General features: G+C 41.0%; 3 protein-coding genes and 1 non-coding gene across 6 annotated transcripts; 3 read left to right on the forward strand and 1 right to left on the reverse strand.

Annotated features, from left to right (window-relative positions):
* Positions 1–10,478: 10,478 nt before the first annotated feature.
* LOC117713441 (olfactory receptor 7D4-like) lies at positions 10,479–18,157 on the reverse strand. Of its 3 annotated transcripts, none has more exons than XM_076939816.1 (4): positions 17,839–18,157; positions 14,863–14,936; positions 14,425–14,715; positions 10,479–14,018 (listed from the first exon to the last, which is right to left on the reverse strand). In XM_076939816.1, exons 3-4 carry the CDS (start codon positions 14,437–14,439, stop codon positions 13,029–13,031), a joined length of 1,005 nt encoding a protein of 334 aa, XP_076795931.1. In that variant the 5' UTR covers positions 14,440–14,715; positions 14,863–14,936; positions 17,839–18,157; the 3' UTR covers positions 10,479–13,028. The 3 variants fall into 3 exon arrangements, with proteins under 3 accessions (XP_076795931.1, XP_076795929.1, XP_076795930.1); XM_076939814.1 differs by having other exon boundaries at positions 14,863–14,944; XM_076939815.1 differs by having other exon boundaries at positions 14,863–14,944; positions 17,743–18,157.
* Positions 18,158–30,200: 12,043 nt separating this feature from the next.
* Positions 30,201–31,081, forward strand: LOC117713521 (endogenous retrovirus group K member 113 Pro protein-like). The gene has a single exon (XM_076938833.1). It carries the CDS (start codon positions 30,201–30,203, stop codon positions 30,966–30,968), a length of 768 nt encoding a protein of 255 aa, XP_076794948.1. The 3' UTR covers positions 30,969–31,081.
* A 10,674-nt stretch (positions 31,082–41,755) lies between these two features.
* LOC117714475 (U6 spliceosomal RNA) lies at positions 41,756–41,862 on the forward strand. The gene has a single exon (XR_004607549.1). It is a non-coding gene; the product is annotated as a U6 spliceosomal RNA (small nuclear RNA).
* A 14,918-nt stretch (positions 41,863–56,780) lies between these two features.
* LOC117713443 (endogenous retrovirus group K member 7 Pro protein-like) lies at positions 56,781–57,206 on the forward strand. Its single transcript, XM_076938813.1, has one exon. It carries the CDS (start codon positions 56,781–56,783, stop codon positions 57,204–57,206), a length of 426 nt encoding a protein of 141 aa, XP_076794928.1.
* The last annotated feature ends 14,883 nt before the right edge of the window (positions 57,207–72,089 follow it).

The following is a 72,089-nucleotide window of genomic DNA, read 5'->3' on the forward strand; positions in this document are numbered from 1 at the left end:
CGGCCCTTAAGGCCTGCAGGCGCGGCTCTCTACATCTCCCCCTTTTTGTTTTATTAATTGGGTAGGGTGAATCAGTTGTATCTGAGTGCAACTGTACAGTGAGGGAAAAACAGAGGCCTGATCCCCTGTGCAAATGGAGATATTGTAATGGGTTTCTTCTCTTGTCGTCGCACAATGAATAATACTCCCCATACCCATCCCAATGCCTTTTGTTGGGGAAAGGAGGCCTTCTCTCCATGACACCCGGCGGCCCTCCGTGTGCATAGAGGGGGCTATGGCATCAAACCTTTGTGCAATCAGACATGTTTTCGGGAAATTTGTCCACATCCATGGACCATTCCTTGTCGAGTGCTCACTCGACAACCTCAACTGGTGATACGGCACTCCTCAAGGGCTCATGTTAGAGGCCCAGTAAAGGCCAGGAACACCTATCCCAGTGCAATGAGGCGAAGCCTCGATGGGGTGCAAAGGCTGTTCGTGGCTAAGCAATAAAGACAACTTTTCACCGCTACTTGGAGATATAGATTCAGTTTTTCCTCAGCATAGATAACCACACTGCTGGATTGGCTCCCTGTTCCATGGCTATAAGCGCCTGGGTAATGAGGGCCTTGTCATGTTTTTGTTGAGTTTTGAGCTTACAGACCAACCAGAGCGTGAACACTAAACCACAGCATAGGGCTGCACCAAACAGGCCTACCCCAACCCACTCTTTAAAGAAAGAAAAGGCTGAAGAGATCCAGGAGGAAAGTCCTTCAGTCAGCGACAGGTCAATTCGTGTTGCGTTGATGGTCACAATCGCTGCTCTCAATGACTCCATGGTTTCCTCAAATCCTTCGGACCAGTTTCCTGTAAGATATAGAGACAATTTTCTAGACAAATTGGCAGCTCGAGTAAAATTTTCATACAGTACGCTAGTAATGCAAAGTGCTCCAAGCTTTCTTTCACATCCCAATTGGGCCAATTGAAAGAGGATGTCTAATCTCTCTTCCACTAAATCAAGGCGCTGGTTAACAACCATCAGCCCGCCTTTTAACTGGGCTGTAGCAGATTCATGGGTATTCATAGCCTCCGTAACTGTAGCTGATAAGTGGTTGAGTGTTGTAGTTGTTTGTACAGATGTGGCCATGGCAAATCCAGCAGTGGTCGCAGCAGCAGCTGCAAGAGATATAGCCGTTACAATGGCTGCAGTAATTCCAAAGTCTCTTTTCTGTCGAAATAAGGACAAGGTAGAGGGGGTCTCCATTGGAACTGGAATCCATCATGGAACTCTAGCAACCATGGCCCGGGACGCCCATCGGGTATCCCAGCACAAAGACATTTCACAAGTCTCATTGGTGCAGTCTATAAATGAATTATTTGAAAGAATAAACAAGAAAGGGGGATAAACACAGACAGGAATAGGTAAAAAAATCTGTCTGTTTAATCAAGGTTTTATTCACTCCGGTGACCAACTGAGTTGCATTTGTTAATTGTGGAGCGACATCCTGCTATAGCGATCACTCGCAAGCCCGTGCGCAGCTCTGCTGGTGGCTCGGCCCTTAAGGCGCCTGCCTGCAGAGGGCGCGGCTCTCTACATACATACACTTGCACTTGGCGGATGGACCAAAACTCCAACAACTTTATATACATACATACATACATACATACATACATACATACATGCATACACTTGCACTTGGCGGATGGACCAAAGCTCCAACCAACTTTACATACATATGTATATATTTGATGAAAGGAACAAAGACCCAACTATTTTACATACATAGGTATATACATACTTTTGGTAGATGGTTCACATATATACATATATACACATACACACATTGGGTGGATGGAGCAAAGCTCCAATGAACAAGCTCCAATAATTTTATTTTTTCTCCCAGAAAAATCTTTAAGCAGTACAAAAATCATAATGTGATTTTTTTCTTCCATTTTCTTCTACTAAACAATTACAATGAGTATATGTAAGGGAAAAAACCATTTCCCCCAATACTCTCACATGAATAAACATTTTATATACTACAAGTGAAGAAAATAAATTATTCCCAAGAACCCACATACATTTGTAACTGAATAACTTGTTATATATTAACAAAGTGTGGCAAGCAAGTTTTCTCAGTCAGTTTCTCTTTACTGCAGTCTGCAATTTGAAGTTACAAGAAAGCATCAATTTTATTATTTATCTTAAAAAGTAATCCTATAAAAATCTTATGATCTTTCTTTTTTCTTTTTTAAAAGATTTATTTATTTTTATTTATATGAATACACTGTATCTGTCTTCAGACACACCAGAAGAGGGCATCTGATCTCATTATAGATGATTGTGAGCCACCATGAGGTTGCTGGGAATTGAACTCAGGACCTCTGGAAGAGCACTCAGTGCTCTTAACCACTGAGCCATCTCTCCAGCCCTAAAAATCTTAAAAGAATCACAAATCTAAACTGTTACATAACAACCAATCAGTCATTTTTAGTTTAAATCCTCAGGATACACATCTATTATTCATTAACATTTTTATTTTTTTAAATTGTATTTTATATTTTATTTACATTTAAGATGCCATCCCCTCTCCCCATTTCCCCTCCCTAGAAAACCCCTATCCCATGCCCCCCCTTTACTTTTTGCTTTTATACAATTTTTTTAAAATGTTAATCAAAGGATTTATAAGTTTGGTAATGCTCAATCAGAAGTACAACCCAATACCCAACCTAGATATAAAAACTATCTTTGTCTGGTGGAGACATGTGAACATCTGCCTCCATGCCCCCTCTCTCTTTCTCTCATCACCTAGCTTCTCCTCTCCTTCATCTTCTCTCCTTACTCCATCTCTTCCTCTCAGTACTCCTTCCCACTTAGCTCCTCCTACATATCACTCTTCTTTTTAAAGTAAAACTTTTCTCTCAAAATACAATTAGAGCATACTTATTCATATCAGGAAGCTGAGGGCAAAAATGGGTACAAGAAATTAATCATCATGTGATTCGGCTTAAGCAAAAGTCACGACAGCCAGTGCTAGTCAGGCTGCCATTGTTCTTGTTCCCTGACTTTAAAAAACCCCTCGATCAACTATATTAAGAGTGTGCTTTAATGACCTTCAAGTTGTTTCCTAAGTTTTTCTTCATCAAAGCCACTAGCAAAAACATCTCTTTTTTAATTGGATATTTTATTTACATTTCAGATGTCATCCCCTTTCCCCATTTTAGCAATAAAAAAAAAATCTTAACCTAACTTTTTAACAATCTGTATCTCCAAATTCTCTCTAAGTGTTGGGGATGTTACCATTAATCTACATCTCTAAGTTCTTTCTAAGGGTGGTGGATGGATTATTAATCTGCTCCAGCAGCAATGCTTGGAAAAGATAGTAGGTGCCAATGGTACTGCCCAATGAGGGGCTGGAAGTCCCTTTAGAGTTTTCATACAACTCATAGATGAGGAAGGATGTGAAGACTGCAAGGATAACAAGTAGATCAATGCTTTATAACAGCCTGAAGTTCTCAGGACATAGTTTTCATGGTTCTGCCTCTCCAAGACACACCCATTCTGGTTGTGCTAACTAGGGGGCCACATTCCATGTGTTCTAAAGCTATTGTTCCTTGATAGTTTGCTATTTTGATTTAAGACCAAAGAGTGGATGCTTCAGTCCTACTTAGAAGGGGAACAAAATAATCAAGGGAAGTAGAGGGTGGAAGGGACTTGGGAGGAAGAGAAGAGTGGGAGGGGAAAAAGAAGGGAAGAATAAGGTATGGAAAGAGGGTCAGGAAGTTGAACAGAGGTGTGTAGCAATGGAGGATGGGCAACTGGCGGTAACAATCAGAAAGTCCCAGATGCCAGGGAAGCAAGAGCCTCCCAGGACCCCATAGGGATGACATTAGCTGAAATACCCCACAAAGGGGAGGGAGAACCTGAAGAGACCATATCCAGAGATTAGGCATGGCCCCCCAGTTGAGGGATGGGGCCACCCACTCATCTCCAAAATTTTAACTCAAGAGTTGCTCCTGTCTAAAGGAAATACAGGGACAAAGAGTGGAGCAGAGACTGAAGGAAAGGCCATCCAGACACTGCCCCACCTGGGGATCCATCCCACATGCAGACACCAAAACCAGACACTATTGCAGATGCCAAGAAGTGCTTGCTGACAGGAGCCTGATACAACTGTCTCCTGAGAGGCTCTGCCAGATCCTGAACAATACAGATGGGGACACTCACAGCCAACCATCGGACTGAGCACAGGGACCCCGATGGAGGAATTAGGGAAAGGACTGAAGGGGCATTATCTGGCATCAATGGGAGGGGAGGCGCTTGGTCCTGTGAAGGCTTGATGCCCCAGTGTAAACAGTGTAAAGGAATGTTAGGGCTGTGAGGCGGGAGTGTGTAGGTGTGTGTGTATGAGCACCCTCAAGGAAGCAGGGTAAGGGGTGAGGGGATGGGGGTTTGCAGAGGGGAAACTGGGAAAGGGGATAACATTTGAAATGTAAATAAATAAAATATCCAATTAAAAAATAAGAAATCTTGTGGTAAATCTCTAACCCAAACACGTCCCGTCAAGGAAAACACAACTCAATATTTATGATTATAAACTGCAAGCCTTGGATTGGGCAGATTTACCATTGTACTACTCTATTCCCCAGCTACGAGATCCCTTAAAACCTGTGGTTTTCTAAGCCATGTCCTTCTCCTCCTCCTTGTCCTTCCACCAACGGCTCCAACCACTCCACTGGCTCTCTCCGTTCTCTCCCCTCTTCTCCCTCCTCTTCTGACTCTTCCCCTTTTTCTCCACCTCCCCTTCTACTGCCCAATCACTGGCTCTAGCCTTTATTTTACAAATTCAATTGGACAGAAGGTTCACAAGAGTCACGCCTTCTCTGCAGCCCCTCCCAGAAGTGGAAATACCATGAAAACAAAAGGCTGGGGCTATCCACAACACTTCCCCCTTTTTGTCCAATTAAAAGACTCTTTTCTCTCAGATATAAATTGAACACAAACTATATTACTATGTTGTAATTTTTAAAGTACAAGATAGGCCTAATACCCAGTCTATCATTTTTGTTAACTAAATAGAACCTCTGCCATCTCTCTCAACTAAAAGACTTAGTTCTGAACCTGGCTTATGTCCTGTCTTCAGAATGAATGTCAGCTGAAAACCATCCACTCAGATCTGTTCTCTCAAAGTAAATAGCCAGGATTGGCTATGAGACTATAGGTTTTCAACCCTGTCAGAAATCCAGAATGACTGGGTTAACTGAAAGTATGGGAAGGACTAAGCATAGCTTCTAAAACTTAGTACCAATTTATGGAGACCGCTGAACACCTGGAAAGCCCCTATACTACTGAACATTGGAGCATCAAATCTTCAGCCTTTTGGCCCAGAATCATCTGACAGACCTTAGTGATGCAGAATTACTAAGGGCTGATTACTCTGTCTTGGCAGATATAATCAGTCAACTATTCCACAAGTGTCTTTTTTCTGCACAGTGTTTTGTCTGTAGATGAAAAGAGGCAATTCTTGCCTAGTGGCTGTCTCACCACAACTGGAGTAACTTCAAAGATGCTCAATTTCTTCTTAGAATCCAAGACAGGGAAACTGTCAGGAGCAGACAGGTCTCTAATAAAATGAATGTTTATTCAGGAATGCTTGTAACATCAATTCTGTGGACTTCTGACATTTTTGAAAACCAACTATCTATGTAAAGCAATCTGAACTGTTGTTTGTTAATTCCTTTCCACTATTTCTAATTAAAATCTAGAAAACACCCTAACGGTAAGCTCTGAGCCATGCAATTGCTGTAAAATCTCAACTCTTAAGTGGATCAAAAACCTGAACATAAAATCAGATACACTGAACTTGATAGAGGAGAAAGTAGGGAATAAACTTGAACACATTGACACAGAAAAAGACTTTCTGAACAAAACACAGCATTAACACAAACACTAAGATCATGAATTAATAAACAGGACCTTATGAAACTGAATACCTTGCATAGCAAAGGACACCATCATTTGGACAAAGTGGCAACGTATAGAATGGGAAAAGACCTTTACTAACTATACATCTGATAGAGGACTAATATACAAAATGTATAAAGAACTCATGAAACCAGATATAAAGAAAAACAACCCAATTTAAAAATGTGGGGGTAGAATACACATCTGAACAGAATTATCAATGAAGGAATCTCAAATGGCTGAGAAACACTTAAAGAAATGTTCAACATCCTTAGTCATCAGGGAAATGCAAATTAAAACTGCTTGAGGTTGGCTGAGATCAGTATAACAAGTAACAGCCCATGCTAGAGAGCATGTAGACTGGGGGGGACACATCCATTGCTGGTGGAAGTGGAAACTCGTATAAACTTGTATGGAAATCAGTGTGGTGCTTCCTCAGGATGATGTGTCTTAATCTACCTCAATATCCAGCTGAACCACTATTGAGCATATACTGAAATGATGCTTCATTTTACCAGAGAGACACTTTCTGAAGCATGTTCATTGTTGCTATATCTATAGCAGCCAGAAAACAAACAACCTAGATGATCCATAACAAAAGAGTAGATAAGGGAAATGAGGTAACTTACACAACGAAGTACTACTTAGCTTTTAAAAAATGAAATTCACAGGTAAAATCATCTTGAATGAGGTAAACCTGGCTGGAAAATAAAAAATATGGCGTGTATTTGCTTATGTAGATTTTAGCTGTTAAGACAGTGATAACCAAGCTTCATTCAATCTATAGAACCACAGAGGTCAGGTATGGGACTGGGAATGCATATAGATCTCTCTGGGAAAGGGAAATAGAATAGACAGTTATTGCCTGATTGTGGGATAGGCTGGAACAAGAGAATCAAGTATGGGGTGGGGGAGGAAATAGGAAGAAGAGGGAAGGAAGAGCAGAGACAGCTAAAATTAAAGGCCATTTGAGGGGTGATATGAAAATCTAATAATAATCTCTAATAGTAGAGATTTTCTGAAATATGAAGAAATATGAAGGTGAGCTAAATGAAATTGCCAAATAACTGGGGAGACAGGCCATCTCTTGTCACTAAATGAAGCTTCCAGTACCAGGACTGGATTATATTTCACTGAGTTGTTGGCCAAAATGGTCCCAGACTATAGGTTGCTCTCCACAAACTGCAGGAAGGCCCATTGCTAAAGACAACACCTGCATAACTCATTGAACATGGTGAAGTTGGCATAGAGTCTATACTGAGCCTTCACCCCTATACGCCATTATCTTTAGTATGTGAGGTACTCTGCACACTGTGAAGCAAGAAACGCAAACACCAGTTCAGCCACAAATACTTTGATCTACAATGGTGGCTTACCTGCAGGCTATACTAGTGTGATGGTGACATGAAGCTTGTGGGAATAACCAACCAATATCTGGTTTGACTTAGGGCCCACTCCATAAGATGGAACCCATACCTGATACTGGTTGGGTGACCAAGAATCTGAGACTAGAAAGCTCAGGGATCTAGGGTAAAATCAAATACTACTGTTTATTTTTTTTAAAGGAACAATAAAATTGTGGGACAGTGGACTGTGCCAGGAAACATAAGTCTCAGAACCTCTGAGAGGGAACCTGCTTCTGACCAGGCCCCTGTCATTTGACCACTACCTACATAAGAATGTGACCTATGGTCACATAGATCAGAACAGAGTTCTGCATGCTAATGAGGTAGCTAGAAGCCCTGAGGGTTCAGTCAATATGCTTCCCTTCCATGACATTCCTTCTTGCAAAAGGTACTTAATCTCTGGTCTACCCTGTAGAGATCGCATGTACCTATTTTCCACGATGAACAATCAATAAACAGTTTGGAACCAATGACTGTCTCTTTCATCAAGAACCACCATGTGGGGCATGGAGAAAGCCTTCATCTACAGAGTCACAATGCCTAAGTCTCCTGCAGAAGGCCCCTCTGTGCTCCTGGACTCCACACTGCTAGGCTAAACCAGAGTTCTTTATTCCCCACATCCCTTCACCCTCCCTTCTCAGCTCAGGGCTTGTCCTCAGCTGGTGGGGGCCCTTCATTCCCAACTTCCTGCGACCAATAGGCATCTGGATGTCCAGGAGTTTGGGAGACTCTGGTCCCTGGCTCCTCATCGCAGGCCTGGGTACCCTTACCCTCCATTCCTGACTCTTTGTGAGGTTTCCAGCGGATGCCCAGGAGTCAGGGAACCCCAGCCCTGGCCTTCTACATCTTAGGCTCCATTTTCCCATCCTCTAAGCAGTGTATCGGCACTTTCCTCAAGCCCAGGACCCAACAGCGGGTGGAGAGTAAATGCAGCCTTGTGTCTCCACTTGCCCCACGGCATTCCCATATCCCAGTGGCTGGGGGAAATGCGGACCCACATAAAACGACTACTTTTTCTTCTTTCATGTATATATGGTATGTATGTACATATGTTTATATGTATGTATGTATGTATGTATGTATGCATGTATGTGTTTATTATCCTGGTTACTGCTCTATACTCCTGTTCCCCCTTCCCAAGTCCTTCCCCTTTTCTCCTCTAAGAGGGTAGAAGCCCCCTCTGGGTATCCCCTCACCATGGCACATCGTATCTTTGCAGGCACATCCTCTGCCACTGAGCCAGAGAAGCCAGTCCAGCCAGGGGAACAAGAGACAACAGCTTTAGGGACAGTCTCCAATCCAATTGTTGGGGAACCCATATGAAGACTGGGCTGCACATCTGCTACATATGTATGTGGGGTCTAGTTCCAGCTGGTTCATGCTCTTTTGTTGGTGGTTCAGTCTTTGAGAGCCCCCAAGGGTCCAGGTTAGTAGACTCTTTGTCTTCTGGTGGAGTTCATATCACCTTTGGGACCCTCAATCATTTCCCCAACTCTTCTATAAGAGTCCCCAAGGTCCATCCAATGTTTGACCATGGGTCTTTAGGAGGGAGAAAACTGGCTGGAAAAGGGGATGGAGACATGAATAGAGGAGAGATTGGGGATCAGTGTGGAGAGAGATAGGAGACAGGGTCAGAGGCCAGGGGAGTGCATGGGGACCTGTGGCTTGCAGGGATGGGGGCATCTCTAGGATGTGTCAGAGACTTGCAGTTGGGGAGGCTCCCTGGAGTCTATGGGGATGACTTTAGCTGAAACTCATGGCAGTGGAGATATAAAACCTAAAGTGGCTACCTCCTGTAGCCAGGTAGGACCCGCAGTGGAGAGAAAAGGACACCAATCCACTCACAAAACTTTTGACCCAAAATTTGTCCTATCTATAAGAAATAGAGGGACAAAGAAGGAACAGAGACTGAAGGAATGGCTAACCAATTAATAATGTCAGGGATTGGTGCTTTCAAACATAATTTATAAAAATATTATTTCATTTATTTGCAATCCAGCTGATGCCCCCACCTAGTTACCCCCATTTCCTCATCCCATTCCTTCTCCCTGTTTCTGAGAGGATTCCCCACCCCTCCACCAACCAGGTCTCTCCCCTTACTGGGGCCTCAAGTCTCTCGAGGATGAGGCACCTATTCTTCCATTGAGGCCTTTTACCTCAAGTCTCTGCAAGACCAGGCACATTGATGTCAGACAGTGCAGCCCAGTTAGGGAAACAGGATCCACAGGCAGGCAACAAAGTCAGTGTAAGCTTCCACTTCTGTAGTTGGTGGACCCACATGAAAACCAAGCTATACATCTGCTACATATGTGTATGTGTGGCTTAAGCCCAACCCTTGTATGCTCTTTGGTTGGTGGTTCAGTCTCTGGGTCCAGGTTGGTTGGCTCTGTTGGTTTATTTGTGGAGTCTCCATTTCCTCTGGGTTCCTCAATCTTCCCTTAGGTTCTTTCACAAGACTTCCTGAGCTTTGGCAAATGTTCAGCTGTGGGTCTCTGCATCTGTTTCAGTCAGCTGCTCAGTGGATCATCTCAGAGGACAGTTATGCTAGGCTCCTGTCTGTGAATCCAGGTTGATGGATGCAATTATCCCCTGAGACTCTAAGGTATTTGAAGGAGGAAGGCAGTCCTGCAATGTGTCCCTATTGATCCTCTGGGGACAACATCTCATATGCCCCCCAAATTGGTAGGGATTGCTACTGCATTCATTTATGTCCATTTCACACAGGGGCCCTGTGTATCCAGGCCAGTAGTGACAAATATAGCTTTCAACAGTGTCTTTACATGTTGTATCATTGTGAAAAGGCTTTGCCCAACAAAGTGACAATAAAGTCTCACAGTGTGCCCCTGTGAATACACTACCTGTGCAGTCACAGTAGTAGAGTAATTTTTGAAGAGGTACCCTGAATTGAGAAAATTCCCTCACAAGATTGGCCTGTAGGCAAGCCTCTGGTGCATTTCTTGATTGCTGATTGATTTTGACAGGGCCCAGGTCACTGTGGACAGTATCACCCCTGAGTCATCCTTGGTGCTATAAGCAGGCTAACATTTCAGCACTCTCTTGTAATGACATACTCACTTGTTCAAATCAGTTCTCAAACACAGTTTCTAGATCCAGTAAAAAATTGTATTTAAAGAAGAAAAGAGGATACCATTACAAAAAAACTACAACTGATCATAATGAAGAGATCAATGGATTGTGGGAGACCAGCTCCAAAAGGTGCATCTACATATAATTTCTGCACAGAAGGCTCAAAGGAACAAGAAGAGGAAACAAAAAAGATAGTAAAAGCTTGGAGACCAGGACATTTGCTATGAGAGGGTGACTCCTAGAAATGACAGAAAACTACACCTATGATACTTAAACAAGACCCGAACAATAACCATAGCAATGCTAACACAGATGGGGGAAATCTCACAGGGTCCTACCGCTAGACAAATTTAAAGGTAGCTAATGACTAATGAGAGGGACAATTAGCCTCTTCTAAAAAATGGGCCCTTTTAATTAGTTATCTAAAACAAAGGGACCAACACTGAAACTATATACACATAAGCCATAACAGACAGACTCAGGGCAGTTGTACTTTGCGTGTGTTTGTGTAAACAACAATAATTAAAGAAAAAGAAGGCAAGAATTTGAAAGGGATAGGAGGTGCTGGTGCATGGATTGGCTCAGAGCCAAAGAACATAAGAGGTGTTGGAGGAAGGAAAGAGAAGGAGAAAAGTGATATAACTATTTTAATTAAAATTTGTTAATAAATAATAATGAGAAAAAGAAATAAATCAGGCTGAGCCAGCAATGAGGAGAAAGCCAGTTAGTAGCATTCCTACATGGCCTCAGCATCAGTTCCTTTCTCCAGCTTTCTCTCCCAACTTCCCTGGATGATGGACTAGGAACTGTAGCCCTAAGACAGGTGGGATGGGCTTAAAATTTTATACTGATGTTCCAAGATCATTACTCACAAAAGCATAACTTGAATAGGCCAGTTTTCTTTTTTTCTTTTGCTTAACCAGATGGCCAGGGCATTGGCCAACACCCTTGCATTGGTAAAAGTTCAAATTAAAGGGAAATAATGCAGGTTATCTCATTGAAGTGACTGTTTTTATCTTTTTCATTCAAACTGGCAGCCTTCTATCCATTCATGGTGGAGTTGCCATCCAAGAGCAAAGCAGTTTTTGCAGGTGAGCTGAGAAACACCCACAGAACATATACAACTAGGAAGATGGAATAAAACAGTTGTTGGGGTACTTCTTCTTAGTAGCTACTTGTGCATCTGGAGTGGTATCTTGTATAAGTCATTTCCATTATATTATAGAGATTTTCTAAGTACTATCCTCTCCACCAGAGTAAACCTCTGACATTGCATTGATATATATATATTTCAGGTTTCAAGATCATTTTATATCTTTCCATCATATGTTCAGAATGTTATAACAAATCTCTTAGATTAAGTCTCTTATATACAATATAATTTATAAACAATTATATACAATAAAATTTGTTTTTCACACAACTGGAGATTGGGAAATTTTAAATTAAGAAATGACAGATTTAGTATCTACTGAGAGCCAATTTCTGGTTCATAGAGAGTGTCTTCCTCCTGTGGTCTCATGTTATAGTAGAGGTAAGAAAGCTCCAAGGAGTCTTTAGTTTCTATAAGAAGCTTTATTCCTGAGGCCAGCATTATTGCTTCCAAATTTCTTTTTAATAAAATCACATTGGTTAGAACAATTTAACATATACATTACAGGGACAAAAGTATTCACAGCATAGATGCCCATTTCAATCACTAACAAGATAAAACTTCCTCTCAAGTGGAAATTTCCTGTCTAAAATCCCAGTGGTGATTTTTGAGTGGTGAGTAGAGACATTCATGGTAAGGTCCAGCTAGTACAGAAAGGAATGTCTACTAGTAACATATGTTCTAGCATGTCTCTAATTAAAGTACCATTAATAGCCATGGGTATTGTGGAATTTCCAACTCCAATAAGGCCATATAAAAACACATATAATCCAATTATTATAATTGTGTTATGTGCCTTGATTGGGTAGATCTAACACCATACTAACTTATTTTCTATCTACAAGACCCCTTGATACTTGCAGTTTCAACTGGCAACATGGTTCTTGTCCATTGCAGCTACTTCCTCTTCTTCCTTCATCCTCTCATCCACTTATCTCTCTACCTGCCCCTACTCTTGAACATCTAGTCCCACCTTTCCCCTCCACTTCCCAATCACAGGTTCTACCCATTATTTACCAGTTAAAATGGGAAGAAGATTCACATGAGATCACCTGAGTATGTGATGTACTGCAGAAGCAACCCCTTTTGAAGAATCAGAATTAACATCAGAATACAGTGTCAGGCCAATCCACAACAGTGTTGTATACATATACATGGACTCACATTCTATAAATGAACTATTGTATAACTTTTATTAAACAACTCATGAGTTGGTATTTGAATGGTTGTATTGACCTATGCAAATGTAAACATTAAGCTGAAGTGAAGAAATATGTCATATAAAAGGAGCAGAGGAGTTATAGAACTGCAAATAAGGCATTATAGAAGTTTCAGATAAAAATATCCACACTATAATTTTAATCAAAGAAGAACAAATTGGATAAAATTTCAACATGATTAAGGGATAGAATTTCTTTAGCTCACTACTTTATTTCTATTAGTTCAGAAGTCTAAAACCAGTGAATTTACCCCGTAAAAAAACTATTGTCCCAAGTGTTCTTAAGGCCTTCTTAATATCTTTGTTCTTCAAGCTGTAGATGAAAGGGTTCAGCATGGGGGTGACCACTGTATACATTACTGAGGCCACCATGCCCTTCCAAGAAGAGGAAGTTGCATGAGTACTAAGGTACACACCAAGGCCTGTCCCATAGAATAAAGAGACCACTGATAGATGAGACCCACAGGTAGAAAATGCTTTATATTTTCCATCTGTTGATGGAATTCTCAAAATAGAGGAAACAATTTTGGAATAGGAATAAATGATCCCTGAGAAAGGAATGAAGCCAAGGACACATGTTACTATATAAAGAAGAATATGATTGATTAGTGTGTCTGAGCAGGCTATAGTGAGGGCCTGAGCAAGTTCACAGTAAAAGTGTTTGATTATCTGATTGGTACAGAAGGACAGACGCAGCATCAGCAGACTCTGGATCAGAGAATATGAGAAGCTAATGAACCAGGACACAAGAACTAGCAAGGCACTTAGTTGGGGATTCATAATGACTGGATAGTGAAGGGGGTGACAGATGGCCACAAATCGGTCATAGGCCATCACAGTGAGGAGAAGTGTGTCCATGCCTCCAAAGACCATGAAAAAATACATCTGGGTAATGCATTCCACATAGGTGATAGACTTGCTCTGTGTTTGGATGTTCACCAACATCTTAGGAATAGTTGTAGAGATGAAACAAATGTCAGAAAAGGACAGATTAGATAGGAAGAAATACATGGGAGTATGTAGATGAGAGTCAATGCTGACAGCCAGAATGATGAGCAGATTCCCAAGCACAGCGACCACAAACATGAGCAGAAACAGTCCAAATAGCATGGGTTGATGCTCTGGATCTTGGGAAAACCCCAGAAGTAAAAATTCTAAAATACTTGTTTGGTTTTGTGATTTCATGTTGTTGACAAATAAGCTAGACACCTATGGGAGAGAAAGATTGGAAACATACACCACAGTCTCTAAGTTTTCTGTCCTTTTATGTATTGAGACAACTGGACATAAAGGTTTTATAACTATAAAAATTAGGAATCCTGCATTTCTCATTCATTATAGAGACTGTCTCAAATATGAACCTTCCCTTTGGGAGATTTGCTATTTTTTTCTCTTATCTTTACTTAGAGCTACTAACTCTACAAATATTAAACCACATGAAGACCAGAAAACTTGTGGAAGTATTTACATCAAAACCCTCGATTTCTAAAAGTGCTGTAAATCCTTTCTGTATGATGAATCCACTCTGATTCCCAACCCACTTCTAAATATTTTTCACTGGTTACACTAAATTCTGATCACACAGAAAGGTTTCTATTTGTGAACATGACCATACCTTCTCTGTATCCATTCCTTTTGAAATTTCTTGTCTGAGATACCTTTATCTCCATAATGTATGCCTGTTTGTGTATGTGATAGATTTCTTGGCTGTCTAGTTGGTTCTCATTTTCATCAGGTCTCAAAAACAGGTGATTATTTGACATAGAGGAAGATTTTCATACTCTTTTTACAGCTGAAGCAACGAATCAATGTACATATGAACAATTAACTCTTCACTTCTGTAGCATTTTTTACTACGATTTGTGCATCTGTCCAAAACCTTCAGCAACTCTAGCTCAAAAGAAATCTATTATAGAGAGAAAAGATAAGTAAAACAGGAGGAAGGTATAGAAAAAATTTAATTCTAGTCCATTCATTTCTAGCACATATACATACATGTCCCGTTAAGTTATCCTATTTTCTCTAATGTGAGTATTTTTTTATGTAATCTTACCATTTATTCTTCCATACAGAAGCATCAACAAAAATGGTTTCCTGAGTCATCACCACATAGCTTGTTGTTCTTTCCTAAATATCTTGCAGTTAAAACAGAGGCAATTGGAAGAATAAATACAGAAATTGAATGTTAGAAGAAATTTACAAAGAATTGACAGTGATGGCTGTGTTTAGAATATAAAAAAATCTTCTAAATTTCCATCTTTGAAAATACTTAATACTCATTTTATTTATTTTTCATTTGTATATAAAATAACCAAACATCCTCCACCTCTGAGTAAAAACTTCTCTTCTTAAGTATGATCAAGGTAGAAGATATTTAGTCAGGAGCATGTTTTTGGTGCCTGGATAATTGAATATTGCTTCTCTAAATCAAAGTTTAAGATCAAAGTAATGAACACGTTCAGTGATAAGTGTAATATACATGGTTCAGCGTAATCAGAAAGAATGACCTTAATCTGAGAGATAAAGCAGAGGGCTTGGATGCTACAGGCTTTGTTTAGAGATATCCAGAAGTCACCTGCAATAGGCTTATAGCTCATTGTTTGAATGCTTGCTCAGTGTCTGTAAGATTCTGAGTTTCATCTAAGAATGACAAAGAAGTGTTGCTCACTGCAGTGTAGCCTATCTCATGAGTTCCTACCTACAGTAAAAGCAGCAACCAAACTGTTATTTAAAAAGAATTGTGACATTAAAAATAACATCCTCTTAAGTAGCTCACACATAAGAAACAATATCCTTGTTCTGTTCCTAGTGTCTGGTATTGCTCGGCAAAGATAGTTGAGTTATATCAGTAAGTATCAAAGACTTGAATTAGATTTCTACTGGTTCTTGAAATTTCTGTGGAAACTCTTCATCAAGAAATGTTTCCTTGGTCATGCCTGTGTTTGATGTTGTGAAAATAAAGATGCAGTTTTATTTTTGCACTCACATGTCTACATCCCAGAAGTAGAGAAGAATGCAGGAAGTGGCAGTTATAATACTGAATAATTAAACACTAGGGTAAAGTTTATTTGCTGAATGGGTTTAGAGAGTTTCTTTGAATGCAGTCTGGGATGGTGAAGTCAGGGGTGTCTGAAAATAATTACCTAGTTGGAGGTATTCAAATTAGGACTTTTAGCAGGGAAAATTAAAGGCCCAGATACAAAAATCAACCAAAGGTGAAAGTGTTCCTGGCAAAATTGTTTAAGTGTACAGTGGTAAAAGAAATGGTGAAGAATGACACCACAGAAATAGTGCAGGACATCTCCCCAAATGCTAGAGATCAACATAGAGAGGTAGCGATGGATAGATGATACTCAAGTCTGTGCACTGATTACATTGAAAAAAATCATGCTATAAATTATGCTTTTTCTTGTGGCTTGGAACCAACAATAGATTTAGAACAGAGAAAACTAAGGATAGAGGCACAATATGAAATTTCAACATTTGGTTAATGGGACCTCATAAAATAACAAAGCTGCTGTCATGCAAAGGACTTTGTCAATAGGAAATTTTCACATTTTTGAACTGAAAGTAGAAACTCAAGCTTTCCGTAATAGAAAATAAGGAATAAGGGCTGGAAGAAGTAGAAAAATGATGTCCGTGTCTTGGTAAGACAGTCTGATTGAGGATGAGACCTTCTCAAGTGAATAAAGAAAAAAATGAAGCCAACCATTCTCTAATGTTTTCAAATCTACATGATATGAGGTAGAGAGGACGTAGTGGCAGACCTCTGCTTTTCTCCCAGTTTTCTTCTCTTGCCCATATTATTCCAGTGCTTATGCAAAAGGACTTTGTAGTGTCTCTTCTAAAATCTGTATATTCCTTTTCCTCAATAGAGTAATTATATGTAAGTAGACACAGACAGAAATTCATCTGCATCTACATAGAGGATTCTTAACAAACAGAGAGGAAACAGTTGGTGTTAGAACAAAGTGTCTGATTGCCTGCTTCTCAGCATAGTTCCTGTCATTGCCACATGCCTGATCCTCCTCTGCTTTGACAAGTATGCAAAGATCCTCTACAAGTATTTACTGCACACCATAGGGGGTAGTACTTGAAGGTATTTTGTGAATTCTGTTTATTTGAGAAATGATTAATAAAATGTTTGCCCACCATCTTTCCCTAGCAGGGAAGATACCATGATGAAAAACATGAGTAACCATTGTACTTCAGATGTTCTGAGCCCTGAGATTTCCCCAAATGTGGAAAACCCAACTGAATAATGGCTCAATTTTTGGTAGTGGGGTACTGCTTGCATCTGTCTGCTGTTAAATTAAAAAAATATAAAAGGTCTTGGTTTCTAAATCTGTTCTCAGCTTCACACTGTACACCAGAGACAGGAATATTCTGTCTATAGATAAATTTATGTTTTATAAACTAATTTATTTGATAAAAGTATGTAGACTCTTTTTGAAGAGAAGTCTAGAAAGCATAACATAGAAAAGGAAACTAGGTACAGAAAGGGAGGCTGGTCTATCCGGAGAAGCCTGAGATAGACCCAAACAAGCGAGTGTGAAAGAAAAGCCACAATGCTTGTTTTAGGCTAAGACCGAATGGAAGCTCTGGATTTCTTAGTTAAGATCGTAAGATAAAAGAAGTAGAAGAGAACTACTTCACTGTAAGTTATGTCACCAGGCTATACTATGTACCACTCGTAGTGATATCTAAGTCACTCAAGTGTTTTGTCCAGGAGAATCTTTGGGTCTCAGATTGTCACAGCACAACCTGTAAAAATCCCCATATTGTCTCCTCTGTAATCTATCCTCAATAATGTAGATCCAAATAAATGGTCCCTATGAAAATGTAGCTTGAAGCAAATATCCTAGTCACTCTACTTTTCCAGATATTACTCATAAAAGCAACCTTTACATGAAATAACAGAGTTTTCCCTTACCTATGCTGAAGAGTTAATACTCTTCCTATCAACCACTTCATCCTCTGTTTCCTTCAACTTCTGTTGGACTCTATAGGCTGGGCAGAAAATACTCACCGTGAGGCAACTCCTTTGGAATTTATTTGCTCAAGGAACATTGGTTATGAAAGATAGAAGGTCTGTCCACAAGACAAAGGTGAAAGAACTAATCATGCAGGGAGGAACCTGAATGATTTCTTCTGGGAAAGGCATGAGGTATGTTCAGAGTTGGTAACTATAAGAGTTATAGGTGTGTCCTGGGAGTTGTATCCCTCTGAAGCTTATTACACAAATTGATCCATGGTATGTTCATTCCCTGCTCCTCAAGGGCAGAGACTACACAGGGAAGAGGCTCCTACATCTCAATTTCTTATCCCTGGGAGAAAATCAGTGGATATATTTATGATTATTGTCTCATGTGTTTCTTTTCTGAGAAAGAGTTACCAAAATTGTCAAGATCACCTACTGGTGATACATGTGAAAACTTTCTGTCTTGTACTTTCCTACTCAGGTTGTATAACAAGGAGTCCCAGAATTCAGGAGGTTTGGAAGTCTCAGAACTAAGCTGGATGTTGAGTCTTTTTTTCTGTGTATGTGAAGGTGTGTTAAGGCTGGGTCATAAAAAAGATGATTTCTTTTTATTTATATTTTAGATTTATTGAACATTCTCCTCACGGATTCCTAGAGTGCCTGTACCAATTTCCTTTCTCATCAGTAGTGAATAAAAAGTCTCCTTTTCCTACAACCTCACGAGCATTTGTTGTCTGTTGTTTTGTTTATCTTAGCCATTCTGACTGGGGTGAGAAAGGATATAACAGCTTTCTGTTTGCCTTTCCCTAACTGCAAATCATGATGAAATTTTTTTGCAGTATTTCTTAGCCATTTTTATATTTTCTGTTGAGAATTCTCTGTTTAGACTACTAGCCCACTTTTTTTATTGGATATTTTATTTACATTTCAGATGTCATCCCCTTTCCCCATTTCCCCTCCCTAGAAAACCCCTATCCCATGCCCCCTTTTCCTTTTTGCTTTTATACAATTTTTTAAAAATGTTAATCAATGGCTTTATAAGTTTGGTAATGCTCAATCAGAAGTGTAACCCAATACCCAACCTAGATATATAAACTATCTTTGACTGGTGGAGACATGTGAACATCTGCCCTCATGCCTACTCTCTCTCTCTCTCTCTCTCTCTCTCTCTCTCTCTCTCTCTCTCTTTCTCTCTCTCTCTCATCACCTAGCTTCTCCTCTCCATCATCTTTTCCTCTCCTTACTCCGTCTCTTCCTTTCAGTATTCCTTCCTTCTTAGCTCCTCCTACATATCACCCTTCCTGTTAAAATAAAATTTTTCTCTCAAAATACAATTAAAGCATAGTTATGCCTATTTGTACCAGTGAGGTAAAAGGTAGTCCATTTTTAATTGTGTCATTTGTTTCCTTTAATTTTCTTTTAGTTTTTTGTGTATATTCTGGATACTAATCTTCTGTCAGGTACATATCTGGCAAAGATTTTGTCATATTCTGAAAGATTCTTTACTATATTCTTGAGGGCTAGCCCCAGTGATGGTTCTGTCCCACAGTGGAGGGAAGGAGTTAGTGAGGAAGAAGTGTCAGGTAATGTAGCAGGGAGACTCTTGTAGCCTCACTGACTGTCAGAGTGCTTCTTCATTTACACAGAACTAAGTAATTGGAGATTAATTCATGTTGTTCCAATGCAACGATCTTATAATTTTGTCCCCCAACATGAGTGCTTACTTCCTCTTGTTCTAGCTAAAGCTCTGTGTGCCTCCTTGGAGGATGGGTTCCATATAGGAGAACCATGGGAGACACTGTGACCCATTTCCCTTCTTCTGTCCCACCATCAAGCCCAGCATCCATGTGATTGGACTGCCCTTTAGGAGCTCCATCTTTATTTCCATTCACACCTGTACCTGCAATCAAGGATCTGCCTTCCACAGCTCAGTTCACAGCTCTCCCTGCCTTTTGGAAGGCCTGCTGCAACTCAAGAGAATCAGTCCCAGAAGCCTTCTACTCTCAGGACATACACTGCCAGCCAACACCAGTGGCAATCAGATGACTAAAGATAAGCATAAGGACATGATGAAGAAAAGGCAGTCCAATATTCTACCACCAGAACACTGATGTCTTACTACATCAAGCCTTGGATATCTGAATACACCTGTTGAACAAGAGAATAACTTCAATTTTCATCTTATGGAGATGATAGAAGCCATTAAAGAGGAAATAAATACATTCTTTAAAATACATGAAAATAAAATCAAACAGGCAGAAGTCCTTAAAGAGGGAACAAATCTCTTAAGGAAATACATGAAAATACAACCAATCAGGTGAAAGAAATGAATAAAACTGCTCAAGACCTAAAAGTGGAAATAGAAGCAACAAAGGAAACTCAAATGGAAGCAATCCTGGAGATGGAAAACCTAGGAAAGAGAACATAATCTACAGATGCAAACATCACCAACAAAATAGAAGAGATGGAAGAGAGAATCTCAGGCATAGAAGATACCATATAGAAATTAATACTCCAGTCCAAGAAAATGACAAATTTAAAAAGTTTCTAACACTGAACAGCCAGGAAATTAGGGTCAGTATGAGAAGACCAAATCTAAGAATAATAGTAATAGAAGATTCCCAGTTTAAAGAACTTGAAAATATATTTCAAAAAACCAAGGAAGAAAACTTCTCTAAAGTAAAGAAAGAGCTGTCTGTAAATGTACAAGAAGCTTACAGAACACCAAATAGATTGTACCAGAAAAGAAAATCCTCCCACCACATAATAATTGAAACAAAAATATACAGAACAAAGAAAGAATATTAAATGCTGCAAGGGACTAAAGCCAAACAACATGAAAGAACAGACCTATTAGAATTATACCTTACTTTAAAACAGAGAATCTAAGAGCCAGAAGGTCCTGGACAGATATCTTGCAGAACATAAGAGAACACGGCTGTCAGCCCAGACTACTACACCCAGCAAAACTTTCAATTACCATAAATGGAGAAACCAAAATATTCCATGAAAAAAATCAAAATTAGAGAATATTTTTCTACTAATTCATTCCTAAAGAGAATACTAGAAGACAAACTGCAATACAGGTTGTGGGGGTAACTTACATTCAGGAGAACACAAGATATTAATCACCTCATAGCAAAACCAAAAGAAGAGAATCATACATACACAGTACAACCACCAACATCAAAATAACAGAAACTAAAATTCTTAGTCCCTAATATCACTCAATATAAATGGTCTGAATTCATGAAAAACACACAGGCTACCACACTAGATTTATTAACAGGATCCATCCTTTTGCTGCATACAAGTTACACACCTAAGCAACAAAGATAGACATGACCTCATAGCAAAGGGCTCTAATGGTTATTTCAAGCAAATGGACCCAAAAAGAAGCTAGAAGTAGCCATTCTAATATCTAATGAAATAAACTTTCAACAAAAGGTAATCAAAAGTGATGGGGAAGGATACTTAAATCTCACCAAAGAAAAAAATCCATCAAGATATTGTCTCAATTCTGAACATCTATACTCCAAATGCAAGGGCACCCACATTCATAAAAGAAACATTACTAAAAGTCAAACCACACATTCATCCCCACACAATATTAGGGAGAAACTTCAACACCCTATTCTCTCCAATGGACACATTGTTGAAACAGAAACTAAATACAAATAATGAAATTAGCAAGTTGTATGAACCAAATGAATTTAACATATATTTCTACAGAACCTTTCACTCCCAAACAAAAGAATACACCTTTTTCTCATATGCCCATAGAACCTTCTCCAAAATTGACCATATAATGAGGCACAAAGCAAACCTTAACAGATACAAGAAGATTGAAATAACCTCTTTCATCTTATCTGATCACTATGAATTAATGCTGGACTTCAACCACCACTACCACCACCACCACAACAACAACAACAACAACACCAGAAACAACAGAAAGCCCACATATTCCTAGAAACTGAACAATACTTTACATCATGATCACTGGATCAGGGCAGAAATAAAAAAGAAATTAAAGACCTTTTAGAATTCAAGGCACAACATATCCAAACTTATGGGACATAATGAAAGCAGTGCTAAGAGGAAAGTTCATAGCACTACATGCTTTTATAAAGAAGTTGTAGAGATCTCACACCATCAAGTTAACAGCACAGCTGAATGCTCTAGAACAAAAAAGCAAAAATATCCAAAAGGCATAGACTGCAAGAAATAGTCAAACTCAGGGCTAAAATTGATTAGTTGGAAACAGAGAACAATACAAAGAATCAACAAAATCAAAAGCAGGTTTGTTTTTTGAGAAAATCAACAAGATGTACAAACCCTTATTCAGATCAAGTAAAAGATAGGCAGTACCTAAACAAAGGAAATCAGAAATGAAAAGGGAGACATAAGAATAGAAATTGAGAAAATTAAAAAAATATTTAGGTTACTTTAACAGCCTGTCTTCCACAAAATTAGAAAATCTAACTGAAATGGATGATTTTCTAGACAGATACGACTATTCAAAGTTCAATTTAGGTAAGGTATCTAATCTGTCCTAGGACCCTTTAGGAAATAGAAGTAGCCATTAAAAGCTCCCCCCACAACAAAGGCTTAGGGCCATATATTTTAGCATAAAATTCCACCAGACTTTCAAAGAAGAGCTAATACAAATACTACTCAAACTATTCCACAACATAGAAACAAAGTGAACACTGCCAAAGTCATTGTATAAGGCCACAGTCACCTTCATACTAAATCACACAAAGACTCAAAAAATGAGAATTTCAGATCAATTTTTCTTATAAGCCTCGGTGCAAAAAAACTCAGCAAAATTCTCCAAAACTGAATCCAAGAATATATAAAAAAATCATTTACCACGATTAAGTAAGCTTTGTTCTAGGGATGCAAGGATGTTTCAATACATGAAAATCTATCAACTTAATTCACCATATAATCAATTGAATGAAAAAAATTACATGATCATCTCATTAGATGCTAAAAAAGCTTTCAACAAAATCAAATATCTGTTCCTGTTAGAAGTCTTGGAGAGATCAGGGCTATAAGATGCATACCTAAACATGATAAAAGCAGTATACATCAAGCTAATAGCTAACATCAGATTAAGTGGAGAGAAACTTAAAGCATTTTCTATAAAGTCAGGGACAAGACAAGGCTCTCCATTGTCTCTCCATCTATTCAATATAGTACTTGAATTTCTAGGTAGAACAATAAGACAGCAAAAATAAATCAAGTGGCTACAAATAGGAAAGGATGAAGTCAAAGTATTATTATTTGCTGATGACATGATAGTATTAGGATTCCCCAAAATCCTGCCAGAGAACTCCTACATCTGATAAACAACTTTAGCAAAGTGGCTGGATATAATACAAACAATAATGGGCTAAGAAAAAAATTAGGGGGAAAACCCTTCATAATAGCCACAGACAATACTCAAGAAGTTGATATAACTCTAACTAAAGAAGTGAAAGACCGGTATGACAAGAACTTCAAGTCTATTAAGAACTAAATTGAGAAAGACCTCTGAAGATGGAAAGATCCTATTCTCATGGATAGGTAGGATCAACATAGTAAAAATGGCCATTTTCAGCTACAGGTTCATTTCAATTCCAATCAAAATTACAACACATTTTTTATAGACCTTGTAAAAGCAATTCTCAACTTCATATGGAAAAACAAAAAAAAAAAAAAATCCCAGAAATCGAAAAGAAGGCTGATCAACAAAAATTGTGTGGAGAAATGACTGATCATGATCTCAATCTTTACTATAGAGCAGTAGTGACAAAACCGGCATGGTATTGGTATAGACATAGGTGGATCAATAGAATTGAATTGAAGATCAAGAAATAAATGCACATACCTATGGACACTTGATTTTTGACAACAAGGCTAAAACCTTACAATGGAAAAAAAGAAACATCTTCAACAAATGGTGCTAGTCTAAGTGTATGTCTGCATGTAGAAGAAGGCAAATAGATCCATATTTATCACCCTACACAAAATTCAAGTCCAAGTGGATCAAAGACCTCAACATAAGCCCAATACATTAAATATAATAGAATAGAAATCCTTGAAGTAATTGGTGTAGGAGACAACTTCCTGAACAGAACATGAATGGTTCAGGAAGTAAGATAAACAATTGAAAAATGGGATCTCATGAAACTGAAAAGCTTCTGTAAGGCAAAGGACACTATCATTAGGATGAAATATCAACCTGAAGATTTGGAAAACATCTTCCCTAATGCTATATCCACAGAGGGCTAATATCCAAAACATCTAAAGAATTCAAGAATTTCATTTCCAGCAAACCATGTGATCCAGTTAGAAAATGATGTACAGAGCTCAAAAGAAAATTCTCAACAGAGGAATCTGCAAGAGGAAACACTTTAAAGAAATGTTTACCATCTTTGGTCATCAGGGATATTCAATGAAAATGACTTTAGCATCCCATCTATACCAATCAGAATAGCTAAGATAAAAACCGAAAGGATAGAACATTCTGGTGTGAATGTGGAGAAATGGGAACACTCCTCCATTTCTTGTAATATTTTAACCTTGCAAAACCCCTCTGGAAATCAGTCTAGTGTTTTCTCAGCAAATTGGAAATTGTTCTACTTGAAGTCAAACCTATACTACTCCTGGGAATATATTGAAAATATGCTCCACCATCCCACAAGGACATGTGCTCCACTATGTTCATAGCAGTTTTGTTCATAATGGCCAGAAACTGTAAACAAAACAGATGTCCCTGAACTGAAGAACAGATACAGAAAATGTGGTTCATTTACACAATGGAATTCTACTCAGCTATTAAAAACAAAGACATTTATGAATTTTGCAGGCAAATTGATGGAGTGAGGTAACCGAGACCTAAAAGGACATGCATGGTATGTACTCACTGATAAGTGGATACTAGCCAAAAAGTACAGAATACCCATGGTACAACTCATGGCTCATATAAAGTTTAACAAGAAGGAAGGGCCAAGTGAGGATGCTTCAGTCCTGCTTAGAAGGGAGAACAAAATGATCATGGAGGGCAGAGTGAGAAAGGGAGGCAACTTGGTGGGGGATGGAGGAAGGAAAAAAGAGGCAGGAGGTATGGGAGCAGTCAGGAAAGAAGCCCAGAGAGCCAAGACAAATAATTGCAATATACAACTTTTTACGATGGGGCATGAGGTGAACCTCTAGAAAGTTCCAGAGACCTAGGATGTGAGAGGCTCCCAGGAATCAATTACAGATGACCTTATCTAAACTGCCCATCAGTGTGGAGATGAAAATTGAAGGTATTAACTCCAATAGGCAGACAGGGCTCCCAGTGGAGGGAAGAGGGTCACCAAACTACCTTCAAAAATGTTGACCTAGAATTGTTTCTGTCTAAAAGAAATCCTAGTAGAAAAATGGAGCAGAGATCGAAGGAAAGGTGATACAGTGACCGTGACACTATTACTAATGCCATGTTGTACTTGCAGACAGGAGCCTAGCTTGGCTGTCCTCTGAGAGGCTTTACCAGCTGCTGACTGAAATAGATGCAGATACTTATGGCTATTCACTAGACTGTGGTAGTGAACCCCTATGGAAGAGTTAGGGTAGGGACGGAAGGAGCTGAAGGGGATGGCAATCCCATAGGAAGACCTACAATATCACCTAACCCAGACCCCTGGGAGTTCCAAGAGACTAAGCCAATCAAAGAGCATACATGTGCTGGTATGTGGGCCCTGGCACATATGTAGCAGAGGACTGCCTTGTCTGGCCTCAGTAGGAGAGGATGTATCTAATACTGTAGAGACTTGATGCTTTAGCAAGGTGTATTCTGGGGTATGTGATGTGGCAATGTATGTGTGGGTGAGGTGGATGGGTCCGTGGAGGAACTCCCTCTGAGGAGCAAAAGGGAGGGAGTTAGTGTAAAAACTCCTGGAGGGAGGACCAATAAGGAGGGGGGTAACACTTGGAATGTAAATATATACAACAATTTAGACAATAACAACAACAACAACAACAAAAAACAAGGATACCATAAATTTTACAGGCAAATGGATAGAATTAGAAAATATCATCCTCAGTGAGACAAATGAGGCCCAAAAGGATATCATGGTATGAACTTACTGATAAATGGATATTAGCCATGAAATACAAGATACCATGCTAATCTATACTCCACAGACCTTAATAAGCTAAAGAAGTGGGAAGGCCCAAGTAAGGATATTTGAATCTCAGTTAGAAGGTAGAATAAAATACTCATAGTAGGCAGAGCAGGAGAGGAAATGGGGAGGGGGATGAAGGGTCAGGATCAGATGTGGGTAGAGACAGGATAGTGTGCCAGAGGTCCTGGAAAATGAATAGAAACCAGCAGCTTCTGGAAGTAGATTGTGGGAGGAATCTCTAGGAATTGCCAGAGATTTGGGTTGGGAGAGGCTTTCAGGAGTATGTGACCTTATGTGAGACTCATCGCAAGTAGGGATATGAAACCTGAAGAGGCCATCTCCTGCAGCCAAGCAGATGCCCCAGTAGAGGGGTAAGAACACCAACCCATACACAAACTTATGACATAAAAATTGTCCCGTCCAAAAGAAATGCAGGGACAAAGATGGAGCAGAGACTTAGAGAATTGCCCACTGACCCAACTTGATACACATTCAGGGGCAAGCACCAGCCCCTGAGACTATTAATGATATTTCATTATATTTGTAGAGAGGAGCCTGACATAACTGTCCTCTGACAGGCAGCACCCAGTTCCTGACTGGAACAGATGCAGAAACACAGAGCCAAATATTGGTTGGAGCTTGCAGACTTTTATGGAAGAGTTGAGGGAAGGATTGAAGGCCCTTAATGGGATAAGAACTGCACAGGAAGACCAACAGTGTCAACTAACCTGAACCCTCGAGGGCTCTCAGAGACTCTGAGACCAACCAAAGAGCACCCTTTATAATAGTCACAAATAATGTAAAATATCTTGATATAACTCTAACCAAGCATGTGAAACATTTGTATGAAAGAACTCCAAGTCTCTGAAGAAAGAACTTGAAGGACCCATCAGAAGATGGAAAGATTTCCCATGCTCATGAGTCAGTAGGATTAACATAGTAAAAATGTCCATCTTACCAAAATCAACCTACAGATTCACTGAAATCTCCAACTAAATTCCAACTCAATTATTCAGAGATAGAAAGAGCAATCCAGAACTTCAAATGAAATAACAGAAAACACAGGGTATCAAAAACAATTCTCAACAATAACAGAACTTCTGGGAGAATCACTCTCCATGACCTCAAGTTCTACTACAGTGATAGTGATAAAAACCTTATGATATTGGTACAGAAACATACAGGTAGATCAATGGAGTAGAATTGAATACCTTGAAATAAACCCACATGCGTATGGTCACTTGATCTTTGACAAAGAAACCAAAACCATGTAGTAGAAAAAAGACAGCTTCTTCAACAAATGGTGCTGGCCTAACTGTTGGTCTGCATGTAGAAGAATGCAAACTGATCCATTTTTATCTTCTTGTACAAAGCTTAAGTCCGAGTGGATAAAGGACCTTCACATAAAACTAGACATATTCAATCTAAAAAAGAGAAAGTGGGAAAAAGCCTCAGACTCATTGGCTCAGGGGAAAATTTTCTGAACAGAACACCAACGGCTTGGGCTCTAAGATCAACAACTGGCAAATGGGACCACATAAACCTGAAAATCAGGATGACCAAAATATCTGAGCCAACTTCCCTGTCGTAGCTAGCCCAAAGTCATTTTCATGTCTGAAGTCTACTTCCTTATTCTAGTCTACAATTTAGATTCCTGCCTGAAATTATTTCTTTGTTCTAGCCTAATGTCATATTCCTGCCTGAATCCCACTTCCTTGTCCTTGGTCAATATCATATTCCTGCCAAGTAGCCCCCAAAGCTCTCCATCTCTCCCCACTTCTTATTTTATAAACAAGACTGAGTCTGTCTTAGGTCATTTTGCCAAGAATGCCTTCCTTACCCATTATGGAATATGCATTATCAAAAGCAATGCACTTCTGTCTTAGGTGGCTAAGGTGTTTCTGTGTTTTGCTGTGTTTTGGGCCCATTCTCTGTTCTGTACTGTCTCAGTGAGCTGGTTTTGTGAAAGTACTTTTGGTTTTTTGCATTTGTTTGTAGCCAGTTCTGTCTCGAGAGGAGAATGGGGTGATTTGCAGACGTGCTGGGAAAATCGCTGGCTGCAGGCCCGGGGAGATGTTTCTTGTAGGGAGCCGCGGCGAGCGGTGACAACATTCACCATTACAAGAAGGCGCTGGCATTCGGTGCTCCCACAAGTAAACAACTAAACTGTGCAGGTGCAAGAGGCGAAAGCGCGCCAAGTCACTGCCCATCCAGGGGCATAATATGGGGTGATGAGTGAACAGCCAATCCGAAGTGAACACGCCACTCTAGGGTGCATATAAGCAGTGCCTTTTCCGGGCTTGGGGTCTTCCACTTCAGCTGATACAAGAATAAAACCTCGTTGTAGTAACTACCTGAACACTGCCTCACGTGTCTCTCTTGCAGGTGAGGGGACTCTGAAGGGGCACGGAACATCTGATGCCGAAACTCGGGAACTTCAAGGTGCCACGGAGACCCCCCCTGAGACTCGGGGTGGGTTAAAAGACTACAGGATCGAGGTACGTCTCTGAGAGGTATGTTTGGGGTGGAAACCTTGGTTGCGAGCGGATTTTCACCCACTGCCGCCGCTGCACTAGTTGGCCTCTTGTTTGTGTTGCTTTCACTTTTAGCTTATTTGTGTTGTGAAGATCCAGCTTGCAGCACAGCTATTAATGCAAGTCAAGAGGTTTTAGAAGAGGTCCACTCCAGTGTATCAGAAACAGAGCATGTTAGCCGGCATCAGGCCAAGGAGCCTGGGGAAAAAGATAAAGCCAAAGAGCCTGGGAAAGGGAAGCAGGCAAGAAGTCCTGGACAAAAGAAGCAGACCCAGGAGTGTGGTAAAAAGGGAGAGTACTCAAAAGAAACAGAGGCCACTGCAGGGCCTGTTAAGAATAAGGACCCTTCACCGGCTGGTGAAGAGAGAGTGGAGGTCAAAAGGACCCCCCTTTACCCCATTAAGGAGCTTGCCACCATAGACCTTAGCAGCTCCGAAGAAGATCTAACGCAAGGAGAGGAAGAAAGCCTAGAGGAAGAGGCAGCTGCCTATGAACAAAACAGATATGGACCAAAAAATAACCGTCCTGAGATAAGACTAAGAAAGACCTTGAGTCCCTCGGCCCCGCCCTTGCCTCTGGCCTATGCCCCTGGCAGTGTCTCTAATTCATTTCTCAGCCCAGGAGATCGGAGACAGCTACAGCTGGCATTTCCGGTCTTTGAAGGGGCAGAGGGAGCCCGTGTTCATGCCCTAGTAGAGTATAGGCAGGTCAAAGAATTAGCTGAGGCAGTACGTGCATATGGAATTGGGGCTAATTTTACTGTATCCCAAGTGAAGAGATTAAGTGCAGCTGCTATGACTCCAGGAGACTGGCAGGACACAGTGAAGGCAGTATTTACCAATATGGGCCAATATTTGGAATGGAAAGCACTCTGGCATGAGCAGTTACAAGCACAAGCCAGAGCTAATGCAAGCATTGAGGGTCAACAATTATGGACTTTTGACGTACTGGCTGGAGTTGGCGTACATGCGAACGACCAGACCACTCATCCCTGGCAGGTCTACGCACAGATAGCATCAGCTGCAATAAAGGCATGGAAGTCTCTCCCTAGGAAGGAAGGCAGTAACTTTTATTTGTCCAAGATAATTCAGACATCTAATGAGTCTTTTTCTGATTTTGTGGCCTAAATGACCGAGGCAGCGGGTAGGATTTTTGGTGAACCAGAGCAAGCAATGCCATTGATTGAACAAATGGTCTTTGAAAATGCTACAGCGGAATGCCTCACAGTCATTGCCCCTCGTAGGAACAGAAGGTTACAAGACTGGTTGAGAGCCTGTCGCGGCTTGGGAGGTCCCCTTACTAATGCCGGACTTGCAGGAGCAAACTTAGAAATGGCTGCAGTCCTCCTTAAAGGTCAGAATCGTGGAAAATTCCCTTCAAAACAAATGGCCCGATGCTTTGCCTGTGGGAAGGCGGGACATATGAAGAAAGAGTGCCCAAATAATCAAATACCATCAAAACTGTGCACCAGGTGTGGAAAGGGCTATCATCTGGCTCAGGATTGCCTCTCTGTTAGAGATATAAGAGGTCAGATCCTCCCTCCAAATCCCTCAGCCATTAAGGAAGAAAAATTTTCAAAAAAAGGACATACGGGCCCAAGATCCCAGGGCCCCAAAAGATATGGGACACAGCTCAACACTCAGGGGACTCTTTTCGATGCAGAACCACAAGGGGTTCCGAAGGAGTGGACCTCCGTTTCACCTCCCGAGTCCTACTAATGCCACACATGGGGGTGCAGCTGATCCCGGTTGATTATAGAGGCCCCCTGCCAGGGGGAAGTGTCAGCCTTATTTTAGGCCACTCCTCTCTTACTTTAAAAGGACTCGTGATACACCCCGGTGTAATAGATCAAGATTATACCGGAGAACTTCAAGTTCTCTGTTTTAGCCCACAAGGCATATTCTCCATCTCCCCTGGGGACAGGATTGCTCAATTGGTTGTCCTTCCAAGCTTGCATGATTGTTTTCCATCCACCGGGAAGCTTAGAGGTGCTCACGGGCTTCGTTCCTCAGGAACTGACTTCGCTCATCTGGTGGTTGACCTTAAAACTAGACCCACCTTACAGTTAGCAATAGAGGGGAAGAACTTTACTGGAATTTTGGACACAGGAGCGGATAAAAGTATTATTTCTTCTAATTGGTGGCCCAAGGCATGGCCTGTCACACGATCGTCCCACTCCCTACAAGGATTGGGATATGAGGCCAGCCCCGCAGTCAGTTCTCGCTCGTTGACTTGGCAGGCACCAGAAGGTCAAACAGGAAGTTTTATACCTTATGTGCTTCCTCTCCCTGTCAATCTCTGGGGAAGAGACATCTTACAAGACCTAGGGCTAGTTCTGACCAGTGAGTACTCCCCACAAGCTTTAAACATTATGAAGAGAATGGGATTTAAAGAAGGGAAGGGTCTTGGCAGGAACGAACAAGGAAGGTTAGATCCTGTCCCACAAGAATCAAACACAGGAAGACAAGGCCTGGGTTTTCCCTAGTTGCCATTGAGGGTTCTATGCCCATACCCTGGCTCACAGAGGAGGTCGTATGGGTTCCTCAATGGCCCCTATCCTCTGAAAAATTGGAAGCTGCTACAAGACTAATTAAAGAACAAGTGCAGCTTGGTCATCTAGAACCTTCTACCTCTCCCTGGAATACACCCATATTTGTCATTAAAAAGAAATCCGGAAAATGGAGACTTTTACATGATTTAAGAGCCATCAATGCACAGATGCGACTATTTGGCTCTGTGCTACGAGGCTTGCCTTTACTCTCTGCCTTGCCTAAGCAGTGGAAAATCATAATTATAGATATTAAAAATTGTTTTTCTCAATTCCTTTGTGTTCACAAGATAGACCAAGATTTGCATTTACCCTACCTACTATTAATCATTTTGAACCTGATAAAAGTATCAGTGGAAAGTTCTGCCTCAGGGCATGGCCAACAGCCCCACTATATGTCAGCTGTATGTACAAATGGCCCTCGAGCCAATTAGGAAACAATTTCCCTCTCTGCTGCTGGCCCATTACACAGATGACATTATTATGTGTCATAAGGATTTAATTACTTTACAGACCTCATACCCCTTATTATTAAACAACTTGGAACAGTGAGGTCTGCATGTTGCTACTGAGAAAGTTCAAATTTCAGAAATTGGCTCCTTTTTAGGGACAGTTATCTATCCAGAAAAGATAATTCCTCAGAAATTGGAGATTCGTAGAGACCATTTACATACTTTGAATGATTTTCAGAAATTATTAGGTGATATAAATTGGTTAAGACCATTTCTACTACTTAACACGGCTGCGAGCCGGTGTTAAGTAGTAGAAAATGTACGTAGTAGAAAATGCTTTACAAGATGCCCAGTTGAAACGCATAGATGAAACCAAAACCTTTGATTTATGTGTTTTCAAAACTAGATGCTTACCCACCACTGTATTATGGCAAGAGGGGTCTTTGTTATGGATTCATCCTAATGCTTCTCCCGCAAAGATTATTGAATGGTATCCAGATTCAGTCACTCAGCTTGCCCTTCGTGGACTAAAAGCAGCCATTACCCATTTTGGAAGGGAGCCTAAGGTTTTGATAGTGCCTTGTACTGCCCATCAAGTCCAAATACTAATGGTGACCTCTGATGTTTGGACAGTGCTGGTTACTTCCTTCAATGGTCAAATAGATAATCATTATCCTAAGCATCCCATCTTACAATTTACCTTAACTCAAGCTATCATATTTCCACATATTGTGTCTCAGGAGCCACTCCCAGATGGAATGGTAGTTTATGTGGATGGGTCAAAAACAGGAGTGAGTGCCTATGTGGTTAATGATAAGGTTACATTCAAACAATACCATGAAACCTCACCTCAAATTGTGGAATGCCCAGTGGTGTCAGAGGTTCTGGAAATCTTTCCAGGTCCCTTAAATATTGTTTCAGATTCCTTCTATGTGGTTAATGCAGTAAAAGCATTAGAAGTTGCTGGGTTAATTAAGACATCTAGCAGATTTGTAGAAGTTTTTCAAAAGATTCAGCTTAGCTGGCTAAGCGAAGATTCCCTGTCTTTATAACTCATATTAGGGTTCACTCAGGCTTACCGGGACCTATGTCCTGTGGAAATGACCTGGCAGATCGAGCCACAAAGTTGATTGCAATTGCCCTTTCACCAAAATTAGATTTGGCTAAAGCCTTTCATAAAAGGTTTCATGTGACAGCTGAGACGCTACGATGTCGTTTTAACATCACTAGAAAGGAGGCTAGAGATATCGTGACTAAATGCCAAAACTGCTGTCAATTCCTACCTGTTCCCCATACCGGAATTAACCCTCGGGGAATTAGGCCATTACAGATCTGGCAAATGGATGTTACCCACATCCCATCCTTTGGCAAATTACAATATTTGCATGTCTCCATTGATACCTGTTCTGGAGTTATGTTCGCCTCTCCATTGACCGGAGAAAAGGCTGCCCATGTTACTCAACATTGTCTCGAGGCTTGGAGTGCCTGGGGAAAGCCTAAAATCCTTAAAACTGACAATGGACCAGCCTACACTTCTCAAAAGTTTGGACAATTTTGTTGCCAAATGGAGGTGACACACCTGACGGGTCTTCCTTACAACCCTCAGGGACAGGGCATCATTGAGCATGCTCATCGTACCCTTAAAACTTATTTGATAAAACAAAAAGGAGAAGTTGAGGAAGCTCTGCCCACGGTGCCACGGGTTATTGTCTCTCTGGCACTTTTTACTCCTAATTTTTTGAATTTGGACAGTCAGGGCAGCACGGCGGCTGATCACCATTGCCTGGAACCAACTATGCCAAAAGAAATGATAAAATGGAAAGATGTTTTGACTGGTCAATGGAAAGGCCTGGAACCTATTTTAATAAGATCCAGGGGAGTGGTTTGTGTTTTTCCACAGGAAGAAAACAACCCGTTTTGGTTGCTGGAACGCCTGACGCAACGCCTCAGAGTTGTGGACGATGATTCCTCAGCGGGTTGCCCTACGAATGCTTTTGATCACTACATGGATTCTCCAAGCTTGGGTTCCTAGAATATATAGTGAATTTAGATGGGCTATCCTATCTGCTTTTCCAAAACCTATGCCCTTGCCTTCTTAAAAGGCGCCACTTCTGCTAAACAGAATTTCTCCTATACCTTTAACTATGCCTCACTCCAGTTTATGTGTATCCTCCATTTCTTTTCATCTTATCCAACCACTCCTTTAATACTTGTACCAATGTAACTTGCTTTATGTTCCAGTGCTGGTCTGCTCTTGTCTATAAGCAGGCCCTAATAGCCAGAATACCACAATGGATCCCTATCCCTGTTCAGACGTCTGGGACCTTGACTTTATTTCGACAGAAGAGAGATTTTGATATAACGGCAACCATTGTCACAGCTATTATGCTTGGAGCAGACGGTGCTACCGTTGGAGCTATTGCCATGTTTCACCAAGTACAAACCACTGAATTTGTCAATATTTGGCAGAAAGAGTTAGCCAGGCAATGGCTACCCACTCTTCCTCCACAGCAGAGTTGAAAGGAGGTATTATGATACTCAATCAGAGATTAGATTTGGTTGAGGAAAGACTGGATATCTTATTTCAGTTGACATAAATTGGCTATGAAAGGAAATTCAGAGCTTTGTGTATTACCAACATTCAATATGAAAACTTTACAAAAGCAGCTAATCTCTCACGTAAATTGTCCTTATATCTTTCAGGAAATTGGTCTGAAAATTTTGGTAATCTTCTTGAACAACTTCGCAGAGAAATTATTCTTGTCAACTCCACCCGCCTGGATCCCTCCATCGTTAAAGGACTTTCTTCTTGAATTTCTTCTGCCTTTTCTTTCTTTAAGGAAAGGGTGGGGATAGGTCTGTTTGGTGCAGCCCTATGTTGTGGGTTAGTGTTCATGTTATGGTTGGTCTGCAAGCTCAGAGCCCAACAAAAACGTGACAAGGTCGCTATCGCCCAAGCACTCGTAGCCTTGGAACAAGGATCTTCCCCTGAAATTTGGCTATCTATGCTAAGAAAGTAACTGATGACTGAGACCCCCAGTCGATGCACCCCAAGGGTTCAGCCCATTGCACTGGGTCGATGAGAGGTCTAAGTCTAGCCAGCCCTTGCCTGAATAACTGTGGTACCTGAATATTTAGAGGTGTTTGCGAGTGGGTACTCGACAGGGAATGTTCCACGAGTGTGGATAGATTTCCCGAAAGTATGCCTGATTGCACAAAGGTTTGATGCCAAGAAACCTCCTCCCCTGGTGGTGCCCCAGGGTGGAGGCTCCCTTTCCCTGACAAAAGGCATTGCGATGGGTATGGGAAGTATTACTCATTGCACGACGACAAGAGAAGAAACCCATTACAATATCTCATTTTGCACAGGGGATCAGGCCTCTGCTTTCCCTCACTGAGTTGGTGCCGTGCTTGATAGGCAAAAGGCTGTTCCATCTTAATAAAATAGAAAGGGGGAGATGTAGGGAGTGGTGACAACATTCACCATTACAAGATGGTGCTGGCATCTGGTGCTCCCACAAGTAAACAACTAAACTGCGCAGGTGCAAGAGGCAAAAGCGCGCCAAGTCACTGCCCATCCCGGGGCGTAATATGGGGTGATGAGTGAACAGCCAATCCGAAGTGAACACGCCACTCTAGGGTGCATATAAGCAGTGCCTTTTTTGGGCTTGGGGTCTTCCGCTTCAGCTAATACAAGAATAAAGCCTTGCTGTAGTAACTACCTGAACACTGCCTCCCGTGTCTCTCTTGCGGGCGAGGGGACTCGGAAGGGGGGCAGAACAGTTTCTGGGTGAGCAAGGAGATTCTCAAAGACGTTTGAGAATCTTTCATTGCTGGGGAGATGTGGAATTCCTCCTGGCTGGCACTTGGGAAGATGTGGAATCCTTCCTGGCTGGTATTCGATTGAGACAGGTTTTGGTTACTTTCTCTGTGTAAGTTTTTCTGTGTCTGTTTTGTGTTACTTGTGACTACCAGGGCATTAATCACCCTTTCTTTTCAGATAACCCTGCCAGTCTGACCTGACTGGAAGAGTCTTTAATGTTTTCCCACCAGCCTACCTGAGATGATTTCCAGCAGCTTTTACAGGTTCTCTTTACCACAGAAGAACGAGAAAAGATCCTGTTAGAAGCCCCCCTTAACAGACCAGACTGAGACTTCAACACGGCTACAGGTAGAGAGCGGCTGACAGTTTACCCTGCCGGGCTCTGGTGACAGGTAAGAAGTTACAGCATATAGAGAGATTACAGGATTATACCTTGCAGGATTTAGTTAAAGAGACAGAAAAAATATATTACAAAAGAGAGACTGAAGACTAGAATACTGGCTGCAGTTATAAGAGAGAGAGAGAAAGGAGACAGACAGGGAACCCTGGGCAACAGAAGACACTGGGCTTGAGACTGCCCAAAGAAGAAAAGAAGGACCCCTAAGGTCCTGAAGATGACTAGAGGGGACCCTGAGAGTGGAGGGGACCCCTATAGACTTTCTGGTAGATACTGGAACAAAATATTCAGTTCTGAAACAGTAAGTGGTTAACAGAATTTTCAAAAGCTTGGACTAAAACCAGTGCCTCCTCTATTGGAGTGAAGCAGTACCCAATGAGTCATGAAGCCAGAGAAAAAATTAGACCTCACATTCATAGACTGTTACAATAGGACATTCTGGTTCCTTGCCAGTTGCCATGGAACACCCCCCTGCTACCTGTAAAGAAGCCAGGCACTACATTTGAGTACACTTAAAGGCCTACAAAGAACTAAGACTTGTCTGAAAGCTGTTGCTGCTGTGGCCTAGCTTAAATTGACTCTGGGACAACAGACAACTGTTGTGAGACCCCACTCCCTTGAGAACATTATCCGACAGTCCCCTGACCGATAGATGACTAATGCCCACATGAAAGGGTGATCTTTGCCTCCCTGGCCATCCTGAATCCTGCCACCTTGCTACCTGAGACTGACGATTCCTCCCCGTTTCATTGCTATATTGACATTCTGGCAGAAGACCAACCTTGGCCAGGGAGTCTGAACTCCCTGACCAGAGCAGCTTTGTGATTGAAGGTAAGCGAGTGGTGGGAGCGGCAGTAGTGGACGGGAAACAAGTGATTTGGATGAGCAGCCTGCCAGAAAGGACATTGACAACAGATATGCTTTTGCCACTGCCAATATTCATGGGACAATTTACAGATAGAGAGGACTGCTAAAAAGTCATTGTCTTGGACATCAGAAAACCCAGGATACTGTTGCTGAAAAAATCAGGTGACTGCTAAAAAGACTGCTCAAAGAGCTATGATTCTGACTGTTGAAAGTCCTAGAAAGTATCTTGATGTCCATGTTAAAAATAGTCCTTCCACAAAGAGAAAGACGAAGATATGTGACAAATTTACATTGTTTAGCTCACCTAAGAGCTAAACACCTGAAGAACTTGATAAAGTCCTCTCAGTTTTATGTGGTGAACTTATCTGATGTAGCTGAAACAGTAATAAACAACTGTGAGGCCTGTGCCCTGACTAACGATGGGTATTCAAGATGTCCCCCAGGAAGAAGACTTCAAAGAGACAGACCTGGGACCTACTGAGAAGTGGACTTCACAAAAGTCAAACCTGCTATAGATACTTTCTCAGGCTATAGATACTTTTTTTTTTTTAAAAGCCTTTCCTACAACGAATGAGACTGCCAACATGGTGACTAAGAAGATCTTAGAAGAGAACTTCCCCAGGTTTGAAATACCCAAGATAATTGGGTCTGACAGTAGACTTGCCTTTGTTGCCCAGGTAAGTCAGGGACTGGCCACCTAGTTAGAGATTAATTAGAAATTACATTGTGTTTATAGACCCAGAGCTCAGGACAGGTAAAAAAAGATAAATAAAACTATTATTAGCCTTAGAGACTGGCTGGGGATGACTGGACAGCCCTCCTTCCTTTTGCCTTGTTCTGGGTTATGATTTAACACCTTATAAGATTTTATGTGGGGGGGGTCTCCATCACTTACTGAGATAGATAAAATATATGATTCTGATGTTGTTCTTTCTAAATCCCTGTTTGTCCACATGAAAACACTTGAGGTGGTCCAACATGAGGTCTGGGAGCAGTTAAAAGAAGCTTATGAGACTGGAGACCTGAGTGTGCCTCATCAGTTCCAGATTAAAGATGCTGTTCTCATCTGCTGCCACCGAGTCGAGAACCTTGAGCCTCACTAAAAAGGACCATACCTGGTGCTTCTGACCACCCTCACAATGATGAAAGTTGAAGATATTTCTAAACAGATTAGTTACCTTTTTAGAGAAAAAAATAAGTGTTGTTCAGATTACAATGTTATGCCAACAATATCATACTTTACAGGGTCAGAAAATCCAGATTATAAAGATACTAAAACAAATTCTATGATTAGAATATCTACATCAGCAGAAATGGGGAAATGAAAGAGTTAAAAATTTTTAAATCTTCCACAGATGGAGTCAAGAGTGCAGATCAGCTTGTTTTGCACTCTGGGTCCTAGGAAACTAGCTATCCACAAGACAAAATAAATAAGATAAGAGTTCAGAGCTGGGAGTTCAGGACAGTGTGACCAAGCGCTATGGGTACCAGGAACTAAAATCTGACCATAAGATAGATTGAATAGGGTTTGAGCTGGGAGTTCAAGTTAGCGTGCTTGTGCACCCTGGATACCAGGAACTTGGCTGACCACAAGATAGATGGCTGATTACGTACAGGCTCTTAGAGAATAGCCTGTTCCTTGTACCCTGTTACAAACTGAATAATGGGCTGGGACTTTCCACAGGTGCTCTCCAATAGCCCTCCCTTACTCCCCCTGAGTTGTGGTTCCCCTCTGAGTTGTGGTTTTGGGCTTTAAATTCTCTCTGTCTCCAAAGCCCCGGGGTCAGACCCCACTGCCCCTGCGTCATGGGTCTTGACCTCAGTATACTGATTAAAATATGCCTCTTACTGATTACATCAAGTTTGGTGTCTTGCAGTTAATGGGTGGCTGCCGATTCCTGAGGCTTGGGTAAGGTCCTTCATTCGTGGGGGCCTTACAGACTTCACACATTTTTTCAGGCAAATGAATGAAACTAGAAAATATCATTCTGAGTGAAGTAACCCAGACCCAAAAACGACATGCATGGTATGTATTCAGTGATAAGTAGATATTAGCCTAAAGCTCAGAATACCCTTGGTACAACTCACAGACCATATGATGCTTAACTAGAAGGAAGGCCAAAGTATGGATGCTTCAATACTACTTAGAAAGGGCAACAAAATAATCACATGAGGTAGAGGGAGGGAGCGACTTGGGTGGGAGACAGGTGGGGGAATACAAAGGGGGGGCAGGATCCTGTATGAGAAGAGACTGTAAAGAAGTCCAGAGGGCCAAGAGAATGAATAGAAATATGTAGCAGTAGGGGGTGGGTAATAGCAGGGGAACCACTGAAAACTCCCAGATATCAGGACTTCCACAGACTCCCAGGACCCAATAGGGATGACATTAGCCAGAATTCCCAACAGGGAGATAGAACCTGAAGAGTCCACTTCTAGTACATGGCTCCAATTAAGGGGTGGGGCCATTCTTGCATCTCAAAAAATTTAATCCAGAATTGTTCTTGTCTAAAGAAAATGCAGGGACAAAAATGGAGCAGAGATTGAAGGAAAGGCCATCCAGAGACTACCCCACCTTGGGATCCATCCCATCTGCAGATAGCAACTCATGACACTATTGCTGATGCTAAGAAGTGCTTGCAGACAGTAGCCTGGTATGGCTGTCCTCTGAGAGGACCTGGTATGACAGCACCTGACTAAGACAGATGTGGAAACTCACAGTCAACCATTGGGCTGAATCTGGGGACCTCAATGGAGGAGTTAGAAGTACTGAAGCAGCTGAAGGGGATTGCAACCCCATAGGAAGAACAACAATATCAACTTATCAGACTCCCCAAAGCTCCCAGGACTAAACCACCAGCCAAAGAATATGTATATATGGCTGGGTTTATGGTTCTCACTACATATATTGCAATGGATTGCCTTATCTGGCATCAATTGGGGAGGGGGTCTGCTTGGTCCTGTGGAGGCTTGTTGCCCCAGTGTAGTTGGATGCTAGAAAGGTGAGGCAGAAATGGGTGGGTGGGTGGGGGATCACCCTTTTAGAGGCAAAGAGGTTGGGAGATTGGATGGGGAGTTTGTGGAGGGGAGACTGGAAATGGGGGTCAATATTTGACTTTTTTTTCCCATGAGACTCGGGCAGAGTCACACGGGGGACGCGGCATTCGAACCAGGAGAGTGAGGGTCGCCCTCTGGAGGCTGGCGCCGAAGCCATGTGCCACCGCTTGTTCACTGGGGTCAATATTTGAAATGTAAAGAAATAAAATAATCAATAAAACTATTTACTATTGAAAGAATGTCAGTTTTCTTCAGGTAATTCTATAAAATGAATGCAATTCCATGTGTGGTCACTGAAAGTTTATAAAAATTAATAGACTTAAGGAGCTGGAGAGATGCCCCAGTGGTTAAAGAGTATTGGCTGGTCTTCCTGTGGACCTGCTGCGTTTGATTCCCAACACCCAGTTAATGGCTTACAACTGTTTTTAACTCCTGTTTCAGGGGATCCGATGACCTCTTCTTGCCTATGTGGGACAAGGTATCCATGTGGTGCATTGACATATATGATGGCAAAATTTCCATGTCCAAAATACAATATAATTTTTAATTAAAACAAATTCTAAAATTTATGTAGAAACAAATAATTTTAAAAGCAAGAAAACAAGACTTTCTTGAAAGCACCCAGTTCTTGATTTTCAACTGTCAGGAGTCATACATGGAAGGCTGTGGCAAGCAAGTGAACTTTCTGGAGATGTCTCAGTGTTTGTTTTTTTGTTTCCCATGGATACAATGTGTGTGCCCTGAAGAGGCAAGGACCCCAGGAACTTCATCCCAGGGTTGCTTCTTTCCTGCTGATATGCCATTCCATATCATATACCTCTTTTTAGACTTGGTGTTCCATATCATATTAAAATAAACAAAACTGACGGTTACAGCCAGACATTTGAGATGTTTTGTTGACAATTTGATATTACCCATGTTACTAAAATTCTTTGTAGTCCTCAAGGACAAAATATTATAAAACAGATATTGTGGACTTTAAGATAGTGTCTTCATGACTCTCTGAGTGTGGGAGAAGCGGCTACTGACACTTTTGCCCTGGTTTTACTAAGAACTCTAAAAAAAATTGGCTTTTAATACAAAACAGGAGGAGTTACACCCCAAAAGGAGTCTCCCAGTGCACCACGCCAACCCTGACCAGCAGGAATTAAGACACGGAACAACCGGTTCCTTCTCACAGCAGTTTACTCAGGATGCTTAGCAGTTGGTAGTCAAGATGGCAAGCCTGCGATCCCTTCCCAGGTGCAGCTTATAAACCCTGCCAGGAGCCCATGAACTCATGCCATGTATCATCTTTCTATAGGCTCATGACGCTTGTGTAAGATCAGGCCACCTTGAAGCACAGCCTTCTCACCAAATAAGGACTTGTTTATCACTCGGCCCTCTGGTGGCCATCGCCATCTTGGGGCGAGGTTCTTATGGCGCCTAACATCCCAGAAATACTCTCTATCATGGTTTGTTCATGCTCAATCTTCTAAATCTGAAAGCTCATGGCAAACCTGCTGCCATCTGACAGACCTTAGTGCTGCAGAATTATTAAGGGCTGATTACTCTGTCTAGGCAGATAGTTGACTATTCTGCAAGTGTGTCCTTTTCTGGACAGTAATTTGTCTGTAGAAGGAAAGAGGTAATTCTTGTCTAGTGGCTGTCTCACCACAACTGGAGTAATTCTAAAGATGCTCAATTTCTTCTTAGAATTCAATATAGGAAGCTGTCAGGAGCAGACAGGTCTCTAATCAAAATGAACATTAATACAGAAATGTTTGTCACATCAATTCTGTGGATTTCTGATGTTTTGAAAACCAACTATCCATGTAAGGTAATCTGGACTGTTGTCTGTTAACTCCACTCAGCTATTTCTAAATAAAACATAGAAAACACCCTAACAATAACTCCAAGCCATGAATTTGCTATAGTCCCTTAACTCACAGGCTGACCATCTCAAATCCATTAAAAAAGTTAAAGAAGGACTGGGTCTAAGCCTTGTATTCCTAAATGTGTTATACAGGTACAATGCCTATGAGAGTAACAATATTCATCTCACTTTTATATCAATAAGAAGCTCGTACCAATGAAAACCTTAAAATTTGTAAACAAAGTAAATTGGTGCTGTTTAAGAATTTATATCTTCGTGCTCACTTCGGCAGCACATATACTAAAATTGGAACGATACAGAGAAGATTAGCATGGCCCCTGCGCAAGGATGACACGCAAATTCGTGAAGCGTTCCATAATTTTTACTTTAACTTCATTGTTTCCAAAATATGAACCTCTCCTGACATACCTGCAGTGCTTCACATTGCCCCCACTATAATAGACTGAAGCTCTTTGAAACTGAAATCCTAGGTGAGCTTTTCTTGTCTTAATTTGTTTCTGTAATACTGAAGTAATTATTTTAATATTATGTATTCATGCCATATCTTATACAATATTGGTGTGTTAGTGTGACATATGATCACTATGAGCAATAATAATAATAATAATAATAATAAAGAATTTATATCTTCATCTTGATAATAATTATACAGATTTCTACTAATAGGTTATGGCTATGCAATAAACCCTAGCTAATCCTCGCTATTCCCACAAAACCACTACTTTTCCCTAGAAAGACAGCCCAACATTTACCACCTTAGTCCCCAAGCCCAGGGAATAGGGGCGCTGACTCTTCATTAGCTTCTTCAAGCTGATTATGGGTGTTGAGATATTAGAAGAGGAGTGGGGGGAAGAGCAAATTGATAAGCCTCTGATGCTGTGTCTTCGCTGCCTCCAGATGGAATTCCAGGACCTTAGAGGTTTGAGCAGGTCTGCCCAGCTTGCTTGTTGAGTAGTTACACCAAGGCTGAGCATTTTGCAATATACAATTCTCAAAACAAATTTTAGTATCAAGATAGTTTTTTTTTTTTTAAAAAAGAGGGCTGACATTTTATTAAGGATGTTGGTTCTAACCGCTTTTCTTTTTTTCCCCCTATTTTATTGGATATAATATTTACATTTCAAATTTTATCCGCTTACCACATTCCCTCCACCACCCAGGAACCCTTTAACCCATTCCCCTCCTCCTGCTTCTATGAGGGTGTTTACCCACCTACCCCCCAATCCTCCTCCCCACCCTCAGATTCCCCCCCACCCCCACACAGTGCTCAGCCTTCAAGGTACCAATGATCTTGTCTCCCACCTATGCCCAACAAGGCCATCCTCCCCTACATATACAGCTGGAGTCATGTGTCTCTCCATATGTGCTCCTAGGCTGGTGGTTTAGACCCTGGGGAGCTCTGGCTGGTTGGTATTGTTGCTCTCCTCATGGGCCACCAACCCTTTCGGCTCCTTCAGTTTACTCTCTAACTTCTCCATTGGGAACCTTTGATCAGATTAATGGTTAGCTGCGAGTATCTGCCTCTGGGTATGTCAGACTCTGGGGGACCTCTAAGGAGTCAGCCTTATCATGCTGCTGTCAGCTTTCCCTTCCTGTCATCCGTATTAGCATCTATTTTTGGTGACTACACATGGAATGAATACCTAGTGGAATGGTCTCCATACAACCTCTCCTTCAGATTCTGTCCCACACTTTGTCTCCATATTTGCTCCCTTGGGTATTTAGTTACTCCTTCTAAGAAAGACCTAGTCATCCACACTTGTTCTTCCTTCTTCATGAGCTTCATGTGGTCTGTTAGTTGAATCTTTGTTGTTTCAAACTTCTGGGCTAATCTCTGCTTATTAGTGAGTAAATACCATTTGTGTTCTTTTGTGATTGGGTTACCTCACTCAGGATGATATTTTCTAGTTCCATCCATTTACCTAAGAATTTCTCAAATTCATTATTTTAAATAGCTGAGTAATATTCCATTGTGTAGATGTACAACATTTTTTGTATCCATTCCTCTGTTGAATGGCATCTGGGTTCTTTCCAGCTTCTGGCTATTATAAATAAGGCTGTTATGAACATAGTGGAGCATATGTCTTTGTTATATGTTGGGGCATTTTCTGAGTATATGCCCAGGAGTGGTATAGCTGGGTCCTTACGTAGTGCTATGTCCAATTTTCTGAGGAACCGCCAGACTGATTTCCAGAGAGGTTGTACCAGCTTGCAATCCCACCAACAATGGAGGAGTGTTCCTCTTTCTCCACATCTTCGCCAGCATCTACTATCACCTGAGTTTTTGATCTTAGCCATTCTGACTGGTGTGAGGTGGTATCTCAGTGTTGTTTTGATTTGCATTTCCCTGATGACTAAGGATGTTGAGCATTTCTTAAGGTGCTTCTCTGCCATTCATGTTTCCTCAGTTGAGAATAATTTGTTTAGCTCTGTACCCCATTTTTAATGGGGTTATTTTGTTGTTTGTCGTCTAATTTCTTGAGTTCTTTGTATATATTCGATATTAGCCCTCTATCAGATGTACCAATCTGTTGGTTGCCGTTTTGTCTTTTTGACAGTGTCCTTTGCCTTACAGAAGCTTTGCAATTTGATGAGGTCCCATTTGTCGATTCTTGATCTTAGAGCATAAGCCATTGGTGTTCTGTTCAGGAACTTTTCCCCTGTGCCTAGGTATTCGAGGGTCTTCCCCAACTTCTCTTCTAATAGTTTCAGTGTATCCGGCTTTATGTGAAGGTCCTCTATCCACTTGGAGTTGAGCTTTGTACAAGGGGATAAGAATGGATTAATTTGCATTCTTCTACATGTTGACCTCCAGTTGAGCCAGCACCACTTGTTGAACATGCTGTCCTTTTTCCACTGGATGGTTTTAGCTCCCTTGTTAAAGATCAAGTGACCACAGGTGTGTGGGTTCATTTCTGGGTCTTCAATTCTATTCCATTGATCTTCCTGTCTGTCTCTGTACCAATACCATACAGTTTTTATCACTACTGCTCTGTAGTACAGTTTGAGGTCAGGGATAGTGATTCCCCCAAGTTCTTTTATTGTTGAGAATAGAATATCCTAGGTTTTTTGTTATTCCAAATGAATTTGTAAATTGCTCTTTCTATCTCTATGAAGAATTGATTTGGAATTTTGATGGGTATTGCATTGAATCTGTAGATTGCTTTTGGCAGGATAGCCACTTTTACTAAGTTAATCCTGCCAATCCAGGAGCATGGGAGATCTTTCCATCTTCTGAGATCTTCTTCAATTTCTTTCTTCAGAGACTTGAAGTTCTTGTCATACAGATCTTTCACTTGCTTGGTTAGATTCACTCCAAGATATTTTATTTTATTTGTGGCTATTGTGAAGGGTGTCATTTCCCTAATTTCTTTCTCAGCCTGTTTATCCTTTGAATAGAAGAAGGCTACTGATTTGTTTGAGTTGATTTTATATCCAGCCACTTTGCTAAAGTTGTTTATCAGGTTTAGGAGTTCTCTGGTGGAAGTTTTAGGGTCACTTAAGTATACTATCATATCATCTGCAAATAGTGAAATTTTGACTTCTTCCTTTCCTATCTGTATCCCTTTGACTTCCTTTTGTTGTCTAATTGCTCTAGCTAAGACTTCCAGTACTATATTGAATAGGTAAGGTGAGAGTGGGCAGCCTTGTCTAGTCCCTGATCTTAGTGGGATTGCTTCAAGTTTCTCTCCATTTAGTTTGATGTTGGCTACTGGCTTGCTGTATATTGCTTTTACTATGTTTAGGTATGGGCCTTGAATTCCTGATCTTTCCAAGACTTTTAACATGAAGGGATGTTGAATTTTGTCAAATGCTTTCTCAGCATCAAGTGAGATGATCATGTGTTTTTTTTTCTTTGAGTTTATTTATGCAGTGGATTACATTGATGGATTTCTGAATATTGAACCATCCCTGCATTCCTGGGATAAAGCCTACTTGATCTTGATGGATAATTGTTTTGATGTGTTGTTGGATTCGGTTTGCGAGAATTTTATTGAGTATTTTTGCATCAATATTCATAAGAGAGATTGGTCTGTAGTTCTCTTTCTTTGTTGGGTCTTTCTGTGGTTTAGGTATGAGTGTAATGGTAGCTTCATAGAATGAATTGGGTAGTGTTCCTTCTGTTTCTATTCGATGGAATTGTTGGGCCTTGGACGAGGTAACTCCATTTAACCTGTTAATTTCAGTCACGTAGGACAGGTAGAGGGCATGATTAAGAAGTCTCTACCTCCAGAGATTTAAATATTAATGAATTATCAAAAGGCCAGGGGCATAGCTAATTAAGTTATTCCCTCCCCTTTCTCCCTTCCCTATAAGACTGGTCTCCCCTGGCCTTTGGCGGGGGTGGGGGGTGGGGTAGCGCACAACACCTGCATCCATTCACCATGCCATGAACAATAAAAGCTTTGGAAAACCGGACTCCACGTGTCCATGGTCTCTCTGCCTGATTCCCAGCTTTTGGAACCCTGGAACCTTGCCGATGCAGCCGCCGGCCAGCCCACCGACAGCTGTGTGAATGTGGGATCCTCCTCTGGCGGCGCGGGAAGCCCTGGTGCCGGACCGCCCTGAGACTCTGTCGCAGGACTTCCTTCCCCCCGCCCACGAGATTTCTTCCCCACATGGAATAGCTTGAAGAGGATTGGTATTAGGTCTTCCTTGAAGGTCTGAAAGAATTCTGCACTGAAACCATCTGGCCCCAGACATTTTTTGGTGGGAAGATTTTTAATGACTCTGTCTATTTCTTTAGGCATTATGCAACTGTTTAGATGGTTTATCTGCTCCTCGTTTAACTTTGGTACCTGATATCTGTCTAGAAAATTGTCCATTTCCTCCAGATTTTCCAATTTTGTTGAGTATAGGCCTTTGTAGTAGGATGTGATGATTTTTTTTAATTTCCTCTGTTTCTGTTGTTATGTCTCCCTTTTCAGTTCTGATTTTATTAATTTGAATGCTGTCTCTGTGCCCTTTGGTTAGTCTGGCTAAGGGTTTGTCTATCTTGTTGATTTTCTCAAAGAACCAGCTCCTGGTTTTGTTGATATTTTGTATAGTTCTTTTTGTTTCAACTTGGTTGATTTCAGCCCTGAGTTTGATTATTTCCTGCCATCTACTCCTCTTGGTATATTAGCTTCTTTTTGTTCTGATGCTTTCAGGTTTGCTGTCAAGTTGTTAATGTATGCTCTTTCCATTTTCTTTTTGTGAGCACTTAGAGCTATGATTTTTCCTTTTAGTACTGCTTTCAGTGAGTCCCACAAATTTTGATATGATGTGTCCTCATTTTCATTTAATTCTAAAAAGTCTTTAATTTCTTTCTTTATTTCTTCCTTGACCAAGTTTTCATTGAGTAGAGCATTGTTCAGTTGCCAAATGTATGTGGGCTTTCTGTTGTTTTTGTCCATGTCAAAGACGAGTCTTAGTCCATGATGGTCTGATAAGGTACTAGGGATTATTTCAATCTTTTTGTATCTGTTGAGGCCTGTTTTGTGACCAATTATATGGTCTATTTTGGAGAAGGTACCATGAGGTGCTGAGAAGAAGGTATATTCTTTTGTTTTAGGATTAAATGTTCTATGGATGTCAGTTAAGTCCAATTGGTTCATAACTTCTGTTAGTTTCATTGTGTCTTAGTTTAGCTTCTGTTTCCATGATCTGTCCATAGCTGAGAGTGGGGTGTTGAAATCTCCCACTATTTTTGTGTGGGGTGCAATGTATGCTTTAAGCTTTAGTAAAGGTTCTTTTATGTATGTGGGTGCCCTTGCATTTGGGGCATAGATGTTGAGAATTTTTTTTTCTTTTTTTTTAATTTTTTTTTGATATTTTATTTACACTTCAGATGCCATCCCCTTTCCCCATTCCCCCCCACCCCCCTTAGAAAACCCCTATCACATGCCCCCTTTTCCTTTTTGCATTTATACATTTTTTAAATAATGTTAATCATAAGCGCTATAAGTTTGGAATTGTTCAATCAGAGGTGTAACCCACTGACCGACCTAGATATAACAACTATCTTTGACTGGTGGAGATACATGAATATCTGCCTCCCTGTCTCCCCCCTCTTTCTCTCTTTCATCACCTAGCTTCTCCTATCCTTCTTCTCCTCCTCTTCTTACTCCTTTTCTTGCTCTCAGTACTCCTCCAACCTTAGCTCCTCCTACACATCACCCTTCCTGTTAAAATGAAACTTTTCTCTCAAAATACAATTAGAGCATAATTATGCCAATTTGTACCAGTGAGGTACAAGATAGTCCTAATGCCCAGTCCATCCTTTTGTTGACTAACCAGCACCTCTGTCATCTATCCTAACTAAAACATTTAATTCTGAACCTGGCTTTAGGATGAATGTCAGCTGACTACCATCCACTCAAATCTTTTCTCTTACGGTAAATAGCTATAAGTTTTCAACCCCGTCAGAAATCCAGAATGACTGAGTTAACTATAATTGTGGGAAGCACAAAGCATAGCTTCTAAAACTTAGACAATTTATAGAGACCTCTGAACACCTGAAAAGCCCCTATACTACCGAACGTTGGAGCATCAAATCTTCAGCCTTCTGGCCCAGAATCATCTGACAGACCTTGGTGATGCAGGATTATTAAGGACTGATTACTCTGTCTAGGCAGATATAATCAGTCGACTATTCTGCATGTGTGTCCTTTTCTGGACAGTAATTTGTCTGTAGATGGAGAGAGGCAATTCTTGCCTAGTGGCTGTTACCACACAACTGGAGTAACTCCAAGGATGCTCAATTTCTTCTTAGAATCCACGACAGGAAGCTGTCAGGAGCAGATAGGTCTCTAATCAATATGAACATTAATATATAAATATTTGTAGCATCAGTTCTATGGACTTCTGATGTTTTGAAAACCAACTATCCATGTAAGGTAACCTGGACTGTTTTCTGTTAACTCCTCTCGGGTATTTCTAAGTAAAATGTGGAAAGCACCCTAACAATAAACTCAAAAATATGAATTTGCTATAGTCCCTTAACTCATAGGTTAACCATCCCAAATCAGTTAAAAAAGTTAAAAAAGGGCTGGGTCTAGGCATTGTATTCCTAAATGTGTTATACAGGCACAATGCCCATGAGTGTATCAATATTCATCTAATTTTTATATCAATAAGAGGCTCGTACCAATGAAAACCTTAAATTTGAGATCAAAGTAAATTTTGTACCATTTAAGAATTTATAACTTCACCTTGATAATAAGTATATAGATTTCTACCAGTAGGTTATGGCTATGCAGTAAGTCCTAGCTAATCCCCCCTGTTCCAATAAAACCACTACTTGTCCCTAGAAAGACAGACCATTATTAACCACATTAGTCCCCAAGCTCAGGGAATAGGGGCACTGACTCTTCTTTAACTTCTTCAAGTTGATTAAGGGCGTTGAGATTTTAGAAGAGGGGTTGGGGGGAGAGTAAGTTGATAAGCCTCTGATGCTGTGTCTTCACTGAATCCAGATGGAATTTCAGGACATCAGAGGTTTGGGCAGGTCTGCTCAGTTTGCTTGATGAGTAGATACACCAAGGCTGTGTATTCTGCAATATACAATTCTCAGAACAAGTTTTAGTATCAAGAAAAAAGAAAAAAAAAATTTCCACCCCCAGGGGGCTGACATTTTTTTTTTAAAGATGTTGGTTCTGAAGACTTTTTTTTCCCCCCCGCTTCTTAAAATTGGTTGTAGTATTTACGTTTCAGATTTTATCCCCTTAGCCTACTTCCTCCCACCACCCAGAAACCTATCCCATCCCCCTCCTCATGCTTCTATGAGGCAGTGACCACACCTACCCCCCTCACTATCCCCTCCCCGCCCTCACATCCCCCCCCACTGTGTGTTCATTCATTCATTTTTCATTCATTTTTTTTATGGGACCAAGAAACTCCTCTCCCACCTATGTCTGACAGGGCCATCCTCCCCTACATATACCTCTGGAGTCTTGGTTCCCTCCCTATGTGTTCCCAGGCTGGTGGTTTAGACCCTGGGGGGCTCTGGTTGTTTGGTATTGTTGCTTTCCACCTGGGGTCAATAACCCTTTCTGCTCCTTCAGTCCTCTCACTAAGTTCTCCATTGGGAAACCCCTGATCATATCAGTGGTTAATTGTGAACATTGTCCTCTGAGTGTTTTAGTCTTTGGCTGACCTCTAAGGAGACAGCTATATCATGTTCCTCACATTATGCACTTCCAGCCACCCACAACAGTGTTTAGATTAGGTGACTATATATGGGGTGAATACCCAGGTGGAAAAGTCTCCTGATGGCCCCTCCTTCGGTTTCTGTTCCATGTTTTGTTTCCCTATTTGCTCCCTTGAGCATTTTTATTTCTCATTCTAAGTAGAACTGAGGCATCCCCTCTTGGTCTTCCTTCTTCATGAGCTTCATGTGGTCTGTGGGTTGAGTCTTCGATAATCCAAGCTTTTGGGCTAACATCCGTGGAGATATGTTTGTGTAACTCTCTTCTTTTGGGGTTTTTGGAAGATTACTTGCTTGCTTTTTCTAGGTTGTAGTTTCCCTCCTTGTGTTGGAGTTTTCCACCAATTATTCTTTGAAGTGCTGGATTTGTGTTGAGATACTGTGTAAATTTGGATTTGTCATGGAATATTTTGGTTTCTCCATCAATAATGATTGACAGTTTTGCTGGGTATAGTAGTCTGGGCTGGCATTTGTGTTCTCTTAGGGTCTGTATGATATCGGTCCAGGATCTTCTGGCTTTTATGGTCTCTGGTGAGAAGTCTGGTGTAATTCTTATAGGTCTGCCTTTATATGTTACTTTGCCTTTTTCCCTTACTGTTTTTAGTATTTTTTCTTTGTTTTGTACATTTGATGTTTTGACTATTATGTGGCGGGAAGTATTTCTTTTCTGGTCTAAACTATTTGGAGTTCTGTAAGCTTCTTGTATATTTATGGACATCTCTTTCTTTAGGTTAGGGAAGTTTTCCTCTATAATTTTGTTGAGGATATTTACTGGTCCTTTTAGTTGGGAGTCTTCCTCCTCATCTATACCTATTATCCTTAGGTTTGGCCTTCTCATTGTGTCTTGGATTTCTTGTATATTTTGGGTTAGTAGCTTTTTGTATTTTGCATTTTCTTTGACAGTTGTGTCAATGTTTTCCATGGTATCTTCTGCACATGAGATTCTCTCTTCCATCTCTTGTATTCTGTTGGTGATACTTGTGTCTATGACTCCTGATCGTTTTTTTAGGTTTTCTATCTCCAGGGTATTGTCCCTTTGTGATTTCTTTATTGTTTCTACTTCCATTTTTAGATCCTGCATGGTTCTGTTTAATTCCTTTTCCTGTTTGGTTGCATTTTCTTGAAATTCCTTAAGGGATTTTTGTGTTTCCTCTTTAAGGGTTTCTATCTGTCTACCAGTGCTCTCCTTAAGTTCTTTGAGAGTGTTATTTATGTCTTTCTTAAAGCCCTCTATCATCATCATGAGAAGTGATTTTAATTCTGATTCCTGCTTTTCTGGTGTGATGGGGTGTTCAGGGCTTGCTCTGATGGGGGAGCTGGGTTCTGATGATGCCATGTAACTTTGGTTTCTGTTGCTTACATTCTTGCTCTTGCCTTTCGCCATCTGGTTAACTCTAGTGCTGCCTGTACTTGCTGTCTCTGACTGAAGCCTGTCTTTCTAGTTATCTAGCTTGTGTCTGATCTCCTAGGAGTCCAGATGTCTCTGTGATCTTTTCCAGCTGCACTGATTATAGTGGTACCTCTAGGATGCCTCAGGATATGGTGCCTCCAAGGTAGTAGTCCAGCTAGGTGTCTGCTGTTCTGGGTGCAGTGTCTCCTCTAGAATATCTCAGGATATTCTGAAGCTCTGAGTTCATTTGTTCCTCTGTGGATCTGGATTGAGTGGAACTTCCAGTATGTCTCAGGTGGAATCCGGGGTCCACACAACAGCAGACCTGGCAGAGGTCTGATCTAGGCCTCAGATCTGAGAACTAGTTTCTAAGACACTGTCCAAGTTAGAGTGCCTGGGATCCCTGCTTCCTCTGGGTTCTTGGATGTTGGGGTCAGAGCTGCCACCCAAGATCTGCTCAGTGCTCTGGCCCAGACCGGAAGGAACCAGTGTTCCGGGCCAGGAGTGACTTCCTGGGTCCTTTTGGTTCCCAGTTACTCCCTGTTTAGGGCGGGCCCTGCTGTCTGCTTACCTAAGATACTGCCTGAGTTTGAGCACCTGGAATCCCTGCTTCCTCTGGGTTCTTGGATACTGGAGGCAGAGCTGCCACCCAAGATCTGCTCAGTGCTCTGGCCCAGACCGGAAGGAACCAGTGTTCAGATGTTGAGAATTTTGAGTTCCTCTTGGTACATTTTTCCTTTGATGAATATGAAGTGTCACAAGGTCCCCTTTAATCACTGGAGGTCAGGTCTCTATCCCTGCCTTTACAAAATTAGAATTGCCACGGTCCTTTTATACTTAGAGAAGGTGGGAGATGTCAGGGGCATCTCTACTTATACACTGAAGGCCTGGAATCAGCCATAGGCCTGAAGACAGTGGTAGGCCTAACATGCATGCCTGCTAGCATAAAGTCTTGGGTCTCTGTGGAAAAACCCTGAAACAGAAAGCTATAAGATATTGTAAACAAGCAACTTTGGCAGATAGTTGCCAGGTTTTAGTCATAGACCTTGTAGATAGGTGACCTTGTAGATAGTACCAACTTAGATTAAGACAAGTGAATCATAGGTGGAGTCATAGTGTCCTGTCCCCTGAACCTTCTCCTAGCTGACACACTGTTCTGGAAGATATCTGTACTCCCCCTGAACACCTACACTCCTGCATCATCCCCTTCCCCACATCCTGCCTTTTTGTGTTTATAACCCCCGTGTGAAAAGGTAAAAATTATGGTTTGATAAGCTTATAGACAAGCCGTGTTTCTTTGTGTCTTTGCCTACTTACCCGCAACCTTCCCCCCCACCCCCACCCCCGCTCTCTTAGGTGATCTCCCCGGACCTCTTGTTTAATGCCCTGCTAGACAGGACATGTGAGTCTATCTCCATCTTAGTGAGACTCCATGTGAGTCTGTATCAGCTGATATTACTCTGTCAATAGCCCCTATTACGAGGAAGCAGCAAGAACCTTCCAGAACAACACCAAAGCTTTTTTTTTTTTTATGCATTTCTTTTTATGGAGTCACACAAACATCGCTTAGCACTGTAATGTAAGGTGAACAAATACATGTACTGTTAGTGAAGAATCCTTCATTATGTGTCCTTTCATGTGCTTGCTTTAGTAAAACGTGTTTTCACCTGTGTCTGCTTCAGGAAAACACTCCTTCACATGTCTGTCCCAGCAAAACAACATGCAACACAATTGACTTTCCAAAGAAGCTGTAAATTCCCAGTTTAACCATGTAATCAATTATCTGGTGCTGGGGCCAGCCATGGTGGGTGTCTTCTTTCTTGTTTGTTCTTCTTGAGGCAGTGGAGGGGAAGAGCATTGGTGGAGGTGAAGACTTGGTCTTATGAGATACAGGGGTAAAACTTTGTCTTACAAGATATGTAGGGTTGCTGTATAATAATGAAATGTTTACTTATCTAAGTCTAAGTTACTATGCTACTGTAGCTGACTTGCCTTCTGTGATCCTCTGAGTTCAGAAACTTCAGTCTCTGGCACTTAGCACCTCATCCTAAAACAACAGGAGATTAAATAAAGGATTAATTGCTGGAGCCTTTTCCCTTTTGTCCAGATGCCTCTTGCTTGTTGAATTAGGGGCAAGTTTGGAGCAATAAACTTCTATTGGACCAGGAGAAGAGAATAACACTTGCAGAAAGAAAAACTTTTACATAAGCAAATATGCATAAATGCACATAAATTCATATACAGATTCACACATGGCATTTATACATTTCCATTCAAACCATTTGGGTCAAGCTTGCATACATTCTCAGAATTACATACTTACATACACATAATCCATAGTTACATATGCATATGAATCATATGGAGCAACAGACCAAGCACCTGTACAGAAAGAACTCACTTTTCCTTTTGAATAATAAGCACTTGAAGTTGACTAGAAGAAACAGAAGTAGAATAACTAATCCTATAATAATCCCCAAATTTATAATAAAATTTCATAAAAATAATATTTAACAAAATTTATAATTGAATTTGAAAAATAATCAGCCATTTCTGCTGCTTAAGAACTCTTTAGCTTGGAGTGACTGATGGCACTGATCTGGGAATGTAAAGTATCCATATCAATAGTGAGTTGTGAATTGTTCCACACACCATGCAAATGTGCTTTTATCTGTTCCCAGGACATTTCTGACCCATAGTAGGGCAGAGGAGTGACACAAATCCATTTATAATTGGCATGACATGAGGTAGTTAAATGTGTTTTAATATTTTGAACCTGAGTTTCTATGTAAAGGATGGCTCCCTCTAAATCATCGATTCTATCTGTCAAACCTCTATCAATCCTATCCTGAGTAATTAGTGTTAAAGAAATATTTTTTGTCAAAGAATTTACATGATTAGCAGTGTGTACCTGTTGGACTAGGGAGGCAGCAGAAGCTGCAACTAACCCTAAGATAGCAACTAAGGCAGTGAATTCAGCTATAAGTCTCTTAGATCATGAAAGGGTGTGGAGAGCCACACCGACACCATGCCCTAAAGATGGCGCCTGGTGGATGCGCCAGACAACTCCTGGCTGGGCGGAGAGATGGGAGGACTTAGCAATCGCCTGACCTGACGTTGCTAGGCCAGAGCCTATGGCTTGCAGTGGCGTGATGTGGCATGCTGGGACGTCATTTCAGGGATATAAGGCTCACCCTAGGAGGGCAGGAGAAGAGAAGCCATCAGATCGCCCCGGGGCTCACCCATCTCTCTCAATGCCTGAGTAAATTGCTGTTGGAAGGAACTGTTGTGCGTGTCTTTCTTCCCGCTGGTCTGCTGGTCGGGAGCTCAGCGCGTCACAATTGGTGGCCCGTATGGGGACCCTGTCTCCGTTAAAGAGCGGGTTTGAGGATAGAGTTCCAGAACCTTCAAGCAATCAGGGCAAGTGCTTGGTAAGTGACCATTAAGTGTGGTCCAATTTCTTTTTCAAGCTCTCGGAAGGTGACGATAAAGTTCTCGGTAGAGACCAAAAGTGAAAGTAAAGAGAGTCAGGAGAAAATTTCGACTGCGCCACCATGGGTACTTCCCCTTCTTGTCCTGTGCGCATAGCTTTGCAAGAGATGTCGCTCGCAGACTAGGGGGTTGAAGCTGAAGCAGGCTGCTTTAGATCACTTCCTACAGGAGGTGGATATGGTAGCCCCCTGGTTCGCAGTCTCTGGGAACCTAACTATGTCTTGCTGGAAGAAGCTAGGGAAAGATCTTGATGAAGCCTGGGAGAAGGGGACACTACAAGACAAGAAAGGAAAGGCTAGCGTCCGTGCCATCTGGAAGATGATTAAGACTTGTTTGGAAAGCGAGGATTGCAATGATGCGGTCGAAAAGGGAGTTGCTGCTGTGGAACAGGTGAAAGAGGCCAGGTCAGAAACAAAATCAGAGAAATCAGCAAGGGGACGACCGGACCCCGGAGCGAGACCGAAGCAGGGAGCAGCTTTGTATCCAGATTTACAGAAAGAGCTAGAAAATGATTCCGATGAGGAGGAACTGTTAGATTTTTTGGCTAGAGAGGAAGCTCAGCTTGGGGTTAGCAGCTCAGAAGATGAGAGTGATTTAGAAAGGAGATTGAGGGAGCTTCGACTACAAAGGCAAAAGAGGAAGAAAAGGGAGAAAGAAAAGGGGAAGGCGTTAGAGCCTATTACTCCTCCCTCACGCCCTTCTGTTCCCTCCCCCCGGCGCCGCCTTCTTATTTGGAGTCGTGCAAGCCATCTGGTGGAGGGACAGTGGTAGAACCAAGACATACTTTTCATCCACAGCTGTGGAAAGAGGCTGGTCAATTTTTTCCTGTTTATGAAGAGAATGGCCTCCGTTCTCACCAACCTTTAGAGTTGAAATAATTAAAAACCCTAGCAGAGGCTGTACAAGCTTATGGAATAGGTGGATCTTATACTGTTGCCCTGGTGGAGCGCATAGCTCAAAATTATGTCATGACTCCATCAGATCGGCAAGGGCTGATTAAAGCCTGTTTTTCTATGGGGCAGTATCTTGATAGGAAAAGTTTGTATAAAGATTCAGTTTTACAGCAGGTGCGCATTAATCAAAGCCAACCACAAGGCTCTCCTGACCATCATTGGGTTGCGGATATGTATCTAGGAGAGGGAATATTCGCAGCTAATCAACAGAACCTAGCTCCACAGGTTTATAACCATATTAATCAGATGGCTGTGAAGGCATGGAAATCTCTTCTTAATAAGGGACAGGTGACAGGTAATCTTACAAAAGTAATACAGGGTCCCACGGAGCCATTTTCAGATTTTGTAGCAAGGATGATGGAAGCAGCAGGATGGATCTTTGGAGACGTTGAGACCGCTATGCCTCTAGTGCAGCAATTAGTTTTTGAGCAGTGCACTAGGGAATGCAGGAGTGCTATAACACCATGGAAGGGAAAAGGATTAGAGGCATGGATGAAGGCTTGTAGGGAGATTGGAGGTCCATTGTCCAATGCAGGACTAGTGGCTGCCGTGGTGCAAACTGTACGATTGCAAAAAGGAAAAACTTTGCCCGGAGCCTGTTTTCACTGTGGCCACCAAGGGCACCTGAAAAAACAATGTCCCATGAGGGGAGAAGGACAGGGAGTAGTAAAGCGAGCTCCTGGACTCTGCCCAATCTGTAAAAAGGGGAACCATTGGGCAAATGAGTGTCGATCGGTAAAAGACATCAATGGTGGACCCATTTCAAAAAACGGGAGGCAGGACCCCCGGTCCCAGGGCCCACAAATATATGGGGCTGTACAAGGACTGCAGGAGAGGAGACAACTATCTCCCCGTGAAGGGCAACTTCAGGCTCCGCGGGATTGGACCTCCACTGCACCACCCGAATCGTATTAACACCCCAAATGGGGGTGCAGCCTTTACCCACCGATTATAATGGTCCTTTGCCAAAAGACACGGTAGGGTTGTTACTTGGAAGGTCCTCGTCTGCCTTGAAAGGTCTTATTATTCATCCTGGGAGTGATTGACCCTGATTATACAGGAAATGTGAAAATTTTAGCTTCCTCCCCTCGAGGAGTGGTAGCTATTTTCCCAGAAGATAGAGTGGCCCAATTACTATTATTACCCAGCTTATACCGCCTTTTTGAGGCTGCCCCCCAAGTGTGAGGGAACCGAGGTTTTGGATCCTCAGGATGTGACTCAGCCTTTGTATCTCTGGGTTTGGACCATCGACCTTTAATGACCCTGAATGTAGATGGAAGAAAGTTTGTGGGATTGTTGGACACTGGAGCTGATAAGAGCATAATAGTCCAGAAAGACTGGCCAAAGAATTGGCCCCTCCAGCAGTCTTTGCAGACTTTACAAGGACTGGGTTTTGCACAGTCCCCTAATCTAAGTGCCAAAGTATTAACATGGAAGGATGATGAAGGTCATAAGGGTCAATTTCAACCCTATGTGCTAGAGCTGCCCATCTCACTGTGGGGGAGAGATCTCTTACAAGCCTTGGGCTTTACTCTTTCAAATGATTATTCAATTCAGGCGCAGACGATGATGTGCAATATGGGCTGGGATCCGTCAAAAGGCTTAGGAAGAAATTCTCAGGGTATTCGAGAACCTATTCAAACTCGAAGTTATTCCCCAACCACAGGGTTGGGTTTTTCATGACTGCCATTGAGGAGGCAATTCCCATCACATGGAAGATGGAAGAGCCTGTGTGGGTTTCTCAGTGGCCTTTGTCTTCCAAAAAGCTAGCTGCTGCAACTGAATTGGTGAAAGAACAATTAAAATTGGGGCATATACAACCTTCCACCTCGACGTGGAATACACCCATTTTTGTTATCAAAAAGAAGTCTGGGAAATGGAGATTGTTACATGACTTGAGGGCTATTAATCAACAGATGCAACTCATGGGCTCAGTCCAAAGAGGATTGCCGCTGCTCTCTGCTCTTCCAGAACAATGGCCCCTTATTGCTATAGATATAAAAGATTGCTTTTTTCCATTCCATTGTGTAAAAAGGATGGTAAGAGATTTGCCTTTACCTTGCCCTCTTGCAATCATGAGGAGCCTGATCAGTGCTATGAGTGGGTTGTTTTACCTCAAGGTATGGCTAACAGCCCCACCATGTGTCAACTTTATGTAAGTGCCGCTATAGCTCCTTTGAGACAAAAATATCCCGCCCTTCGTTGCCTCCATTATATGGATGATATACTTTTGGCTGCAAAGGATGAGAGATTGTTAGATTTTGCATATGTAGATCTAGTGCAGTGTTTAGAAAAGAAAGGGTTGTTTATAGCTCCTGAGAAAGTTCAAAAGGATTCTATAATTAATTATTTGGGTGCAGTTATTAAAGATCAATCTGTTCTTCCACAGAAAGTTGAAGTTCATAAAGATAATTTGAAAACTTTGAATGATTTTCAAAAATTGTTAGAGGATATTAATTGGGTGCGTAGTTATATGAAATTGCCAAATTATGAAATTCGGCCGTTATATGATATCTTAAGTGGAAATTCGGCTTTGGATTCTCCCAGGGAGCTTACTCCAGCTGCTCGAGAGGTGTTGCAAAAGGTGGAGAAAGCCTTACAGAAAGCCTTCTTGCTACGAATAAAAGAAGGGCTGCCAATATGTTTATGTATTTTGCATACAGCAATGCAGCCTACTGGCGTTTTGTGGCAGGATGGACCTTTACTGTGGATTTATCCGTATGTGTCACCTAGTAAATCAGTGGAGTATTATCCTGAAGCAGTTGCCTCTTTAGCCCTTTCTGGGTTACAACAGTGTCTACAGTTTTGGAAGAGTTCCAGATAAGATTTTAGTGCCTTATTCCATAGACCAGAGAAAAGTCCTGTGTGGAACCATCGATAACTGGGCTGTTCTTGTTTGTAGTTTTGCAGGAGAAATTGATAATCATTATCCAAAACATCCTTTGTTATCCTTTTTTCAAAATCAGCCCGTTGTTTTTCCTAAGCAACTTTCTTTTGTACCTATTTCTGGAGCCCCCAATATATTTACTGATGGATCCAAAACAGGTTGTGGAGCTTATATGATTGAGGGGAGTGAGTTATTTTCAGTTTCAGCCTAACTCTCCACAACATGTGGAATTACAAATAGTGATTGAAGTGTTTAAGGCATGCCCTTCTGCCTTTAATTTAATCTCTGATTCAGCATATGGAGTGAATGCTGTTAAATTACTTGAAAATGCTGGTCCCCTTAAATGCACCAGCTCAGTGTTTGCCTTGTTTGAGCAATTGCAGCTTTTGATTTGGCAGCACACACATAAGTTTTTTGTTCAACATATTCAGGTGCATACAGGGTTACCCGGCCCTTTGAGTGCTGGTAATGAGATTGTGGATCTTTGCACTCTTAGAGAATTTGTGTTTGTTAGCTCTGCTGTTGATCAGGCAAGAGCATTTCATACACAGTTTCATGTTAATTCTAGAACCTTGCAACAAAAATTTTGCTTATCCAGAGCAGATGCTTGGCAGATAATTTTGGATTGTTCAGATTGTGTCATCCACCTGCATCCTCCTGGTATTGGAGTAAACCCTCGGGGCTTGCTTTCACTTAAGGTGTGGCAGATGGACATCACTCATTTTCCTGAATTTGGAAAGTTAAAATATGTTCATGTGTCCATGGACACATGTTCTGGAGTTATCTTTGCATCACCCCTTACAGGAGAAAAGGTTAATCATGTTATCACCCACTGCCTGGAAGCGTGGGCTGCCTGGGGCAAACCACATGCTTTGAAGACTGACAATGGCCCCGCCTACACAGCACAGGCGTTTCAACATTTTTGTCACCAGATGTCTGTGATGATTACTCATGGACTGCCTTACAATCCACAGGGACAGGGGGTTGTTGAGCATGCTCACCGCACATTAAAGGAATGTTTAGAAAAAAACAAAAAGGGGGAATTGGCCATGGCCGTACCCCAAAGGAAAGATTATCTTTAGCCCTCTTTACCCTTAATTTTTAAAATTTGGATGCAGCTGGTCGCTCGGCTGCAGATTGGCATCAGTCATCTTGTGGCGTGGCCCAAGGAATGGTGAAATGGAAAGATTTCTTAATGGGGTCCTGGCAGGGTCCTGATCCCGTGCTAACATTTGCACGAGGTTCTGTTTGTGTCTATCCACAGGACCGCCAAGATCCAGTCTGGGTGCCCAAGAGGCTTGTGAGAAGAGTGAATAGCAGGAAAGATGTGGAAGATTCTGCTGTTGATGTGTCTGATGCAGGGGTCCCCAGTAAAGGCGGAGCTGTGATGGGGGATCCTGTCGGCGTTCCCATTGCCGCTGCCGATGCGCCATGACACCCAAGTGTTTCCTCGATTTTTTACTAGTGGCTCAATTGGGGTGTGAATGGAATTTGCCAGGATTGTGTGTTACCTCTGTGGCCTTCCATAATGGCTCCTATGCAGCTAACCTGTCCAGATGCCTTGGTGCAGGAGCTGCGTGTATCTATTGTTACCATCAATTCTACCCGGGTTGACACCTCGCTTGCAGAAGGATTGACTTCATGGATTCATGCTGCCATCCTGCATCTGAAGGAATGGGCGGGAATGGGGTGCTGGCTTTTGTCCTAATGGCAACCAGTGCGTTGTGTCTGCTCTGCATATGCCATATGGTGAGAGCCAGACGCAGGGATATGACCTTGGTAGTCCGAGCTCTCAATGCCCTTGATGAAGGAGTGTCACCACAGGCGTGGTTGGCCGGTGTTAAGCTTTAAACATTCCCAGTATTTGTCGGAACAGCCCGTGCACCCCTAGGAATTTTGAGGTCCATTGCACAGGGAAGGGTGTTCCAATACATTTGGTGCCACAGCTCTTGCACGCTGAAGGGTTTAACCCATTGCACCCAGGAGAGTGTGGTACTTGTTTTTTGCTTGCCAGTTCTTGATCGCTGGACTCCTAATGAAGAGTCTTGCTTGATCGTACTGTGTCTGCAACAAAATAAAAAAGGGGGAACTGTGGAGAGCCACACCGACACCGTGCCCTAAAGATGGTGCCTGACAGATGCGCCAGACAACTCCTGGCTGGGTGGAGAGATGGGAGGACTTAGCAATCGCCTGACCTGACGTTGCTAGGCCCGAGCCTATGGCTTGCAGTGGCGTGATGTGGCATGCTGGGACGTCATTTCAGGGATATAAGGCTCACTTTAGGAGGGCAGGAGAAGAGAAGCCATCAGATCGCCCCGGGGCTCACCCATCTCTCTCAATGCCTGAGTAAATTGCTGTTGGAAGGAACTGTTTTTTTTTTATTAGATATTTTATTTACACTTCAGATGGCATCCCCTATCCCCATTCCCCCCCAACCCCCTTAGGAAACCCATATCCCATGCCCCCTTTTCCTTTTTGCATTTATACATTTTTTTTAAAAAAATGTTAATGATAGGCTTTATAAGTTTGGAATTGTTCAATCAGAGGTGTAACCCACTGACCAACCTAGATATAACAACTATCTTTGACTGGTGGAGATACATGAATATCTGCCTCCCTGTCTCCCCCTCTTTCTCTCTTTCATCACCTAGCTTCTCCTCTCCTTCTTCTCCTCTTCTTACTCCTTTTCTTCCTCTCAGTACTCCTCCAACCTTAGCTCCTCCTACATATCACCCTTCCTGTTAAAATGAAACTTTTCTCTCAAAATACAATTAGAACATAATTATGCCAATTTGTACCAGTGAGGTACAGGATAGTCCTAATACCCAGTCCATCCTTTTGTTGACTAACCAGCTCCTCTGTCATCTATTCTAACTAGAACATTTAGTTCTGAACCTGGCTTTAGGATGAATGTCAGCTGATGACCATCCACTCAAATCTTTTCTCTTAAGGTCAATAGCTATATGTTTTCAACCCCATCAGAAATCCAGAATGACTGAGTTAACTATAATTGTGGGAAGCACAAATCATAGTTTCTAAAACTTAGCCAATTTATAGAGACCTCTGAACTCCTGGACACTCGCTCTACTTCAAAATGTTGGGGCATCTGTTCTTCTGCCTTCTAGGCCAGGATCTTCTGACAGACCTTAGTGCTGCAGAATTATTAAGGGCTGATTACTCTGTCTAGGCAGATATAATCAGTCGACTATTCTGCAAGTGTGTCCTTTTCTGGACAGTAATTTGTCTGTAGAAGGAAAGTGGCAGTTCTTGCCTAGTGGCTGTCTCACCACAACTGGAGTAACTCCAAGGATGCTCAATTTCTTCTTAGAATTCAATATAGGAAGCTGTCCAGAGCAGACAGGTCTCTAATGAAAATGAACATTAATACTGAAATGTTTGTCATGTCAATTCTAAGGATTTCTGATGTTTTGAAAACCAGCTATCCATGTAAGGTAATCTGGACTGTTGCCTGTTAACTCCACTCAGCTTTTTCTACATAAAACATAGAGAACACCCTTATAATAAACTCCAAGTCATGAATTTGCTATAGTCCCTTAACTCACATGCTGACCATCTCAAGTCAGTTAACAAAAGTTAAAGAAGGACTGGGTCTAAGCTTTGTATTCCTAAATGTGTTATACTGGTACAATGCCTATGAGAGTAACAATATTCGTCTCACTCTTATATCACTAAGAAGCTTATGCCAATGAAAACCTTAAAATTTGTAAACAAAGTAAATTGGTGCCATTTAAGAATTTATATCTTCATCTTGGTAATAATTGTACAGATTTCTACTAATAGGTTATGGCTATGCAATAAACCCTAGCTAATCCTCTCTATTCCCACAAAACCACTACTTTTCCCTAGGGAGACAGCCCAACATTTACCACCTTAGTCCCCTAGCCCAGGGAATAGGGGCGCTGACTCTTCATTAGCTTCTTCAAGCTGATTATGGGTGTTGAGATATTAGAAGAGGAGTGGGGGGGAGAGCAAATTGACAATCCTCTGATGCTGTGTCTTTGCTGCCTCCAGATGGAATTCCCGGACCTCAGAGGTTTGAGCAGGTCTGCCCAGCTTGCTTGTTGAGTAGTTACACCAAGGCTGATCATTCTGCAATAAACAATTCTCAAAACAAATTTTAGTATCAAGATAGTTTTTTTTAAGAGGGCTGACATTTTATTAAGATTGTTGGTTCTACTTGCTTTTCTATTTTTCCCCTCTTTTATTGGATATAATATTTACATTTCAAATTTTATCCCCTTACCATATTTCCCCCACCACCCAGGAACCCCTTATCCCATCCCCCCTCCTGCTTCTATGAAGGTGTTTATCCACCTACCCCCAGCCCCCCTCCCCACCCTCAGATTCCCCCCCCTCAGTGCTCAGCCTTCAGGGTACCATTGACCTTGTCTCCCACCTATGCCCAACAAGGCCATCCTCCCCTACATATACTGCTGGAGTCGTGTGTCTCTCTATGTGTGCTCCTAGGCTGGTGGTTTAGAACCTGGGGAGCTCTGGCTGGTTGGTATTGTTGCTCTCCTAACGGGGCCACCAGCCCTTAAGGTTCTGGAAGGATCTGTTGTGCGTGTCTTTCTTCCCGCTGGTGGGGAGCTTGGCGCGTCACAAAAGGGATTTAACCATCTATACCAGGGGAAACAATGCAAGAGCATTGCATCAAAGCTGTGAGAAAGTAATTGGTGACAAAGGGAGCTAGCATATAATGAAAAAAAGAATTATGACACATGGTGAAGTTATACAATTGGTCAAAGAGCATTCTGATGATACATAATATACATATTTATATTTAATAATTTTATATCTCCTGTATCTTCTGGATATACAATTAAAAGTCTAATCGGATGCAAGCAGGAACCATGTCTTCAGTGTCTTCTTTTACTGGGGTCTCTGGCACAGGTGGAGAGTCTGCAGATGATGATGGGTGAAGTGGGATTGAAGGAAGTGGCAGGTGTGGAAGTCTCTGTTCATGGAGAAGGGCTGGCACAACCAGCTGATCTGGTATCTATAGGGTTCTGTAAATATACAAACAGAGTTTCTCCCAGAAAAAAATTCAGTCTTCTTTAAAAAAAATTTTTTTATGGAGGGTTGAAATGTTTAGAAATGGACTTATTTTTTAAATGAAGTATGACAAAGAGATGAACAATATGGTTTAATTTTGTAATTTTGATGTCTATGTTTTTTAAGGTCTGATGAGCTTATTTCACAATAGTATGTCCCTATGAACTATAGGGGATGTGAGTGGAAGATGAGAAACTGAGTCAAACCCCAATTTAAAAACTTTAAAATGCCTTTAAGTTTAAACAAAGGCATTGTCTGATTTTGAGCCCTTGGCATATCCAAAATTATAAAATAATAAAATAAATACTGTATCATATCTTTGAAAGTTTTCCAAAGTTAGGAAAGGGATAAATAGCAATGAGAATTAAGCATACATGTGTACAGGAATAAAGGTTAACTTTCCAGAAGACAGGACATATATAACATTTGTCTGTTTTAAATCACAAGAACACAGACTCATCAGGGGTTAATTTCTGAGGTGACCTGACAGCTTTGTAGGAATGCAGGAGTTTCTCCGAGTGCAAAGGTGATTTGATGATGTTGTAAGATTTTTTCAGTTACCTTCCTAGAAAAAGCAACAATTTTTGTCAATGAATTAAATTTATCCTTACTTTTATGCATAGGACCAAAAAGCATAGAATGAACTTGAACATGTCCAATAAAGAAAAGGCAATTTCTAAATTGAAGCAAGACTTGTAATTCTGAAAGTTGGGGCTAAAATTGTAAAATAGTTGTAAAACAGTTAAACAGTTTTTAAAAAGGGGACTTGTTCTTAGTATTTAAAAGACAATGATTATTGTCACTGGCTCCTTTTGTTATGCAAAGGTTTATTTTTCTTTTTAAGTCTACATAGATTTCATTTCCTCTGTATGTGTCAGGTTCTGGCAGAGCCACTCAGGAGACAGCTGTATATCAGGCTTCTGTCAGCAAGAACTTCTTGGCATCCACAATAGTGTCTGTGTTTGGTAACTGTATATGAGATGGGTCCCCAAGTGGGGCAGTCTCTGGATGGCCTTTTCTGCTCCACACTTCGTCTCTGTATCTCCTCCCTTGGGCATATTGTTTCCTCTTCTAAAAGGACTGAAGTATCCACACTTTGGTCTTTCTTCTTCTTGAGCTTCATGTGGCCTGTGAATTGTATCATGGGTATTCCGAGCTTTTGGGATAATACCCACTTATCAGTGAGTGCAGACCATGTGTGTTCTTTTGTGATTGGGTTACTTCATTCAGAATAGTTTCTAGTTCTATCCATTTGCCTAAGAATTTCATGAAGTCATTGTTTTGATAGCTGAGTAGTAGGCCATTGTGTAAATGTACCACATTTTCTGTATCCATTCCTCTGTTGAAGGACATCTGGGTTCTTTTCAGCTTGTGGCTACTATGAAAAAGGCAGTTATGAACATAGTTGAGCATGTGTCCTTGTTATATGTTGAAGTATCTTTTGGGTATATGCCCAGGAGAGGTATAACTGAGTCCTCAGGTAATACTACTTCCAATTTTCTGAGGAACCATCAGACTGATTTCCAGAGTGGTTGTACCAGCATGCAATGCCACCAATAATGGAGGAGTGTTCCTCTTTCTCCACATCCTTGCCAGCATCTGCTATCACCGGAGTTTTTGATCTTAGCCATTCTGAGTGGTGTGAGGTGGAATCTCTCAGTGTTGTTTTGATTTGCATTTCCCTGATGACTAAGGATGTTGAACATTTCTTTAGGTGCTGCTTGTTATTCGAGTTTCCTCAGTTGAGAATTTTTTGTTTAGCTCTGTACCCCATTTTTAATAGGGATATATGGTTGTCTGGAGTCAAATTTCTTGAGTTCTTTGTATATATTCGATATTAGCCCTCTATCTGATGTAGGATTGGTAAAGATCTTTGCCCAATCTGTTGGTTGCCATTTTGTCCTATTGACAGTGTCCTTTGCCTTACAGAAGCTTTGTAATTTTATGAGGTCCCATTTATCAATTTTTGATCTTAGAGCATAAGTCATTGGTGTCCTGTTCAGGAACTTTCCCCCTGTGTCCATGTGTTAGAGGCTCTTCCTCACCTTCTCTTGTATTAGTTTCAGTGTATCTTGTTTTATGTGGAGTTCCTTGATCCACTTGAACTTGAGCTTTATACAAGGAGATAAGAATGGATCAATTTGCATTCTTCTACATGCTGACCTCCAGTTGAACCAGCACCATTTGTTGAAAATGCTGTATTTTTTCAACTGGATGGTTTTAGCTCCTTTGTCAAAGATCAAGTGACCATAGATGTGCGGGTTCATTTCTGGGTTCAATTCTATTCCATTGATCTTCCTACCTGACTCTGTACTAATACCATGCAGTTTTTTTTTTTTTTTATCACTATTGCTCTGTAGTACCGCTTGAGGTCAGAGATGGTGATTCCTCCAGAAGTTCTTTTATTGTTGAGAATAGTTTTCACTATCTGGGTTTTTTTGTTATTGCAAATGAATTTGCTTGTTCTAAGTCTATAAAGAATTGAGCTGGAATTTTGATGGAGATTGCATTGAATCTGTAGATTGCTTTTGGCAAGATGGCCATTTTTACTATATTAATCCTGTCAATCCATGATCATGAGAGGTCATTCCATCTTCTGTGATCTTTTTTGATTTTTTTCTTCAGAGACTTGAAGTTCTTGTCATATAGATATTTTGCTTGTTTGGGTATTTTATATGATTTATGACTATTGTGAAGGATGTTGTTTTTCTAATTTCTTTCTCAGACTGTTTATCCTTTTATTGGAGGAAGGCTACTGATTTGTTTGTGTTAAATTTATATCCAGTCACTTTACTGAAGTTGTTTTTCAGGGTTAGAAATTCTCTGGTGGAAGTTTTGGGAATCATTTAATTATACTATCATATCATCTGCAAATCATGGTATTTTGACTTCTTTCTTTCCAATTTGTATCCCTCTGACCTCCTTTTGTTGTCTAATTGCTCTGGCCAGGACTTCCAGTATTATATTGAATAGTTAGCGAAAGAGTGGTCAGCCTTGTCTACCCCCTGATTTTAGTGGGATTGCTTCAAATTTCTCTCCATTTAGTTTGATGTTGGCTACTGGTATATTGCTTTTACTATGTTTAGTTATGGGTCTTGAATTTTCTGATCTTTCTAAGACTTTTATCATGGAGGGGTGTTGGATTTTGTCAAATGCTTTCTCAGCATCTAGTGAGATAATCACATAGTTTTTTTTTTTAGTTTGTTTATATAGTGGATAAAGTTCCTGAATTTCTGTATATTAAAGGAAAAATAAAGTTGTGGGTACCAGCTTCGTGGAACTCCTGTTCATCCACCAAACATGTACAAAGGTGTATAGGCAAGTTTGTGGTTGTTGGGGTTTCTCTTCATCCACCAACTGTGCTTATATGTATGTATATATGATGTGTATATATGTATATATGTATATACATATATGTCTCTATATATGTGTATATATATGTAGGTAATTGTGCTGGAGAAGCAGGGTTCCTTCAGCCAGGCTGTGGGTAGTTGGCTGGGAATGTTCCTCCAGGCTGGAAGTTAGGCCCAGCTCCTGTGGCTCCACGGTTCCTCACAGTGCAGCTCCAACGACAGGACATGAGAAAGTCCATGGTTTTTCACAGGCTTTAATGTCATGGCGGATGGTGGATGACTCTTGATGCACCCCACCCCAAACCCAGGGCAGACCCTAGTTAAATAGGGAGAGAGAGTGGGGAGGGGCTTGGGAAGAATAATTGGCTCAACCCTCTGACCTTCAGGTACCTCATTAGTATGTAAATCTCTCTAGGGCCTGAGGCCTGTTCCTCATGACTGTTGGCCACAGACCTCTCTGTGGTAATGGTTGTTGGAGGGCCGAAGCTAAATGAAAAGAACTGGGCCCCGGGAGCAGAGATAAACTTCTGCTGTCTAGTAAGATTCCGGGGTTCGAAGCTTATGCTAGACCAAGTACCCAGCTGCTTCTCACAGCCCACTGCCCCACATATATACACATATATGTGTATATATGTCTGTCTGTCTGTGCATATGTATTTATGAATAAATGTATGTATGCATGTATGTATATGGGTGGAATTGTTGGAGCTTGCTTGTTGGAACTTGCTGAGTGTAGCCCCTTTCTGTTTCATCCTCTCTCTCTCTCTCTCTCTCTCTCTCTCTCTGCCTGACTTTCTTTCTTTTCCTTTCTCTCCAGTTCACAAAGACTTAATGAGTTTTGAGCTCTGACTGATCATTTCATTTTTTTATTAAATATGCTTTAGCTTCAATATTTATCCAATAAAGGTCCATAATGAATGGCTTATTCCTTAAAATATATGTTGAAGATATGGAGGAGGCTTAGGAAAGGTCTTCATATCACTGAGGGAATTCCATCAAAGTGCGATTCTCATCTTTTCATTTTCTTCTTTATGTTTCCTAGACATGAGCTGATTGGCTTGTCTTTGCTACTATTCCTCCCATAATGTGCTTCTTCTCCACAGGTGCAAAGGCAATGCGGTAAGCCATAACCTGCAAAACTTCAGGTCAAAACCCCGTTTTATTCTCATAAGGTTGTTTTAATTATTTTGTTTGTTTGAGTAATGGAAAGTCAATTCACATAAAGCTATCATGCTAAGATTCCTGGGATGAAGGATAGGATTTTGATATCCAAATTGGTATCAAAACTTTTCTTCTATTTTACTGATAGTATTAAGAATGTTTATGAATATTATTTAGAATGCAAAGGCTACTGATACATGTCTATGTTTCCAGCTATGTGAAGGGCTTCCTCCTGAGGAATATGCTTCATAACTATATGCACCTCTTATGACATATAGTTCATGTTTTCATTTTGTGTCACCACAAAACAAGAGGCATATGTATATATTTGGTTCATATCCTGACCTCTGTCTAATGTTTGATTGTGGGTCTCTGCATCTGTTTCAGTCAGCTGCTCAGTGGATCCTCTCAGAGGACAGTTATGCTAGATTCCTGTCTATGAATCAAGGTTGACAGATGCAATCATTCTCTGAGGCTCCAAGGTATTTGAAGGAAGAAGACAGTCTTGCAATGTGTCCTTATTGATCCTCTGAGAACAGCTCCCCACATTTCCTCCAAATTGGCAGGGGTTGCTACTACATTTATGTATATTTCACACAGGGCACCCGTGTATCCAATCCAGCAGTGACAAATATGTCTCTCAATAGCGTCTTCACATGTTCTATTGTTGTCACAAGGCTTCGACCTACAACGTGACATCAAAGTCTCACTCCTGTGTAGTCACAGTAGTACAGTAACTGTTGAAGAGGTAATCTGAATTGAAAAAAATTTCCACAAGAAGAAAATAGAAGACCATTCCAGAGAACAACTGGTCATGAAGCAGAGATCAAGATATCAAGGAGACCAGCTCCAAAGGGCGCATCTATACACAAATCCTGCACACAAGGCTCAAGGGAACAAGAAGGGGTAACAAAAAAGATAGTAAATGCTTGGAGACAAGGAAATCTGCTATGAGAGGCTGACTCTTAGAAATAACAGAAAACTATGCCTGTGATAACTAAACAAGACCTGAATAATAACCATAGCTATGAGGAAAATCTCACAGGGTTCCACCTCTAGACAAAATCTAATGGCAGTTAATGAGTACTGAAAGGCAGAATTAGCCTTTTCTATAAATGGGTCCTTTAAATTAGTTATCTAAAACAAAGGGATCAGCACTGAAACTATATACACTCAAGTCATTCCAAACAGACCCAGAGCAGTTGTACTTCTGTGTGTATGTGTGTGTGTGTGTATGTGTGTGTGTGTGTGTGTGTGTGAGAGAGAGAGAGAGAGAGAGAGAGAGAGAGAGAGAGAGAGAGAGAGAGAAAGAGAGAGAGAGAACAGAAGAGGGGTTGGTGAAAACAAAGAGAAGGGGAAAAATGACATAACTATTTTAATTTAAAATTTGTTAATAAAAATAAATAATTAGAAAAATAAATGAACCAGATTGAGCAAGCAATGAGGAAAAAGCTGGTTGGTAGCATTTCTCCACAGTCTCAGCATTAGTTCCTGCCTCCAGCTTTCTCTCCCTGGATGATGGAATATGAACTGTAGCCTAAGACAGATGGGCTTAAAATTTTATAGTGATGTCCCAAGATCATTATTCACAAAGCATGACTTTAATATGCCAGCTTTCTATTTCTTTTTTGCATAACATGATGGCCAGAGCATTGGACAACACCTTTGCATTGGTAAAAGTTCAAATAAATGGACAAATAGCTCAGGTTATCTTTTTGAAGTGACTGTTTTTATCTTTAATCAAACTGACAGCCTTCTATCAATTCATGGTGGGGTTGCCATCCAAGAGCAAAGCAGTTTTTGAAAGTGAGGGGAGAAACACCCACAGAATAGTATATAAGTAGTAAGATGGAATAAAACTTTTGTTTGGGTACATCTCCTAAGTAGCTATTTTCACATTTTTAGTGGTATCTTGTATGAATCATCTCCATTACATTATAGAGATTTTCTAAGTACTGCCCTCCTCATTAGAGTATATCTCTGACATGGACTTGTGACATTATAGACATTTCGAAGTTTCAAGATTATTTTATATCTTTTAGTCATAGGGGAAATACATTCAGGATGTTATAAAAATCCCTTAGATTAAGCACCTGATATATAATAAAATTTGTTTCTCACACATCTGGAGATTGAGAAATTTAAAATAAGAAATGACAGACTTGATGTCTACTGAGAGTCAGTTTCCTGGTTCATAGATGGTACTTTTGTACTATGGCCTCCTTTGTAGCAGTGACAAAAAAGCTCCCTAGGGTCTTCTGTTTCTATAAGAAGCTCTATTCCTGAGGGCACCATTAGAAATCAACCTAATTGCTTCCCAATTCCTCCCTTTTTAAATAAAATCACACTGTTTATAACATTTCAACATATAAATCAGGAGGACAAAAGTATTCACAACCATAGGAGACCATTTCAGTCAGTATGTAATAGAAAGATAAAATTTTCTGTCCAGTAGAACATTTCAGGTCTAAAATCTCAGTGGTGATTTTTGAGTGATGAGTAGAGACTTTCTTGTTAAGTAAGGTCCAGCCTATACAGAAAGAAATGACTACTAGCAACATACATTCTATCATGTGCGTAATTAGTGTAGCATTTACAGACACAGGTATAATATATGTATACATGTACTAAACTTCTATAAAGAAGCCATTTCATAACTTTTATTAAACAATTCATAAGTTAATATTTGAATGGTTGTATTGACCTACAGGAATGTAAACTTTAAACTGAAGTAAAAATTATGTCATATAAAAGAGAGAAGGAGGATAACAAATGAGGTATCATATAAGTTTCAGCTAAAAGTATTCACAGTAAAATTTTAACCAAAAATAGAATAAATTGGATAAAAATTCTTTTTTTGGATGCACAATAGAATTTTATTTAGCCATAAAGAAAAATAAAACTGAGTTAAGAGTATCAAGTTAAGAACACTTGATACTCTTCCATGAGAGTGGAGTTCAGTTCCTGGATAGCTCATAACCACCTGTACCCCCAGATTCAAAGGACCTAATACCCTTTTCTGGCCTCTGTAGACTTCTGGATGCATGTAACATACAGTCAGTCACAAAGACCCAGACACATGTACACATATACATAAGTAAAATTAAGTCTAAGTGCGTTTTTTAAAATAAAAAGAAAACATGGACAATCACAGTGATAGAAGCAGAAATTATTATATTAAGAAAAATTAACCTGAAACAGGTCTTCCTTCAACAACAGCTCAAATACAACTTCCTACAGGAAGGTCTTCAGCCTGGAGTGTCAGGAAACAAGGCATCTCTTCTACCCTGAAAATTGTGCATGTGCCTGACATAGCAGTGATTGTATTGGTTTATTTATTTTTTTACTTATTTATTTTTATATTTTATTTACATTTTAGATGCCATTCCCTTTCCCCCTTTCCCCTCCCTAGAAAACCCCTATCCCATGCCCCCTTTCCTTTTTGCTTGTATACATTTTTTTTAAAAAAATGATAATCAAAGGCTTTATAAGTTTGGTAATGCTCAATCAGAAGTGTAACCCAATACCCAACCTAGATACATAAACTATCTTTGACTGGTGGAGACACGTGAACATCTGCCTCCATGCCCCCTCTCTTTCTCTCTCATCACCTAGCTTCACCCTTCCTGTTAAAATAATTTTTTTCTCTCAAAATGCAATTAGAGCATAATTATTCCTAATTGTACCAGTGAGGTACAAGATAGTCCTAATACCCAGTCCATCATTTTTGTTAACTAAATAGAACCTCTGCCATCTCTCTCAACTAAAAGACTTAGTTCTGAACCTGGCTTATGTCCTGTCTTCAGAATGAATGTCAGCTGAAAACCATCCACTCAGATCTGTTCTCTCAAAGTAAATAGCCAGGATTGGCTATGAGACTATAGGTTTTCAACCCTGTAAGAAATCCAGAATGACTGAGTTAACTGAAAATTATGGGAAACACTAAGCATAGCTTCTAAAACTTAGCCAATTTATAGAGACCGCTGAACACCTGGAAAGCTCCTATACTACTGAACGTTGGAGCATTAAATCTTCAGCCTTCTGGCCCAGAATCATCTGACAGAATTATTTCTGACTTAATAATTCTGG

Source organism: Arvicanthis niloticus, chromosome 8 (genome assembly GCF_011762505.2).
Source record: "Arvicanthis niloticus isolate mArvNil1 chromosome 8, mArvNil1.pat.X, whole genome shotgun sequence".
NCBI classification, from domain to species: Eukaryota; Metazoa; Chordata; class Mammalia; order Rodentia; family Muridae; genus Arvicanthis; species Arvicanthis niloticus.

Coding starts and splice junctions, on each gene's coding strand:
- LOC117713521 (XM_076938833.1), top strand. CDS start 30,201: ATGCCACACATGGGGGTGCAGCTGATCCCGGTTGATTATAGAGGCCCC.
- LOC117713443 (XM_076938813.1), top strand. CDS start 56,781: ATGACCCTGAATGTAGATGGAAGAAAGTTTGTGGGATTGTTGGACACT.